The following is a 70,502-nucleotide window of genomic DNA, read 5'->3' as shown; positions in this document are numbered from 1 at the left end:
CTCACAAGTTTTCCTTGCTTTTAACGCCTGTCCTGACAAACTTTCACACTCACGGACAAATTCAGAGGAATGTCAGGAATGAGTCAGTTCCTGCAGCATCATGTTGTTGTTACACATATGACTGCAACCCCAAACCTGAGGAGTGTTTTTCCAGAGTCAATGGATGCTTGGATGGAGGCACAGAATGATTGATGAAGAAATGGGACCATGTTGACCCAGTCCTTAAAGGCTCAGTGCTTAATCTAAAGGTAAACAGTAAGGTGGCACCCCAGCAAGGAAAGTCCAGCTTTTCCCAGCCTCAAACAACATAACAATTTCCTGAAAATTCTGGATGGCTTGGCAGATTTATACACAACACTTCAGAAAATTGAAACTGACAGATTAAACTGATAATGATTAGTATGCTTGGGATATAGGCTTAGAATGGGTTTTTTTTCTTAGCTTTTTTTCACAGTGTAAAAAACAAGTACACAATTCCTTATCACTTTATGAAACCTGACCAGTGTATGTCCAATTAGCAAAGCCCCAAATCCAGACATGTCTCAGACCTCCTCCAGTGTGGGATGGATTCATGGATGGCTAACCTGATGGAAATGAAGATAAACTACCTGCTCACCCTTGCTTGGCTGTGAGGCTGAATTCTGTCCTCACTGTTTTCACAAATGACAGTCAATGTGCCACCCACAACACGTACACACAAGCGCACATCTTCATGGGGGCAGAGACTTGCCGAGCGATGGGAGCAGTTTTGAATGTTTTAATGTTATGAATTTGTCTATAGTCAATTAGCTTTACCTAACCCCTTACCTAACCCCTTACTCTATTTAGATTGCCTAACCATAACAATTGGATTTTTTTTTTTTGCCAAATCCATCCACAATTAAAACTGAAAGTTAACGGCGGATGAAAACAAACCAGCTTGCAGTGCAAGGGGGACTTGAACGTTGCATTGCTTTGTTGCTTGACATTTGTAGATGTATTGGTGCCATGATCAGATGATGTAAGGCAATATGTCCATGTCCATTGGCATGAATTTAACTATGTGTCATAGCTAGTGGATGTATTATAACCCAAATGTAGCATTTTTTTTGTTTGTTTGTTTTTTTGTTTTTTAAGAAAGGTATTTTAAAATTCTGTGCAGATCACAGGATACAAGCACATGCATTTTAAATAAAAGCAGATCACATAAAAATAGTTTTTTTTCTACCATCAATTTAAAGCAAAGAACTAGTAAACATACCACACTAGATTCATATTTCCATCAGGCATCAAATAATAAAAGATGTAAGTGGTGCAACGGATCATTTGCCAAGGTTCGGATGCATGTGTACTGCGGATTGAGTGTGTTTTATTCTGGAAGGCGATGATTGGTTCCTTATTTTAAAAAAAAGTATGTGTGAAGAAGAAGTGTGTGTGCATATGGCCCTCCCACGCAGCACACGTCACATAATGCTCAGGGAAGAGGGCGTATAGCATGACAATATATAGAAGATCAGTGTAGCTGACTGTAGCAGACCTCTGGTCTGTGTGAATTTAAATCTGTGAACGTGTGGATGACTGTCTGCAATAATACATCCCTTCTTCCGCTGTTTAATGTGCGCGTCCAGCCACTGTAACGCCGTGATCAATACGTTTGCCAGCTGCTCATCTAAGCTGTCCATCGTCGTTGTACTTTCTCCTTCTGCACCTGAAGAAGCTCTTGCGCTTCACCACGTTCATCACGCCCACTAAATTCCGACCAATCACAGAATTCTGCCCGGGCCATGTGTCTGTGAGAGCTGCAGAACAGGCGCTCCGAGAGAAAAATTACGTAATTTTGTGGGCGTAACGTCGGCAGCAAGGAGCGAGTTCTCTGTTCTTGTGGAGTATAGATCCAGCTTTAGGGTGTGTCGGCACTGTGGCAGGAGAAAGTCTTATGAGCATGGCAATACATCCGAGCATGATTACCCACATGAAGCAACATCACCCAAGTGTGTTACTGATGACAACACCACGGTAACCGAAGTAAGGGGAATGATGAAAGTTTTCCTCTGAACGTATGGGTTTTAGTCCAAAGCACAATTTTTATCTAGCCCCGATTTTTAATGCTTAATCTTATCCAGTAATTTTTAATGCCTAACCCTGACTACAAGCAAAAGTGGTAGTGACATTCACAGCATTCATAAAGCACTTAACTAAAATAAAACAGTTCCATGAGGAGCCCTGACTCCTGGGTGAAAGTTTTATTAGACCACATCCAGTGTCATTAATTGAGTAAAGTTACAAAACCCACTGCGTGCCTCCTTAACAAATCAGCTTAGAGATGGAGAGGTCCATCTAACAGGATTTACGCTTGCCTCTGTGTTTATACTTCTGATTGATAACGTTCATCTGCTGAACTTTGCTCCACACTCTCTGCACTGGTGTTTTACAATAAATGGTTGAATCACAAGTTTAAAGACAGTTAGTGGATATTTATTTACTGTGCCTCCTCAATGTTTTACAATATAATGTCCACATTTAACAAATGTGAAAAAATGACTGAGCATTTCCTAATGTCTTCTTTACCACTAAAGTCCAAACTCAAGTTTCATCTGCTTCTCTCATACAGATTCCAACATCAGGTTTCACCATGAAGCTGAAGGGAAATTATAAATTATTAGCTTTCCCATCTGGCCTTGCTCCAGTTTTATCATGCCAGCCAATGCACAGTCCAGCTCTATCTGTTCAACTCTTAATGTTTTATATCACAAAAACATTGCATTTGGAGATATGAAGATGGAAATTTTCACTGATAAAACTCTAGTTGCACTTTGTGCATCACAGAAGAACCACTGCACATAAATGCTAGCTGGGCAAAACCCCCCTTTATAGTAACCAGTAATACAAGGTTAAGGCCCTACCACCTTTAAGTCTAAACCTCAAGAATCTGAGTAATATTTCTAATAATTTTCTCTGGCACCAATTACTGGTCTTTGCTTTGCTCTCCAAGGAAATAACATTTGCCTGTGTGTTTGCACAGCCATGCTGTCTGCGGGAAGGAATAACAGCAACAGCTCAGCCTGGCATCTTCAACCTATACTCAACAGCACATCCAAGGGTCGTAAACTTCTATAACTCGGACCAAGAGAAGATGGGGACATAAGGTTATGAAAATTTCTTGCTTTTCATTTTGTCCAAACGTTTGGCTTGTGGGCAGCTAACAGAATTAGACCCTCAAACCTTTTTTGGTAGGGATCAGAAGGGTATGAAAACATGTAATTTTAATGTTTTTTAAATGCAGAGAATTTGCAGTCGCAACAGTTAAGTTTCTAGATTATTTGTACATTGCAGCATTGAGGATCATTTGTCATGACAAAAGGTTTTTTTTCTAACACAGTCTTCATTCATGTTCCATGTGCTGTAGTGCTGCATGCTCATAACAAAAACCGAATGGTGTATACTGTTAGAGACAAATGTAGCGAGCCCCATCTGCACCATACATGTAGCGGCACATCATGTGTGACTTAATATGAATCAGAAACCGTGCTTTTTAAATAAAGAGTCTGTGGCCAAAAAAGAGATCAGCTCTGGAATGTGTTTCCGTTGGTCAGCTCTGGTTTGTCTGAGGCATAAATGATCGTGATTGGAACGCAAGTGTTCATAATTTATTAAGCAAACTCAATATTAAAAGTCACTGGCAACACTGAAGGATTCAGCCAGAGCTAAAAGGCCAGGCCAGAAGACTGAAGATCTTGGCTGACCCCCACTCCAGACCAAAGAGCTGTTTATCTTAAATGTTAGGAAACAAAACCATTTGTGTTTGCTTGAATTATCCCTGATTGGAGCCAGATATATCAAATTAGATGCTAGAAAAATGTTTCTCATTCAAGCTGAAATAGCATATTAGATAAAGTTTGGTTGTTTTTCCTTCCATATCTGAGTTTATTGATAACAATCTCTAAAAGCTATTTATAAACCTGTCAAAGCAAACAAAGAACTAATTAGTTTTAAGCTGACAGAGAAGATTATTATTATTGTTATAATTATTATTTAATGTTCCAAAGCCACTGATGGTTATATGCTGTTGGTTTGGTTATGGAGATAGGGAGACAAAGAATAAAGAATAAAAAAATACTTTATACATCCCAAGCTGGGAAATCTCGGTATTACAGTGGCAAATATTGATATGCCTATCACTAAAATCATTGAATTGAGCTGATAATGTTAATTAAATAGCACCGAATAGTATGTTAAAATTTAAAAGTAATGAGGATGCAGAGAAGATTCTGTATCAAGACAGATCAGAGGGAACATGTTTTATTTTTAAATGTAGCATAATGATGGTTTTACACGTCTCACATTCTTGTCTAATAATCACAGGGCTTAATGACTCAAACAGTAAAATATGTCTCCATCACTTGAGTGCAATCATTCATACAGAAGTGTTTAAACATTTCACTAATGATCTTCCAGGAAGTAACAATAGTGTCTTCTGTAATTGTTTCATTTTGACATTATCTATTCAATATAAAGAACAATTATTACAGTTGGTGTGAAGAGGACAGTTCTACAATTTGAATCATGATTCCACATTACAATCAATGTGTAAAAGGGACTTATCCCCAACATATTCAAATTCTTGCTACTGTATATATACCAAATACCAGAGCTGATGTTAGCTGACACACAAAGTTTGTTTGATTTGCCTGTGGTTTGCATGAATTCCATACAGAGAACCACAATAAAAATAGATAATCGCTGATTTTTACAGTGCAATGTAAAAATGTTCTACTGTGGTACTGTAAAACCAACCTAATGTTAATTCTGATTCAGCAAAGCATGCTTGTTTATTAACTTGCGGTTTTTCCCATCCCTGATGGTTATTTTGCATCTTTGTTGTGTTTTATAGTTCAGTTACACTCTTTTGTCCTTTGCTGGAATCCATTGTTCTTTATAATCTATTTTGTGGTAATGTAGATTTCTGTGACTATCTTCTGACCAATTTGAAGAGTGAGAAAAAGAAAAAGGGCACATAGTTTGACTGGAAAAACAGTGTCTGCTCTCAGAGCAGCTCATGTCTGCAAGATGTGTGCTGAAAGGTTCTTATTCTGAAAAAAGAAAACCCCACCCACAACGTTTCCTTTACAAGTCTGTTGTAAATAAACCTTTTCAAATAGCTATAGTGAGCTGCGATTGCTATGTCAAACAAACGCAAACTGATATAATGTCTGAGAGAAGAAGTTTATCCTTCGAGGAACTGTTGCACTCTGAGTACAATATGTCCTGCAAAGTGAAGTCTGCACACAACCCCTGTCAACTCAATCAGACTGCATCCCAACATTGCACCATTTAATGCTTAGAAACCCAACTTCTCTCACACTCTCTACTGCAATTATCAGCAAACTGATGCTGCCTGGCAGTAGTTACATCTTATCATGGTGAAGCAGAGTTTTAGGAAGAAACAGATGAATGACTAAGACCATTTACTGTAAAAAGTTCCAGATTATCAGTGTTGCAAAACTTCAGAGCTATACAATTCTGATGGTACCTATCTTGGACGACCACAGCTGAGGGGCATAAGTCTGACAGAGGAAGTGGTTTTTTAAGTCTACACGCCGAGGTTAATGCCTTTAAATCTCTACATGTGTCAGTAATTGTGGTTTTACAGGGTGACAGCCCAGTTGGCTCTGAACAAGCACTCAACAATGTTGCCATGTTTTTGCTTCTTATTTGATATGACACTGAGATTCCCAACATGCCAGGAGGAGGAACGGCTGCTATATCAGTGTTTCCCTAGGGTCTGTGTGAGCTATGTGTAGTAACACCAGGTCTTTCAGTTTGTCTCCACAAGACAGCTGTCATCTGTCCACCACATACATCTGTCTCTCCACCTATCTATCCAACATATGTTACCTGGGATAACCTTTTGACTCTCATGCCAGTAGTATAGAGATTTACATCCTGCTTTTGTTGTGATGATGAAGTGAACCACTCGCCCATGGTAAATGGCAACACATGCCGACTTTCTCTCATGTCTCCCTCCATCACTGTGAGGACTTTATGGGAGATGATTTAATGAAACAGGTGTTTCTGTTACAGTCAGCTCAGACCTGGTGGAATTGTCTTTAAATGCACATATCATACCTGCTGAGGTGTTTGGTCATGAAAATGGCCACAGAATATAGAATAAAGAAGTTTGAAGTTTAAACTGTCCTACACTACGGACGTGCCTCTTGAAAAACATGGGGTCAGCAACAAACCAAAGCATTTTTCAGTCAGCAGAAAGACTGTCAAACACATGGCACTCCTAATCAGAAAACTAAAGATATATACAGTGTGTGTGTGTGTGTGTGTGTGTGTGTTTTGGCTAAAAAGCACATATTCCTGCTGGCAGAGCTTGGAAGGGACCTGTCCCTCTGAATTTTCTGGTCAGACAGTGGAAGCTGTAGTTATGGTTACCCTGCAGAAAGGACTAAAGTCCAATTAAACTAAGCTGCTGCTGACCTTGATACCTCTCGAAAGCAGATGGGACTAATATGTATACATTTGGTATGTGGTTGTGTGCGTGTGCATTCAAAAAAATCACAGCCTGGACATTGCCACACTTCTCAAACAATGCTAAAAGCTTACATGCATAGAAATCTAATAAAGTCCATAAATTGTTCTGGTTGAATGCTGTGGTGCAATATATGGTGAGCAGCACTATGTAAAATTTGTTAACCAGCACATTAAAGATGCACAACTTACCATTACCACAGCAGCAATACCATGTTCCAAATTGTCCACTATGGACAAGTTGCCAGTCAAGAGTTTAGCAGTGTATTACACTTTTAGGTACAAAGAAGAATAGTTGATTTACACGATTTACAAGAATGTACAGTGGCTGTGTGGGCACAACATGTAAATGAAACTGACCTATGTGCAAAGGTGCTTTGTGAGGTAACAGTTACCACTAAATTGTAAATGTACAATCCTTGAATTTAGGGGGCATTTGCACCAAAAAAACTCCTCATAAGGCACTGAGATATGTATATATATCGTCTTCACAGAGGGGGACACCAGCAATGTAGATACAGACATCTAACCTGTAAATCTCTACCAGGACAACTCTAAAATTCATGCTACTCTTTCGTGAATTGATTGCCAATGAAAACCCTCAAGTACAAGCATCCCATTAAAAGAAAATTCAGTCTTGGAAGCACAGCGGAGTGCTTCACAAGGATGATTTAACTCAAAGCAAATGAGCCAGGCCGAGCCCTACGTTATTTCTCTCACAGGCTCAATCTGAACAACAATTCATCAACAGTTTGATCTGTGCAGCTAAGCTCAGTTTTTTAACAGGGAATGACATTTGAGCTTGATGTAAAGGCACACAAACATCCTGATGACTCTATAATGTAGGATCAGTTACTTTCAAATTACTTTCAAAGGAACAGATGACTGAAGACACCAAACCTCTTAAATGATATTTAATCACTTGAAGTAGTGGCAGAGCAATCCGGCTCTTAAGCTCCCCCTTGCTGTTTATCTCATCTTAATAATTGAAAAGAAGGTTGATGGATGCTTTTAATAGCTGCAGAGAACAAGACCACTTACATGGCCCATCAATCTTAACCTGCTAAGGGTGAAAAAGACAAGAAACTTCTCTACATCCAACATATTTGGCTGCACTTTTTAAAGAGCTTTACCCAAATACATAAAGTTAACTTGGGTCTTTGTGGTGGGAAAGCTCGCCAAAACATGAAAATATGAAGAATGAAAGTTAGGGTTGGAAAAAGAAGATGGAGAAGGAGTGAGGTAAATTTAAGAAGGTGAGAGTTTGCTGGACTTCTCCAGAACAGGGAGTGTAGCGGATTTTTAAAAGAAACATTTCAAAGGCGTGCTATTTGAGTTCAGGGGTGCAGTTTCAGGGAAAAGGGAAAGCTGGGGACAGGCAGGAAGGAGAAGAAGCCAAAGAAAAAGTTCCTACTGGGATGTTTCGTTTCAGTCTTATCTACTGTCACATCTAAAATAATGTGTTTTGCACTGAACATACAAAACAAGAGAGGACGCTGAGTCCTGGCACCTGCTGCCTTTTCACTTTGTTTATAATGTAGAGAACGCAGTGTGTGTTTTTCAGTGTGATCATGAAAGTTCAGATTCCCACAAGTATATCAAGTTTGTTGGTTTCAAGTGTAACTTTGAGAGAGCCAAGAATTATGCTGATCATTATCACCATTAGTGGGGTGCTGATTGGTACTCTTCCAAACAGCCCCTTTTAAATTAGACAAAAAACCCACTAACATCTGCAACAGAAAAGGGTAAAGTTGGGATTCACTCTTGGGTCAGATGAATACGACCGTCACAGGAGTTAGTTAGCAACCACAATGCACATTGACTACAAGCCCAGATTCTTTGAGTATAGGTGAAGATTATCTGGCTTTGCATTTGTTATATATTAGGGAAGTCAGACTCGATGTGAAAGGCGTCAGACAGATGTTTTGTGGGTTTTTACCTGCACTTAAAATGTTGCACATATTTTTGTGTTAAAACTTTTGAAACCCAAACTTAAACCATTAAACTAAACCTTCATCCTTTTATTGTTTTCTTGAGTGACTTTGACTCTGTACCATTTACTATACATTACATACTTAATTGCTTTTTAGAACCATTGTTCCTGTTTAGTTTTACTGAGGGAAAATTGAAGATAATGTGTCACATTCACTCATAAAAATGACATTAGAAAGGAACATATTCATACAATCCTTTATTCAGGAAAAGTAGAACCTCATTATCCTCCATTTCCACTTCAAAATAAACACTCTGAAATGCTTCCCTTACTTTCAGTATAAATAAAGTACATCCTGGTCTGGCTGATCATCAAATTCCACATTACTTTGCTCATAGCTTCCTTCCTCTGCTTTGCTCAGTTAAGAAATATAACTGTGACGATATAAATGAGACTATTTAGGCGGAGATGTATTAAGAGAGACAAAAAAAGTGATGCTAATCTCATTTCCTGGTGGTGCTTCCTCAGGTCAACATCTTTAATGATAGCTTTGGTTTTAGAAAATGTGTTTAAACCAGACGGATTTTTCGAACATTGTGAACTAATGTTACACTTTTACACGCATGAGGTAGGGAGGCTGTAGAGGAGGGAGGTTATGGGGGTTAGCAGGAGGAGAGAAGAAAGCAGGGATGAACACCTGCTTGCAATTTTACAGAAAAGAGGAAAAAAAAACTTTAATCTGGGCTTGGATGGCTGGCTGGCATAGGAGCACAGCATTGTTTTGGAGATCAATCCAATATTAAGTCTACACAAACGCCAACATCTCTGGAGAACAGGCAAGAGAAGTGTTGACATTTTTGACACATGGCCAGAGAACCTTGTGGGTAGGACTACCCTTAAGCAGAGAAGTGTAATAATTTTTACAGCTCTTGCACTATTGGAAAATCAGCTTGTCCATATGTACATTTCAGGCAAAAGTCTGTATCCTAAAAGCTGTCTGTGCCACTGTTCAGTTGTTGAAGTGTTTGATTGGATTTCAAATAGGAGGTTTTTTCTTTTGGTGGCCTTCCACAATAAAAGCATTGTTTATTTCCTCCATGGGAGCACTGAAATACAGCTTTTCTGCATGAATCACATTGACACTTTCTGTAATTATGCAAATATCTTTGTTTTATGTTCTGCAACTGGCAAGATCTTAAAAAGATAAATCTCTACACAAACAGTTTGTGACAAGATTTCTAGATTACACATCACCACAGTGCTTACACTGGGTGTTTAACCACTAAACCTATAAAGACAGTCATTACATCCCCACAGCCAATTACCAACATTCCCTCTTGATACAATCTGAAAACCAGTTTTGATTTCACTGCTTCTTCCTCTGCATGTGGCTGAGTCTGTACCCATACATCTGTGTATGTACAGTTCCTGTTTGTGTGCATGCATCTGTTTATTCAAGCATTCAGAGCAGAGCCTGCTGTAGATTTGTAGATTGGAAGCGACCAAAACCACAGTGATGCAGACTTATGGGTCTGTACCGTCTCTGTCTTGGACTGAATTCTAACTTTTAGGCCTTGTCAAGAGATAGGATATCAAAGGACAGCCATCTGTTTCGGGGCCTCTCACTGTCTCAGAGTATAAGGACATTCTCATTGAGAATTCTCACAGCTGACTTGTGGGAAGCTATCATGTCTTGATGTGAGTAAAATTCTGTACCAGTTTGAAAGACAAAAAGAAAATTCATTAGTATGTTAGAAGAACCAGTATAGTCAACTGAAACTTTGATGTCCTACTTCCAGAGAGTACAACAAACCCACAGAGATAAGCATCAATAGAAAACAATTATGTGTTTAAACATACTCACAAAAGCATTGAACACAGTTTACCCAAGTTTTATGAACCAGAATTTGCAACCCACCACTGTTACACAAACATTTAAATTCTCAAATGCACACACAAACACAGCTGTCGGACACACAGATCTCGATTTTCAATCTCCACCTGGAAGCATATCCTCCACCATCCATGTCGTGAACTATGTGGAAAGCCTTCATGGTGACTGCACTTAGTGTACATTTCTCTGGAGCTGGACCACAACCTGCAGCAGGGCTGCTGCCTGCCACAGCACTACAAAATAACCTAACCTTTAAGTGATAAGCTGAATCATCCAGAACAATGCATCCGATTGTGAACGTAAGTGGGTGACTGAGGAGCCGTGCAGATAGGCACACATCCAACTTTGAAAAAATGTGAAAACAAACAACTTTTTAGGTTTATTTTTGCATTCCTTTTTTAGTATAAGTGCCTAGCCAATAAAACATTGGAAGCACAGCAAACTGCAGCTGTTTATCCACATAGCGACATGTTTGGATAGTTAAAGAATATTGCATTCGGTAGAAGTACTGTTTCACCACTAGCTAAAGAAATGTTTGTCTAAAATCACACACTTGTAGGACATCTTAAGAAAAAACAAGCCCTATTACCACTAAGCACCATATACAATTAGAACTGCAGTGCAATGTCAGTGATGCCAAGGTCTCAGAATCATCTATTTGCACATAATTCAGCACCCTGGACAGCGAACGTAATTACACAACACATAGTAAAAATCATCCTAAATTAGCACTCAGTATTAGCACATTTGTTTGCCAAATGCAATTCTAAAACTGTGCAGCACACATGAAACTAATCATAGATGGGACCAAGAAACTTCCCTTCTGAGCCACTGGAATTACCCACAGTTCATTTAGTGCCCTTTAGATGAACGTAGGGCTGGGCGATAAATTGATTTTATCGATTAATTTGAATTTTCTCTTAAGGACGATTTGTTTTTCATAAAAATTGATTTTAACTTCCACCATTGATACACCCTGCTGTGCACCTGTAGTTCAATGTAGGCTCAGCCCTCGTTCACCTGTATCCGACACAGACGCACTTAAACCTTTAAGTGCGTCTATGTCGGAGATAGGAGGAGATTTTGGAGGGTAGGAGATTTTGAAAACTCAGTGAGGGTCAGCCAGATTTTGAAAGTAAACACACGCCCCTTTCTCTCGGAGCTCACCCCGAAGCCACGTCTCCCAACCAGTCTGTGACTAGCCATCATGCACCTACCTCTGTGGTGCGTGCAGAGCAGGAAGAGAGCAACCAACAAGCCAATACTCCGCAGGTGCGCCTCGCAGGATTGGATGATGTTTTTAGCGTTTTATAGCTTCCACAGATGATTAATATTCTTCGTTTTAAAGCGAAACTGCCGAACTAATCGGTTGCTATCGAATTGTAAAGAGAAGTTACACTAATTTAACAAAAAGTGCATCAGATTGAAATTTCCTACCCTACCTTTAACCAACATGGTAGCTGGCAGAGAAGAGCTCCCCTCTTAAAAAAGGCCGTTTGGAAGTGGTTCAGTTTTGCGGCATTAGACCCAGAAGCAAGCGTGTTTCTATCATCTATCCTTGGTGCTCCAAAGATCTTTTATAAAACAGATGTCTCACTCTCTCCTAATTGCCAGTGTAACTGCGTGTTTGAGTGTGTATGAAAGTCGTGAAAATAGCAAATGTGAAAAAAATCAAGAGATTTTATTTTTAAGTCATATCTACCAGCCCTAGATGAATGTAAAATTAATTAAATCTTGCCTACACAGCAACAATAGGCAATGCTGTAAAACAGCTTATGGGTGCAGTTAGTTTAGCACAACACATTAAAACAATACAGATATTTCACTCAGAACAGCTTTAGTAAACTTTATCTGTGTTAGTGTAACCTCTTTAATTGTACAAACCACTGCTTTGTGTGGTATATTTTCTGAAATCTGATGTTTTGTACATTGTTCAGTCCTTGCTACAGTCTTGTTGCTGCTGCGAGTCACTGTGTACGGGTCTCCACAGGCAGGGATCTATGAAGGCGTTATCGGTTAGAGCACTTAAACACGTACCCAGGAACAGTGGGTTCCCTCATAATTCTCTGTAAATCTCAAGATAAAACTCTAGCTAGCTTCTTTTTTGTGTGACGACAGACACCAGTATATGAGCAGAGATGAAAGGATAGTCTTTCAGCACTGAACGGAAACAAACAGACTTACCCCCTCCTCCTTGTGCTCGACTCAACACTTCTCCCTCGTCTCCTCAGTGCTCTCTTTCCATCAGTCATAGGGGAGTCCTCCAGATCATCAGTCAACCATGCGTTGGGTTGATGCAAGGATGTTGTTACTTTGAGGGGCCTTTGTTTCAGTCATCTAAGGTTCTGGATAGCAGAGATTTCATAAATTAAATTCAATCAAACACATATTTTGATTTGATTGATTGATACGCAAATTTAAAGAACAATGCAAAAAAGGTGCAGGGACATTTGTTCTTAAATGTGTGCCAGAGCTGAAACTTAAAAAAAAAAAAGATCTTAGACCTTTAACCATTAACAAATGTTGCATCTCGGAAAAAAATTACATCTAGTGCTGAGCATTGCAAAAGATATAGCATGGTTATAATTATTGGTGTTAATAAAGACACACCAGAGCAACACAGTAGTTCCAAAATATTTCTGGGACTTTCCTGGAATATGATTGGAGCTTTTTTCCAGAAATTTTGGCTGCTGACTAGTTGACACAGATTACAGCCAACAGGACATTCTCCCATACTTACTCACTAATCTTACTCATCAAGATGGAAAAAACGTCAATTTGATTAAAAAAATTGTTTTGACTAAAGATGAAAATATTCTGGGTTAGTGTTGTAACTGCTCCATAATTGCCCATTCTCTTCAGTATTTGTCACTGTTAACAGCTCTTCTGTCAAAAGGAGGGTGTTCACGCTCACGTGTCTTGTCTTGCCACAAACATCTACCAAAAAAAAAATAATTTGAGCGAGATTCACAATATTTTCCTTAGCAACCCCCCTTTTGTGCAGGTGCTCCCTTCAACCAGAGCAATAATCCACAGTTAGTGCAAGGTCATGATCCCGCAATGGCTTCCCCACCCACAACGTCCACCATGTTTGATTGATTGCACATGGCAGGGGAGTGTGTTTTGTTGATGTTGTTCACATGTTTTCTGTTGCTGGGTAATGAGGGAACTACACCATTATGTTCAGTTCATTACTAAGACAAATGCACTGAAACTGATTTCTAATTGGAATGGCATTTTATTTGCCTGTTAATTTCCTCAAGCTCACAGCTGCAATAGTAAAAGATTCAGTCAGAGAAAGTAAACAGCAAAGATACTTTGGGGGGTGAACCCAGAAAACATATCAGCTTTATTACTATATTTAATGTAAGTGCAACAACATGAATATTATATTAATTAATACAAAAACAGACACCAATACAGCTGTCACTTCAGCACATTACAGCTCAGATTCCAGGTAACAGTTTGAAAATACTTTGCTGGTGATTTCCTTGCAATGAAACTCTCTCGCATTTTTTTGCACTTTCATTTTCTGCATGACCTCCTCTCCTGCCACTTATTTCTCCTGTCAACCTCTTATTGTTTCCTGTGACCTCAAAGACATTCCTACAACTTCCACACTGACTTCATTCTGACTCAGGAGGTCTGAAGCTCTCCTGTCATGAGGAACGTATGTATGTATGACAGAAAGAAGGCAAAAGATGAAAGCATGACACATCATCCCAGAGAGCTTCTCTGCTCTGCAAAGCACTCTGCTCATCAATGAAGGGCTTTGTCTTCAAACAGTCCCAGCTCAGCCACACAGGAAAACAAAGCACCACTCAGGGACTTTTGATCCTGTCAGACTTTGTCCAAGTCATCTAACAATAGCTTAAAATGAGTTTACTTTAACAATAAATATAGCTAGTTCTGTCAACACATTTAACTCCAAATGTAAAATTATAAATAACTGAGTGAATTTGTATTTCTAAAGAAATTATTGTCAGCATGTAGATAGTCTCAGCAACAGAGCAATCGTTTATATTTTTAGTTTTACTGCAGCCAAGTATTCTTTTCTGCAGGCAAAACAGTATTAAACATGCTTTAGTCAAAATCCAGCATGAATGGAGATGTTTGATTTCATTCCTAAGCAATCATCCTATTGGTAAGGAAATGACTGCTTTTAATCACAGCTGAGAAAAACAATTCAGACAGGATTACTTTCACTTAGACAAACCTCCTTCCAGACAAGAGAATGCAGACGGTCTACTTCTTCGCTAAGTCCATTTAATATCCTTCTGATTCCAACCATCCCCTTGCTTCTCTGCTTATCTATACTCATATTTTCCACTGTCCAGCTTCAATTTCAACAACCAACCTCAGTAGCAAAGCAAACCCACATCACTGGATAACAAACAGGAGTTTTTTCCTAGTACAGTTGCACCCAAACACATGAGTTTGAGTGAGCATTGCCTTATCTCCTTTGGTTTGATTGTCATTTCTCTACAAGGCAAGAATCAGCCCATCAGCCAGCATGGAGGAGCTCTCCTGGTGATGTGGTCTGCTTCCTAAATGTGGAACTGATTCAGGAAGCAGAGGGTCATGGTGGTTATGTCTGCCAACAGTAACCTAAATCAACCTCAGCATTTTCAAACCCAAACTACAGCTGAACACTAAAAATATTTTTATTAAAGGAAAAAATGAGTTTATCTGCTTTTTTCTTGCTTCTCTACAATGCAAAGTCAGGATGGAATCATAATTAAACTTTAAAGTGTTAATTTTACTCTAACAGTCAATTATGAGTCCAGCCTGCCTTCAAGTATCTGTAGACCCACTGACAATACCCAGGAAATTTTAAAAAGATGACCAATGTATAGAAGAATTTTAAATTCCATAAAAACAATAACAACAGGGTGGTAACCAGCCTGCAGGAATTGCTGAAAAGTAATAAGCAGTAGCAAAACAAACACTAATAACAAGATAAGGTTCAGCTCCTGCAACCAGCTGCTGCTCTGCAGATCAATGCCCAATGCCAGTTTGAAAACCAAAAATTCACCTCATATAGTGTTTATGGTTTAAATTGTCTGTTGCTTCCTGACCTGCAGTGCTACAGACCCAGGATGACCTGCAATAGACACCAAAACCTTCACTGTTCCAATTTCAGATCCTAAAGAAATCAATGAAAAACTCTGTTCATGCTGAGATGTCCTGAATCAGTGACCCTCAAGCTCAGCAAGGGGGCCATACTACTGATTCCGTGCATGCCTTCCCTCCAGGACACCTTTTCACATCACACAACTCTCTCTCCCTCTGTTGCAAACTAATTTAATGTTGTGTTTTTCCTTGCTCTCTGAGAGCTTGTCTAAATGGCTGATGTTGATGAATGCATGTAAAGGATACGCTGCAGGTAGGATACGGTTACAAGCTAAGCTGAGAGGGAGGAAGGGAGAAAGGGATAAGAGGGAGGAATAGAGGGAGGGATAGTTTATAGATGGGCCTGGGGGAGTGGTGGGGGTGTGCAGAGGGTCAGGATGTTTGTCTTCCAATGAGCCGTGACTCTGAGAGAAAGAGGAGCAGAGAGTGGGATGAGAGAGGAGAGGAGGGTGAGAAAAGATGAAGGGAACAAGATTAACAGAGAGCGCCACAGCATCTTCACTGGCAAGGCGGGGCGATGTACAGAAGTATGAGCCCAACAAGTTTTTATGTGCCCTGCAATGTTATTACTGTTTACGCAACAGTCTGTTTGACCATCCAGCACAGACAGCGCAAAAACCAGAGACAGACAAACTGTGATGTCCCTTACAAAACAATTGTGGGGGTATGTTAGACATGTGGTGGAGTGTGTGCAGACACTGTACAGCACGCAGACACACACATACACACACAGGCCCGTGCCGAGGTGATTATAAGTCCTGGGAGTGGAGATTCCTTTTGTACCCTGAGGGTAATCTCATTCCAGACCAATTAAACTTGTACATAGACAAACACGCACACACAGGCAGACTTGAAAAGGCACAGATCATATAATTTTACATGCTCACATGGAAACGACACAGCTAATGCATTATAGTAAAGCATTTCCATATGAAAGACATTTTGAGGTTTAGAAATGTGTAAAGAAACACATACAAATTGAATTGAAGCAAATTCCAGACTGCTAACATCTATGATACTGTACACAATTCTGTTGCGTTTTAAATACAACAAGGCATAAAGACAAGGAGTGCCAGCCTTCAGTCATTCTGACTCAACACACTTATTATAGTTCCTGCAACCGTGCATTAGGAAAGACTGTACTGCCCACGGTGGTGCCACTGCAAACTTCACATTACCTTCCCAGAGTGTTTACCTTGGCAAGGCCTACAATCTGTGGGTCATCTCAACAGTTATGCCAACTTCTGTTCAGATTAGCCCAACCAGCAGACCTAACATGTCTGTGCACCTGCTAAACATAAAGTTCTGAATTTCACTACTTTCAGGAAAAAAATCTGTACCGTTGAAACACGTGTACCGTTCGGTACACGTGTTTCGGTTCGGGGTGTGTGTTCTGTTCGGTTCTGGACATGCGCATCAATTAATACAGGGAGGCATTTTTACCACAGCATGGAGATGAGTGTTGCCAACTTGGCTCTCGCAACTCTCGCTACATTTGGCGGCTTTCCAAACTTGTTTTAATCAAAAGCAACTAGTGACTCTCTCTGGTGAAATCATTCTTCTTATCTATGGTTTTTCCAGAGTGTTAAAAGTAGAAAAATCCTCAACAATGTGAACCGAACTGAACCGAAAACCGTGACCTCAGAACCGTGATACGAACCGAACCGTGGATTTAGTGAACCGTTCCACCCCTAGTGTGACTGTATGAATTGTCACATAATAATGCCATTGTCTAATTTAATACATTTTAGAAATAAAATGTATGTCTCATAAAAGGTGTTCAAGCCCAAACTACAATCTAAACCTAAATCTGAATTTTTACTCCATAACCAGGTGTTGTTATTCGTAACTACAAATGAAGCATAATTATGAGTGAAAACAAAATGAAAGTTATGTTGGCTATGGGTCATTAAGCATTTGAACATAAGAGAGGTTCCATAAGGGACATGGCCCCTGGATATGGGTGAAAATCTGGAACTAAGCTGTAGCCACAATCCACACATCCACCTCCTAATGTGGACCTTGCTGCATGGCTGGATTACATCAGCTCAATGCCCAGACAAGTTAGCAAAGCTATCCTGTGTACATGTGATACATTTCATTTTTGGACTAAGCAATTATTGACCCACAGTGTCATGTGGAAAAAAGTGTTGCTCCTTATATCCACTAACTCCAATTGGTTCAGTGCATTTGTTTACTCAGTTGCTGTTGAAAACACAACTATGATGTGCTGCTGCGTTACGACTTCAGACACATTCACGACAGTGAGTTTTCTTCCAACCGTCTGTGCACTCTCTGTGTGTGTTCTTCTGTACGCAGACGCTTGTCTGCATACTGCAAGACGTTCACCATCAAATTTACAGGCTAATATTCATGTTCAGAGTCATTATGACTCAGCTGTTAATGAAAGGATGAAGATAAATGGACATAAATGCAGATGTGGGTTGAAGAAAGGTAAACTTCGACCCCTAAGCTCTACATCTTATTTACACTCTTCTGCTTTATGCTGGGTTCAGCAAGGCTGTTTTTCCATTCTCATGGAACACCTCTCTACACACTCATAAATCTTCACTACTTAACTACCAGCACTAAAACATCACTGATTGAATAGCTGGAAGACAACTATTTTATACTACAAACCCATCTTTTATGACGAGTTCCCTCATTTTCATCCAGTTAGGTTACACTTTGTAGGATTGAGCTGCAGTTGCTAAAACATAACTGAGCTAATTCAGTTGCTCTGTGACCTATCTAATGTTGTCACTCCCTTTAGCATATAAAGATGTTGTGGGCGTTTGATTTATTTACAGACAAATGCTGTTTCATCTCCCCTCCTCCCTCTGACTCTTCTTGCATTCCTCCTCTCTTCCACAGCTATCCCTCTCTGGTTATGTCTTTGATTAAACATTAATTCATTTAAAAAGAGTCAGAAATAATGGATTGTTGTAAACAGTGTGGACATTAACAAAGTGAAACTACTTTTATGACAAACCCTGCACATGGTTTAGCGTTTAAACATTTCAACACTCTAATGTGCAGCCATTTTACAACTAGAATAACAACCTGCATTTCTAGATTATTCTACCTTTTATCAGACTGTGATTTGCCTTCTCGGGTGTCAGATAGTGGCTCTTTATAATATAAATAATTCCACAAGCATTGCTGTTAAGCTGTTTTGAATCCATGGTGAAGGAAAAATATCATGGAGACCATAAATTCTTCTTGGCACAGACCACAGATGGAGACAATGTTTTTATCTCACAGACCCAAATTTAGGACGAGAGCAGCTAGGAATTAAGCCACTAGTTTCATCTTGTAAAAAATGATTATGGACTCATAACTTTGATTTAACACCTTATAACACACACACACAGATCAACATCATTTTAGGCCAAACATGCTGGAAACTTTGTTGATAGCAAAGCGCTATTCTCTAACAAGTCTGTCTTAAGAAGATGTTAAAGTCTTAAGTTAAATTTATATAAAAGAGAGGCTTCAGAAGAAAATGCTAAAATCCCTCTCAGACTGAAGAAGCTGCTACCATGATTACTCCACTTGTAAAGTGCTTTGTAAAGTTTAATCATTAGTCACAGCACACATATTTTTCCTTGTAGCACCTGTTTATAATTAAAATATTCCAGTAATTTCCACATAAATATGACAATGACTCATCTCTTATGAAGATTGGTGATATTCACCATATCGTGTGTGTGTGTGTGTGTGTGTGTGTGTGTAAGAGTAAGCCTCAGCATGCCTGATTATAAGCTGTGTATTATTGTATTTATAGTAATGTAAGGTAAGTGGTATTTCCTGGTGTGAACCACCGGAGCCAACTCATTTCAGTCATGATCAAGGATGGTAATATCTCCTGCCAAACAAATCATCCAACTACAACAAACCTGCCCATTTCACTCGCGTCCAACCATGGTCCCTCCGAGCCCCCAAATCTGTGCTGCATTAGGCTTTTCCCAACAGCCAGTCCCTCACTGCATGACTGTTTGTGTCCACAGAGGACTACCCTTCGACCTGGATGAAAGTTCTTTTGAGGACACAAAAGCCCACTGATTGAAAGAACGGTGGATGCCATGAGTCATAACACTTAACTGAGGGTTCAGTCAAAGTAATGATCATCCTGGCGCTCAGGTTGATTGATACATTAGAATCATCATGTCATTTGGGGATTGTGCAGAAACCCTTTTTCAGTTCCAACTCATAACAGAAATTCACAGCAAACTGGCGGGTTGTCACTGCTCAACCCCACTGATGATTGTTGAAATAAGCAATGATAATGATTCAATAACAAAATGGAAGCCTTCCTTTGTACCATAACCTGCAGTGGGATCCTGATAGCATATTCTGTTCAGTCTTTCATGTGATTGTAGTGGGTCAAGTTATGTCTCTGAACAATTTTCTTTCATTTGAATTTCTCCTGTGTTTGTAAGCTCAGTGCCTGGACATCAGGAATTCATTAGTTTGTATTGTCAACCCATTGAAAGTAAACACAGTAGGTTATTGTAAAAGATCAATAAATAATAAAATTCAAAAATACTAAAGTGCCACAAATCAAGGATGTTTACTATGCGGTGAAATAAAACACACAGCTGCCATTTTCAGACTTCTGTAGACAGTGTTATTTGAGTCACTGTTACTGCAATGCAAGTATAATCAGTACTGAATTTCTAAAATGAATAAAAATAACTGAACACTCAGTATTATTAAGCATTCATTTTGTCTTCTGTTAATGCAACAATCAGTCAATGTGAATGAGCAATTTCCTCAGTCTGCATTAACCCACACATTGCTAAGCTAGCAATGTGTGGGTTAATGCTGTGGGTATATTTCCCTCCTTGAAGTCAAAAACAAACACATTCTGATGAGTTGAGTGAGTTGATGAGTGTATGTGTCAGAACTTCTGAGTTCTTATCAAAGAACAGTGATGTGCAATGTCTTTGAAGTTACTTACCTTTGTAGTATCTCTATCCCAACGTGTCACAGCCAAAAGGTTCCCCAGTGCTCTTAAACACTTCCTAAAGGTTCCTGCACTAAAAAAATGACTTGTAAGATTTGCTTACTCGTAAACAATTTTCATTTATATTTAAGCATATTTTACTGCTGAAAAATCTAGTACATCTCATTTTATAGTATTAAGTCAAACAAACTTAATAAACATTTGTGAAGAGAGTAAAGGTTACTTGATTTATTATTACATTACAATACAAGTAGATCTTACCATTTTTGTTATAAAGAAAATGAGTAGATTGTAGTGCCTTTTTTCTGTATGACATTCAATTACTTAGTTCTACAAAGTTATTTTACTTCATATAATTGATAACTGAAAAAAACAAAAATTCAATTAAACTACTTGGTTTATTATATACAGTTATACAAGGGTACCTTTAATAAAGCCTTACCATTGTTAGGAGACAACAGAGACAGTGCTGAAAGGTATGCAAGGTTAGGCACAGGAATCAGTCCAATGAGCAGCATGCCATCTTCAGGAGCACATACTGCATCCTGGCAATATGTTACGATAACACATGGAAGTGGATCCTCTCCTTCTACACCATGGAGGAGAACCTGGTTCTGGTTCCTCAGTGAAGCGGTCCGTCTGCAAACATTATGCAAGATAAATTAAAATACATGCAATAAAACAGAAAAATAGAGCTTGAATTGTTTGTATGTGACTTCTTTATCAGTACAGGAACACGTTATGTGCAGTTAAACAAAAAGACAGCACGCCAAAAATGACACTATTCTTATTTATAGTATAATCTATATACACTATAAAAGCAGACTACCTGTAATTAAGGTACTACTTCATAAAAGAAAGACAGATGACCTAAATCCAAAATAAGATAAGACTTAATTGATCCCCAGAGGGAAATGTGTTCAGCAGCAGAACAAAAAAACACAGTGCGCTACTAGAGTAGCATAAAAACTAGAAGTAACGAAAATAATGAAGTATAAAATAAATAAGATCACAAATTCTGTGTAAGTATTCAAGTTTGCAAAATGATCTTATTGGAATAAAGGAAAGGCTTTTTTGACAGACTTGACTTTGATTAGAAGTAGCTTTTAAATGGTCTACTGTTAAACATCAATTAATATGTGCAGCAACAATAAATAAGACTAAAAGGTGCACACAAAGATTTGAGCTCTGTGCTTTTATTCCTTTTCACACAGCCTGTTCCTTTCTGTGGTGCCTTAAAAGTGTCCGCTTCTCTATGTGAAAGGCAGAGAGGTGAAGCAGTGGGGGACTTTGTTCTGCATCTGTTGCGTTTGTGAGCCGACAGCAGAGTAACAGCGGCGGATGGACGCTGTATGGCAGAGAGAGCTGTCATGGCGGAAGGCTCTAGGAAAGGAAGGCTGGGCACACCTTGGCGCGAGATGCAGGTGTGATACTGATTGTGTGTGCAGGCTAGCTTACATACATTATTAGCTGCACAATATATGCTGAGCATAATCGTTTTTTTCACAGTGGATGTATATAGGGACCTAGCTAACATGTTTAATTTTTATGAAGAGAAGTTAACCTCGCCGATTAGCTGACTTTTATCAAAAGTGAACGAGGGCATTACAATGAAAAATGAATGTTGTGCCAAGCAGCCACAACTGTAAAACAGAAATACTTACACCACGCGCAGTTTAATCCTGCAATGTACGTAACTCCTTTGCAACAACAACCGAACAGGTCTCCTCCTCTCATCCTACGCTGAAATCGCGGGCCGTTTTGCTAAACATATGCGCATGCGCGGTACTACTTCCGGATTCTAGGTGTATGTGCTGCTCTTCCTATTTTTTTAGACAATATATGGAAATATTTAAAAGCATGTTAAATTATAGTATACAGTATATGTTAGTAAAAAATAATATAATGAATAAAATAATGAATGTAACCTGTTTGTTGTGTTTGATTTCAGTGTGACACAATAACAATGGCTGTCTCTTAGCTGTAATGAGAGCTGTTAATGTTGCCAGTGGTTTTCTGGTTGGCGTACATCTTATCTGCCCTAATCATCCTGTTTTAATTCTACCAGTAACGGTCAATTTAACACGCAGTAGTTTTTACGTAGCAATTAAATTTTCAATGATCACAGTCTTTCACTAACATGGCTGCAGTTAAATGTAACTTACTTTTAAAGATTCTAATAGATGACATTTGTGTAGACTGATTTAACACCGGGTAAAAAAAGAACATAAGAGTGCACTTGACTGCACTTTGCATCGTACCCGTGTGTCATAGGCTCACCAGCATAATTAGCCTACTGTTGCTTTTATATGGAGGCCATTATCACTAGCTATAAACAGCCACTGTAGTCTGTCGCCCCTCTCTGTTGGTCAGATGCAGGATCAGTCATGTTTTACAGGCTTCATGTGCTTAACATACGTTCAACATGTGTGCCGTTCAGTTCCACCAAGTTCACCCTGGGTAAACACTGCAGGCATACTTCACTTCAACACAGAGAAGGACGCAGTAAACCATTTTCTGTCTCCTTAACGTGTGTACACACAAATAACCATGTGAAACTAAATTTATTTGTGCATTTTCTTATAAACTGTGGTTATCAGCCGGATTGAGTGACATTAAGGGACACAGAACATGCTCATATAAAGTACAAGTTGTTGCAGTTGTTTTTCTTGTTTTATCCTTGCAGATGATGTGGATTTAGTCTGTGTGCTGCACACATGGACTGTCCCCACTAAAAAACACTCCCACTCTGGTCATTAGCAGGAATAAGCTTTGGCTTTAATTATAAAAACACCAGCCCTTGAATCTAGCTGTTTTATGGGCCCGGGGTATTTTTATATGACTGGTTTTCAAACATGAAATGGATTTCTTGTGTGCGAATAATCAACACTAGTTGAACACCAGCCTCTGGCTTCTTTTGTTGGTGACTATTATAATGTGTGACTAACCTCAACCAGAACAGATCTATGACAGTTATTCAGTCATAACATTGCTGTCTGCTTGTTTCAAATATTTATTATGTGACTGTATATATAAGGGGCTTCCAGAGAAAACTTTAGCCACTCATATGTTGTGGGTCCAGTGATTACAGTGTAAGCAGAACAAGAGCCTAGAAAGAGTCCAGCAAAATAACAACAAAACAACAAAATGGTCCTCTGCTGTTTGTTTCACGGGAAGGGAAAGGTTGAAGATTCCCTGACAAACACTACTTATGAAGCTCACACTATTGCTATAGTTTTTTGTTACATTGACAGCTATTAAGCTGAGGTTTGCTTCCTAATACCAGTAAAAGCCTGAGGAGCAGCCATATTGACTGTTTAGTTCTACCTACAATGCAAACACTGTTAAACATGTATTATATGTGTTGAGCAAGAGGACCATTCACATGGCTGTAGCTGCTCTGGAGTCCAAAGTTTTTATCTTATTGTTTAGTTTTTTTTTCAGTTTGGAGGGATAACTGCTCACTATGGAACAATTTAGTTGTTTTGAACATCTGAGAAGTTATTTGTTGACTGTTAAAACCACACTGTCTCAACAGTTCCTGAAATCAACAATCCAACATTAGCCACTGGTAACATAGGCCGAGCAGATGTGTCCAACACTGAGCAGTGCTGGAAGAAGGAAATAGTCCTGTTTTTCTTTTCCCCCGGATGGAAAAATGTCTAAATTAATTTTCTTTATAAAAAGACAAATTCTCTTTGCAGTGCGGTTCGCTGGGGTTGTTCTGCCTGGGTGAGAAACGAAGGGCTAAATTATACTTTCACACATGTTTTAATTCAGGCGTTTTCCATTAGAACCCATTAGATTGAGAGGAAATTGTTCACTAGAAAAATAAAGCTCAGGCCATCTGCCTTCTTTCAACTTTCTATAGTTTCTCGAGGGCTGTTCCTGGACCATGTGTTCAGTAAAAAGTCAACAAAAATGATTTACAGTATTTGCATGATAAACTTAGATTTATCAGCTTTGAAAACTTCCCATAATGATTGCAGCGCTCTGTATCGCTCGCACAGACTCTCTTTGAGGGCAGTGCCTGACACGGGTCCCTGCAGAGCTGCATGATCACAGCACAAAAGTCGAGGGCAGACGGGCCGCCTGCTATAAAGAATGAGCAGAAAGGATTTTATCGGGGAAAAAGAAAAAAGGCTCCCCATGCAGATTAATAAAATGACCCCAAGGTTCTTCTATACACACTGCAATCTGCACACCCTCCTTTTCCCTCCCCAGAAATACCACACACACACGCGCACACACACACAGAAAATACCTGGGGTCTACCCCACCTGTTGCCTGGCAACAACTGATGGGAAAAAAGCTGGTGGTGCTCCGATTATTAAAATTTCCTGGGTAGCAGTGTTTGATCCCCAGTACACTGTCATTGTCTCTCCACGGCTTCATAAGAAACCCAACACTGGGGTAGTCAGAAAGGGAAGAGAATACATAAACTTTCTCACTCTTGTCAAGAGGTTGCTGGCTTTGCTCACTGACTTTTCCTCTATTTTTTTTTTCAGGATAAAAAAGCCCCCCCTCCTCTCTAAAGTGAACTTAGAACTTTCTTTACTTTTCCACCCTCCTGTCATCCAAGTCACTTTGGCAATTCACTGGGCTGTCACGTTTTTCAAAAGGAAACTGAAAAGAGGCGGAAATACATCAGTTGAGGTCGTACCAAGCACTGTGGCCTTAACAGCCCTCTGCTCAGTTTATTTAAAGTCCTGCTGTCAAGGTGGAGAGGGAAGAGGAGACACCATCTCGGAAGGAATGTGTAGTTAATGCCACGCTCATGGCCAAATTAGTCAGGCCTGCTGTGGGGAATCCTCCTGGGGTCAGTCCCACAGTAAAGCACAGATACACCTCAGTACATCAACGCAGGGGAGGCATCTACACCTATGCACTGACCTTTTCACAAAACACACTTTTGCAAATGCTATACTTATGAGTTTGAGAAAATCATGGTGAGCGACAAGGTTAACAATATTAGTGAATCAGAGTCATCAAAATCAAAATGTTCATAATCTTGAAAAGTCTATGCCCTTTTGGAGATAATAAATAGATAAGCCCCACTGACTCGACAGCCTTACACTAATTCAGTTTAACTCCTCTATGACTAGATGTACTGGTTCTTCTGCCTTGTGTGAAGGAAAAGCTAGGGATTTATAGAACAGGGTTGACGAATGATGAAGAGTCTCATAAGTCTCAATGCTGACACCTCATATAGAGTTAGCTGTAACCTCCATCACACCTGGTTTTTGGGGTACCCATGATGCTACCAGAAAATGCAGAAACAGGGGGTCTGTGTAGTCTAAACACAAACTAAGAGGTCTGTGGCAAATCAATGGATTTTCGGGATTAAATGATGACTCATCATGAGGATTGTCATGTTCCAACAGAAAGCAACATATCTACAACCTTCTCAGAATACCTAGAATTTAGTGACACCCAAATGGCTATGACTATGCATTAAATATTTATAATAGCATTTTTATATATGGTACATTTTATATTGGTTTATATTTGTACTGATGACTAAAGTTATACATAATCCCATTCTTTCCAGTACTCAAAGTTACCACAATTTTAACTCTTCTAAAACCTACCTGTTCTGTATCTTAAATAGATTTTGTCACCTTTGTTGATAGTATACACCTGCAGATAGGAAATGAAGGGAAACTTAGTTCATTTGTCTCTTTTCACATCACACACATATGCTGTACCCTTCTCTTTTGACCTTCTCAATACAAAACTCTGACCTGCTTTCCCTCTGTGTGTTCAGCTGACAGCTCTTGCTCACAGTGATTATCTGCCCTTGACTACCTTCTCAATCCCTCTTTCTATGAAATGATCCCCTCAATCATCCCAGCACACACACACAAATGCAAGCACACACACATTCAAAATAAGGTTCCACCAACTTCCACCACAACACACACACCTGTCTTACCCTTGTTTGTATTAATGTGATCCTCCCATGTTTGTGTATATAATAGAATCAATACTTATTTATCAGAACTACAAGATCCTGTATTTATATGTGCGTGTGTGTGCTCATGCATGTCTATTTTCATAACATTGTACACCCTCTGCTGCCCTGTGTCATTGTCTCTCTGTGCTTGCTTCATGCTGTGAGAATGTGTGGGATAGCCGCTGGGATATTTGGAGCTTTAATAGATGCAATGTCAGAAAAAAAACCTGCTTATAACACCACAGACTGAGCCACAATGTTTTCACAGACCTAGAGTGGGGCACACGCTATCAATTGCTGTCCACGCTGAGCCCTGCCTAACTCATAAGCTGATGACAGGACAGTGGATCAACATTGTCACTGTCATCTGGGAATTTTATGAGTCATGGGTCGGGGAATGAACAGTTTGGAGATCACAGGCATGAGCTTTGTGGTGTCCTGGTATGTTCACTGCTCTGATGCAGCAAGGATTAAGAGCTTGGTTTTCTTGATCAGGTGGAGGTAAATACATTTGTGAAATGTCATATGGATATAACAAAACATGACAGGTCTAAATGAAGATTAAACCAGAGAATGACATGTGTAATTAGCTTATAACATCCCAGGCTTAAAACTGGAGCCCATACATTACAGACATGTACAATCGCAGGTCCTTAGATGGCCACTTGAGGCTGACTCCAAATGTCAGTCTCTATAGACCTCCACGTTAAGATACCTGACTTTATAGCAGAAATTTAATAATATATTTTACAGCATGGTACAAACTGTGGGTGATTGGAAATGTATAAAACTCAGCACAAAGCGCATCATATAACTCTAAGTCCATGATGTGACATCTAGCTGTCCATCAAAGCATCGCCTTGCTTGCTCTCAGCTTTTCTCATGCATTAGCTAGGAGCTAAGCAGACTGGGGCACTGCCAACATGGCGACAGCTGAAGTCACAACACTGTCTATCAAAGTCCTGGCAAAGGACTGTTACAGTGTTTAGAAAACATTCTCTAGCTTCCTTTCTTATCTCAAAGATGTTGATGTGTGAGTGTGACTGGTTGTCTCTCTCTGTGTATTAGTATGGCAGTGGTCTGTGCAAGGTGCACACTGCCTCTCACCCATATGGCCCTCATTTCTCTGCACAGGATAAAGCAAGTACAACAAACAGATGGATGGTAAATTGAAGGTACTGCAGGCAGGACATGATCAATGTCATACACATGCACAGTCGTCCCACACTCCATTATGTGTTGTCTTAACTCTGATGGACCTGACCAGGAATATCTTGGTTACTAAGGAAGCAAACTTGATTTTGAGAAAGGGTAACTGAACTCCAAACTCATTCTTTAGGAACCTCATCCGTGATTCTGTCTTGAAATAAAACTTTAAGCAATGCCTGTTCCAAGCAGTATGTTCTCTTAAAGCTTGTGTCTATATCTGAAAAAAAACACCAGTAATACTGACTGAAAAACCTGTTAAATGCACTTTGTGTCAACTGGGATGATGGCTCACATACTCCTTGAGAACACAGCCTAAATTAGATTAAGGCTAAAACAGGAGTATATGTGGTAACTTGTAGTGTGCATCCATCCTTGGACGAAGGATTTATGCACCTGCCCAACTTCATTTACAGGTGTCGACTGATTCTCTCACTGGACGGTCACAGGGACTGACCAAGTGACCTTAACCTTCTGCACCCCAATGCCACATACACACCCAAACACACACATGCTCCTACCTCAAGGGGATGGTGGGGCTAGTCCAGACAGGGATACAAAGACAAGCATTATTCTTCTACATCCCTTACTCCAACCTGCAGGGGCGAAGGAAAGGGGAAAAAACAGATTTCAGAATATTTCAACATTTTATTGCAAGTTTTTTTAAATTTCCATTTCTTTTTCTCAGAACCACATCTTGTTATATGTGATGTTAAATGTTTGACACAGTGAATAGAGATATTACAGTACATATTGTTACAGAATACAAACCTATTATTTTTTTCTAATTTTCAATACCATGTGTAACAATAATACATCGCTTGACATCCTTGGCAAAGTTTGGATTCAGGACTTTGCCTCGACGGTGGTGAAAGGGTTTAAAACAACGCATCAATCTTTGTTATGTCTCACTGTCCTGGTCTTGAGTTAGTACAGGGCAAACAGGGAAGTATTCCCATAAAGAAAGAGTCCATGCTGTGTTTGCATTGCTTTCCTCAGCACAGTGACTGATGGAAGACCAGAAGCCACAAGGAGGAAAAGCACTGGACTCGTGTATACTGTTCCCCCTAAACATCAACACACTGCTTAGACAAATGAGGCTTCAGCCCCCCTTTCCACTGTGCTGATCTGGTCTCCAGAGACAGCAGTTCACAAAACTGGAGGTAAAAAAAGTCTTTGTGTTAAAAACTTTTGTGACAGAAGCCAGTTTTATCTGCATCAGATTTATAATGGCTGACAACGTATTTGTATTTCCTTATTTAGGAATAACGTTAGAGGAAATTAGGCTCTGAGCCATCTTTTATGAGATGCTTAAGATACCTATTTTTACACTTAATGATCTGAAAAATGATGACCCAAACACACATCACGTTTGGACTCATTAAATAAAGGTCAAGAACTGCAGTTCACTCTCTGATATGGCCTGTCCAGAATACTATGTGCCTCAAGCTTTTGTGGAACTAACTCCCTCTAGAGGTAATGGAATGAGATGCTGCTGTTTCTCCTCCACACTAAACCATCCCTGCATTTACACTACATTAAAACAAGATTAAATAGGTATTAGTTGGACCTTCTGGCATCATTCTCTTCATCTACAGTGTGATTTTCTAACACAGTAGTATTTGGGATTTTTTTCACAGAAATGTAATGACTGAAACCATATAACTTATGTTTGCTTGGACTCACTTTTGAAAGTCTTGTCTGGAGGATTAGATTTATGGCACACATCATGTAAAAGCACGGAATAACAACTTGATCAACTCTTTCAGCAGCATGTAATTTGGTATAGAATCCAAGATGTGTTTAATCAAAATTATATTCGAGGTCTTTATTGACTCTTATGCAACTCCACTGTCGAAGTGAACAGTTCTTCTGTCAGAAGTGAGAAGGACAGCAAAATCTAAACAGGAATCACAGACAAGCTTCACGCAGTGAACATTTCTTAAGCCTCAGTATCTCTCTCTCTCTTTCTCTCTCTCTCTCTCTCTCTCTCTCTCCCTCTGACGCGGCGGGCATGCCCTCTAAATAAACTTTGGAGCCCATAGGGGGAGAGAGAGTGAGAGAGAGACAGCAGAGGGCTGAAGTCATCAGCGGGCCGGCGGGAGGGGAGTGAATGGGTCCTGCACGCAAAGCAGAAAAGCGCTGAAACTGTGGAGATTTACTTTGGTGCAGCTGCGCAGCTCAGATACATCGAGCAGGAGGAGGTGTGTGTGTGTGTCTCAGTGTGTGTTTGACAACAAGACCTGCAAAACGTTGAACTTAGAAACTGACTTGTGATGACTGGTGTATATCCTGTGGTAGCTTTTTTTCTGTACTTCAGCTGATGCTGAGATGAAGTCGAGACCATCAGCGCGCCTGGCATTTTAGTATCCACACACCGGGACGCACGGTGCATCTCCACAGAGAGTAACGGGGAGAGGGCGGAGAGGTCAATTTTGGAGTTCTACAAATGGATTTAATAGCTCAACTTTATTAAGAGGCGTGTTAATCCACGTGTAATCATTCTGTTCATCTTTTTGACCTACACTGATGTTGCTTTTTGCTCACGTTCTGCGCGTAACGGATGAGTCAAGCTTTTTGGTGTGTTTATTTTTTGCTTTTTGTGGGGAATGTTCTCTATCACAGCAAGGATAACGGATCCCTGACTCACTCTGGCTTTCTTGGTACATATGTGGACCCTATCCAGGATGTTACAGTCTAAACGGCCCAGGCATCATTGGGCCACCGTACACTACCATCACCACATATCACCACATAGCTGGGTGTCCTGCTGTGTCTAGGGATTATCTGCACTCCAGTCTCTGCCTCCGTCTGGGAGGAAAAAAAACGGAATCTTATCCAATAAGTGTTTTGGTGAACATTGACATTGGCTTTTACGAGTCTCATCTCTGGGCTACTATGCAATTACAACTGATCTTCTTTGTTTTGATCATCTTGCACGGCATGGATTACACTGGGTGTCAGCAGCACAGCAGCTCCAGGCACCGGCAACACAGTGAGTAAAGTGAAGTGCGGCGTGCTGAATGCACGATGCTGGGTGCACAAAATCACTCACTCAAAAGATGTTATTTTACCATCTTTTAAATAAAGTTTATTTCATTCAAAAACAGCGCCATACACAACCTGAAATACTTATTAAGTTTAAGGTCCCAAAATTTAATTACAAAACTTAAGGCGCACACTGACCATGATGTTAGTTAATCTATGGGCAAACGAAAATTGAGAAATGTGTGTGATGTGTTTTGCTCTCCATTATATCATTTAATAGAAGAGTAAAACTACACTTTTAGTCTATTCTGTAGTCACGTTTGTGTTTTTCTAAATTGAAAAACAAACATTTGCCTTTTAAAACTGTATTATACCAACTATTACTAACTATAAACTATTTTTCTGCACATTTCGTTGATTTAATTACTGTTACAACATGGATTTTATTCTGAACTTGGTTAAGTTTAGCCCATTTCAGTGCATCACCCAACCTAATAAGCCCCACATAAACCTTCAACAATTTCACCATTAATAGACTTCGTTCCCTTTGAACCGTAATTGGATAAACTATTTGTTGTGCCACCTGAAGCCAGAAGCCGCAGCGCTCTGTCTCCGGGTTCTCGTCGCTCTCTAGCGGTCAGCGCAGCAGACTTCAGGCACGGAGTTTGCCTTCCGACTATCAGGGCTGATCAGTGAATATTCATGCTTTGGTTGCCATATTTGGTGATGTAACGCGCCTGTTGAATATATTCCCTTATACTGCAACATTTAATTTATGGGGAAATAAATTTAGGTACTGGGCAGAAATTGATTTACAGTTAAAAATCATATACTATACTTGTTCGTCTGAATGTTTAAAACCATAGGTTAAAATTGACATTACATGCTTCATCAACCTCCAGAGAAGTCTCTCTCCTTCCATATATCTCTCTAGGGTCCAACATTATGTCTCATCTCCTGGCCTCTGACCAGCCATTTTCCATGACACTATGAAATAAGTATCAATAAAGTATATTTTTCTGGTCTTCCTAAGCACACTTTATCACTGAGGGGCTCCAGATGTGCTCTGTGACTAACTCTGTTAGAGAGGAGCAGTGATAACTGGAATATTCCATGTATCACTTGCCAGCGTGGCCGAAAACTGTCTGTGATCTACAATAATAGGCTTTGAGAGTGATGTTTTTATCCCTGCCACCTGGGACTGCGACTTCTTACTCTGTCCCCCCTTTTCCCTATACTGGATCACAGAGCTCAGATCTACACAATGAAGCCAGATTCAGATTTAACCTCCTGCATGAAATCAGTTGATTATTCTCTCTTAAGTATGTTTACAAAGTACAGACAATGTGTGCTTTATGTCTGACACTGCACCGGGATGCAGAGATTTTCTTTCTAAACAATTTTAAAGTGTCTCTCAACAGTGTGTAAAAGAGGTGAAAACAGAAAGGTCTACAGAGTAGAAGTTTTTTTAATGAAACTGAAATCTGTTTTATAGACTGCATAAAATGTTAAAGTGTAATTCGTTCCACAGATGGGGTGGCAGCAGTAGAGACTTGCTGTGTTCCCTTTTTTTTTAGTGTGATCCTCTGCATCTAAGGCTGACTCAGGAATCATTAATTGACGGGTTCTTCTAAGAATCTAAACTTCCTCCAAGGATGCAGATATTTAACACTTTCTGAGATATCAGGGAGGATGGAGGGATTAGATGGTGAAAGGGTGAATGAGTACAGACTTTTAGAGGGAAAGAAGGGGGTAAGAGTGAGTCGAGAGTCAATGACCATTCAGTTAAAAGGCCAAAATTACCATGCAGAGACAGAATGCTGAGAGCTGAGCTTCCTGTCTGTGATGATGCATCTAAAAATGAAGGCCTGGGTGCTAACATGGGGCCTAACATGTACATTATATAGTTTTTGTAGATATTCCAGCTTCATAAAAGATTAAGGTGGATAGAGGCTGAGCATATAGGAATTTAACGTTTAGGATAAAAATATGTTTTCCATTGTGCGTCTGTTTCCTTATGTTCTATTTTCAACATGAACCATCCCTTTTTGTGTGTGTGTGAATATGTTTATTTCGTATGTGACTTTGTTGGTATGTTACGCAAGCTACCGCTGTCCGACTGAGGTTTCGTTGGTGCAAGTGCACGGGCAAGGCCAAATTCCTGCTTCTGAAGCCTTCTGTGAATCAGGGCAGCTTGGCAGGAACACATGTGCACAAATGGACAGCAGTTGTAAAGATAGTCAAGATATTTCAAACAAAGTATCTATGATCTATGGTAAACTGGCAGCTAAACCCTGAACTTAAAAAAAAGATGGTTAGTGTAAGCCAGTGGCATGAGATGTGCCAACGGAGAAGAGGAAAAGTTGGATGCATATGGTGGGTGCCTTTAATTTACTTAACACATGTACCTGCAATATATGCAGCATGGCTGACTGAGGTTCAAATACTCATTCCATCTCAAGTGGCTGTTAGTCGATGAGATGAATAACAGCTTTGCACTTAAAGTGTGTGAACCCAATTTCCTTGTAAAGCCAGTGACCCTGTAACTCTATCATATGGATCAGAAGCTTAAATGACCTCTCTGATTTACCCAGCAGCACATAACCTGTCACGTGTGTCTGGTGGTTTTAAGAAGTATGACCCCAGTCCTCTATGTTACTCCTTTTTTGTGTCTTTAGTGCAACCAGATACCAAAGAGAATTTAATATATTCTCCAGGAAAAGCCATAATTCTTTAGAAGCATGCAATGTATCCGTGACAAGGCTGTCAACATACAAGTAAAATGATGGAAAACCTCCAACCTGGGCTTTCATCCTGTCTGGTGGATTATCTCAGAAATTAGTGCAGAGTCAGGGATGAAAAACCCACTGTTAAATATATCAACATAAACTAAACACTGCAAGATTTATGTACATAAACAGAGCTGTAAACATGGAATAAATTGCTGTCGTTGGCAGTGGGCTATCAGTCACAATGCTTTGACAGTAAGTGGTTTGTCTTAATGTAACACTTATGCATGTGATTAATTCACCATACAGCCAGCTCTACCTTTGGTCTTGCGCCGTTTTAGACTGTTTAATCAGTTGAAAAGTGATCTGGGGAGACACTAAGCATGTTGGAGTTCAGCGATGTGCTCTTTGTTTGAATATTTGAAACCATTTTCATTACTTTTCTTTTTTAGCAGTGGTTGCACCCAAAGACAGTGAAGTTAGGCTTGAGTTTGGCCAATCTTAGGAAAGGTTTATTTTAGCATGCACAGAGTTTCTATTGTACCTCATGTGAATCACATCCACCTTGCTCCTGTCAACAGAGATCTCTGGTGTGAGCTCAGGCTGCCAGCAGGGTGGCTGTCTGACCTGCTCTGACTACAATGGCTGCCTGTCCTGCAGGCCACGCTTGTTCATGCATTTGGAGAGGATTGGGATGAAGCAGATCGGGGTATGCATGACTTCCTGTCCGCCAGGCTTTTACGGAACACGCTCCCCAGAAAGAAACACCTGTACAAGTGAGTACCAAACTGGATTTGTGTAGAAGAAGAGTGATAAATGAATGATAATCAAAATATTTTTTGCAGTGAATAGGAAACCAGAGTTCTATATAACTGAACAATTTCACAACAGAAAACAAAGCCCCTTTATATTATGTACTTACATGTGACAAGCATAAGCACACTAGTCTAGCATTTCCAAATGTATGTCCTCTCTCCCTCACTCTTCCTTCACAAGCAGCAACAGTTCACACAAGCTTTTTACACAAGCTCCAAGATACAAGCAGCTGAACTGAGTTAGAGTGAGGAACTCTGAGTAGAGCTGCTGCTCTTTTGCATTAAGAGGAGGCAGTTGAGGTGGTACAGGCATCAAGTTAGGATGCCCCCTTGACACCTCCCTGCGGAGGCGTTTCGGGCACGTCCAACTGGGAGGAGGCCCTAGGGCAGACCCTGGACTCGCTTTAGGGATCATATCTCTCAGCTGGCCTGGAAACACCCAGGTATTTTTTCCAGAAGAGCTGGATAAGGTGGCCAGGGAGATGAAGATCTGGGCTTCCCTTTAGGCTTCTGCCCCAGCAACCCAACCCTGGTGTTAGAAGATGGATGAATGAAACATCTAAGGAAATATGTCACTACTTATACCAGTATTTAAATATTAGAAAACTTCATACAAGTCATCCTGTTAAGTATATTTCCATTTGGTGACATTCACCAGGCCAAATCCAGTGTTTCTCTACCACTAAAATCATTTATCATGAGAGATACTGCACCCTGCTATTCATCTGCCTGCAGTGGCCTATTTTGTATTTCCAGGCAGACAGGCACACATCAACACACACTTCCACACACTCACACACACACATAGACATGCTGTATATTTAACGCACAGGACACACACGATAACTTGTACGGTTTAAATAAACGCTGGCGGTGGGTCTGTGTTTCTCTGTCAGAGTGCAGGTCGGAGTGTGACTCCTGCTTCAACAGGCACTTCTGCACACGCTGCCGAGCAGGATTCTACCTTCACCTGGGGAAGTGCCAGGAGAACTGCCCCGAGGGCCACGTCCGCAGTGATGCACAGAGGGAGTGTGTCCCCAGTAAGTTCACATTAATCTGGGACTGGGAGAAAGGTGTGGTGTTCACCCATGACCTGGCATAACTGGTACATAAAACTCTGTGCTTTTGTGTTTGCAGAGTGTCCTGCAGAGTGTGAGTCATGTGTGAACAGTGAGACATGTACACGATGTCGGTCAGGCCTATACAAGCTCCTTGGAAGGTGCCACCGTGTCTGTCCAGAGGACTATGAGCCCAATGACAAAGTCATGGAGTGCACACCACAAGGTCTGTCAAGTGCCAATAACCCGAGTGCTTGTCCAGCTGATAGAGGCTAAAACTGGCAAGACACATTACTCATCCTTACTTTTCCTTTGATATATTTCCCTTACTAGTGCACTGCGAGGTGGGTGAGTGGAGTGAGTGGAGCCCCTGCTCTAAGTCCGGTAAAATTTGTGGCTTCAAGCGAGGCCAGGAGACCCGCACAAGGCAAGTGCTGCAGTACCCATCACCCTTTGGCAAACCCTGTCCGGACATCTCCGAGATCAAAGAGTGCCTGGTCAAGAGGAGGAAATGTCCAGGTAAAGAAACACTACCAGTGCCCAGTGTTACTGTGTGTAGTTCTGATATGAGCAAAGCACATAGACCCAAAGAATGATCAAAATGGTTACACACTCTACAATACATTAGCAGTAGTAATTGCTGCAGACCCATCATGCTCACTGCCAACATGGAATTTGTGACACATGGCACCATTTCAGCTCTCTATGAATTCCAGACCATGCTGCTTCAGCTTGTACAACCAGAGCTATAGCCGCTCTTCCGTTCAGGACTATGACTGTTTACTCAGAGGACAGTCATTGTGGCTAGAGTGAGGACAGTGGGGGGAACACACATAATATGTGATGTTGCAATGGGTAGATTGTGTTTTTTCCCAAGAGACTTCTTTTTGGATTTTAAACAGTGAAAGCGCTTTCTCTGCTCCTAGTAAACAGGGAATAGCGTGATCCTTTCTAATGAATAGAGTGAAAACTGCTTTCAGACTGGCTGGACTTTTTATAAAACCTGATGCTGTGGTGCATTTACGATCGCTTTGTGCTATGTGTGTACTGAGTGTGTGTGGTTACTGATGTGGTTGGCGGCTACGGCTGGTTGTTTTTTCGCCCGGGCTCTGTAGTGTTAAATGACAGATCGCAGACAGGGTAGGAGGCTGAGATCCAGCCCCCTGGGGCCTCACACTTACAGAACAAACACTGTGTGTGTGTATGCGTGCGCATGTGTGTGTGTGTGATGCAGCAAAAAAGCAGTTGACTCTGGAGCAGAAACAGCCAGCTCAACATCAACATCCTCCCCCTGGGAGGCACACAGTGACCAGGGGATCAGTATTGGTTTATCCTCACAGCTGCCAATACACACACTTCTACACACACAATAACTTTCTTTCATACACACACATGCAAAACCTCACATGTACACACCATTCCAGATACAGTTATACTCCTTCCACTTTAAACAAGTCAGACAAATGCACACTGGTGCTCACCACACACCCACACATATGTGGATAGACACACATGCTACCTTTGTGTCATTAAAATAACTGCACAGTCTCTGTTAGTGATGGTAACTTGTGAAGAGAGTCAACTGAGTTGATGCGCTTTGTAAAGCAGACTGTGAAATGTGCCCTCTTTCACCCTGCCTATCTCCCTCTCCGTCTAACTCACTTGCTATCTGTATCTACTACTACTGATCCATTCCCCCATCCTCATACCGAGCACACACACACACACTCTCTAGCACTCTAAAGAAAACAGAGACCCCCATATAAGCTCCGTGTTGGCGCTTTCAGTCAGTCCACTCGGGGCCGAGACTTTAGTGTGGAGTCAACAGCTCTGTTGATCCAGTCAGAATCTGGTGGAAGGGGTGCAGAAAAAAGGCAAGCAAGCGAGGGAGTGAGTGAACCAAAGAAGGAAGCGTAGACACCGTACAGATACTTATTGACTCTACCCTTATGTGTGATTACACAGTTGTCCCAGCTCTAAGAGGATCCCTGGTGAATGGGAGCTAATTATCTGCCTCGGCGCATCCTCTCCTCACTGTTTACGTTCTGCACACGCTAGAGGGTCAGTGGTCTGACCTCAGAGAGCCCCCGGTAATCCTCCAACAGCCCTCCGACACTGATACATCCTTCTCCGTGTCCTCTTCCTTTCCTCCTCTTTGGCACTTTTCTTTTTTTTGCCCTCCCCTCTCCCTATGTCCTGCCTCCTGTCTTCCTAATACATTTCAGCAAGTCTTTTCAAGTTCTCTCCTCCAATGCTTTGTGTGTTTCTCCTCTTACTCCTTTCCATTCATAATCACAGTCCTGACTAAAAAGAGGAATATAAGACGTTTTAAATATAGAAAGACATTCTACTCTAAAGAGTAGAATATTTTACAAATCATTTGTTTACAAACATTAACATTAAATGCAATTCACTAAATAAAGTCCTCTCTTCTTTTTTACTATATGGGTAAGCCTGCAGCTCCCACAGTCTCAAGCTCAGCTCCATTTCAAAAGTTGGATTCACCCCAAAGCTGTGTTTTAAATTAAAGATATAACGTAAGCAGAGTTGTAAAACTGTAGAGAACATGCAGACATATTAGGGCTTAGAGTCAGAGAAACTTGGTTCTGTTCTTGCACTATCCACAGCTAGATTGTGAATGTTTACACACACATCCTCATTCACTGCCTTTCCTCTCAAGTTAATGCGGGCTAATTTGTCCTTCCATCGACCTGCTGTTCACCTCCCTATCTCTGTAGCCAGATAGATCGCGCGCCTTCCGCAAACCTTATCCTCCTTTAACTCACGAACACATGCAGACACTCAGAGAAACATACAGTTAAGCAAGCTAGCACCAACCAGTCGGGGGATGCGGGTGGGGGTGTTACACACACCCACAGCCCCCCTCATGAGATCCTGGCAGCCATGCGGCAGGCATTCCACTTGTGGGACAGCCCATAGCCTTTAATCCCGGCCTGGCTCCCGCCAAAAGCTCCCCGGACGACAGAACGCCTGCCACAGAGGATGTGCCACCATAAAACACACAGTGCCCTGACAGCATACACACACAGACACACACCTCCCCCTTACCCTCAGTGCCCCTCTGCTCCCTACTCTCACCTTCTTCAGTTCATTTAATACTCTCTGCAGATTGTTATTCATCATCTACTACATCTCTTTCTTTCTTCATGTCTGTTTTACTAGTATGTTCCCTCACTCATTGTGCCAGCACACACACACACACAGACTGAGTGATGTCCCATTCACCAAAAGCCCCTCTCTGTGCTCTCACCACAGTTCAGTCCTTTGTGAATACACTGTAACAGATTTCTAGAAGTTACATTACAACTATAAACAATTCGACACTACATAGGCTGTGTTCAGAAGAAGAACAAGGATAAGGATAGGTAAGGATAAGAAGGTAACAGGTTCTGGCACACAGTACTTATTAACTAGCTTACAGCTTATAGGACTTTGTGATGAAGAATATTTCAAGTCATCTTTGTTGAGAATGTGTCTATGTGTATAGACTTGTAGAGCAGTTAGAGACAGGGCTTTTATTGGATCAAGATTTTCTGTGATTTGACACAAATGTCTTTTTCTTTGATCTGGATTGGTCTTAAATATTTTATTGCATTCTCAGACTTGGTATGAATGGTAAAGTCGGGAGAGGACTTTGCTTACAGTCAGTGGCTGTGATGGACAGATTCACAGTTTGCAGGACTGAAAGGTTAAAGGGTGACATCAGGGGGTGACAACCCCCTGATGTAGCATAGCATAGCTCATGTTAGCTCACAATAGCCAAGAAAATTGTAAGGAAGTTAGTTGAGTTGAGTTGAGTCTGAAAACTGATTTAAAAAAGACATAAAGTTATAAAGTGAATGTTCCAAACACTACGTCCATCCATACATGTCTGAACCTGCTTGTTCTGTACAGCAGTTGATAATTAACTTACTTTTGGTTCATGTGTGAGGAAGTATAGCTTTCCTCTAGCTTCAAGTCTTTGTGCTAAGCTATGCTAACAGACTCATCAATATGTAGCTTGATTAAACAGAGATGAGAATGGCACAATCTTCTTCTGTGGCAAAGTTCCACTTTCAAACATTACTGGAACATTTTAATGTGTAGATCCCACAGCTAGTCACCTATTCACCACAAGTCTCAATATTCAAAAAACTTGACTTTTAGGAATGTTCTAAATGTCTGTTGAACATGTTCCAAAGCCTCAAAAGGTGTCTTATTTGGGGATCATTATACACATGTCAACACACAGTTTACAAAAAAGCTCACCGAAAACTGTTTCAACTACCCAAACGCAGGTTGGTTTGATAAACACTCTCCTAATCATCTCAACACTGGCACGGATTAGGTTTCTCTTCTGGCTCAACAAAAGCACTGGGGCTACAGTATGACTAATCCACTGAACTTGTAAATAGTTATGGTGTCAGGACAGAGAAAACAATGAGAGCGAAGGGGACTTCCTGTGTTTATAGAGGACGGGGGGCATACCCCGAATGAGTCAGTGCACCAGATTACTCCATCCATCCATGAAACTTTCTTTACTATCATGGATTTGATTCTTTTTTTTTACTGACTTAATTATCTATTCTGGTAAAGCTCATGATATCCATCTGGTCTGCCTTTTCTCTTTCTTATCATTTTAATATCATTATTTCTAGAAGATAAAACACAGCAGGCAGGGAAAGCTTTGTATGATGAGCTCAAAGTGTGCTGGTCAGACATGGTCCAACTAGAGACCTGCCATGATTAATCAACAGAGATGATGAGTGTGGAGGTTGGTGGCAAACACGAAGCGGACAGGAGAGAGACTGTCTTTCTCTCTCTCTGCCTGTGTCTGTGCCTACTGCCGACTTCAGCAGTTTCACAATCCCCAACCGGCCAGCCAACAGCCGAGCAGGCCGTGCTGCTCCGTTCCACTCACACATGAGCGGCAGCAGTTCAACAACAGGAAAGGGCCTCCTCTGCTCTCACTTGAAGGTCCTGTCTCCAACCTCCCTGAGGGTGGATCTTGTTATTATCATTAATAACTGTGGCTCGAAAAGAGAGATAAACCTTCAGCATTCCAAAACTCTTGGTTTTGTTTATAAGATGGTGTTGCAAGCACAGATAAATTCGGGTGGGAGTTATTTAAAGGCTTTCTATTTTTGACAAAAGCCTGCTCATCACAAGGAGAGCGCTCCAACAGCTGATAGACCGACTGTGTGGCTGCAGTCCGTGGTCCAACAGTGACATCTAGTGGTGAATAGTGTCTATTGCAATGTAAAAGAAACTGTATAGTGTGTCGTGTAAGCTGTTGACCTTTAACCGCTATCAAAAGATTACAAGACTGTGTAAGTCAGCATATAAATTATCCTTGTTAATTTCCAGGACGGACTAAGGACCGAAGGAGGAATCGCAATCGAAAAGACAAGGAGAACCAGGAGGGGCGGCGGGAGAGGAAGAGGGAAAGGGAACGCGAGAGGGAGAGAGACACGGGTGAACATGAAGACTCTGATAACAGGAACAAGACAGAGCACAGGCACCGCAGAGGCCATGAGACAGATCCCGTCTCCCCTGAATTGAGCCTCATGCAGTAGTGCTCTGGAAAGAAAAAAGTGTAATGGCTCCCCATCTTTCCTCCTGTTGTCTTCCTATCCTTCCTCACCCTCTCTGTTCGCCTTCCCCCACAACCCCTCTCTGCAGGGGTGATGCTGCTACCTGTACGATTTGAATATACTGTTTATGCACAAGCAGGACGGGGCACATTCAGCCGCATGGCTTGGGGCCACTATTGACTTTGAAAAATCTTGTTTTTCTGCCCTGTAGTCTCCACTCCTTCACGTTCACCGCTGAGAGTCTCTCTTCTGAGACTGCTGCTGGGACTAAAGAAATGTCTGTGACTGTGTGGAGGACTGTCAGACAGACAAAGACATTATGTGCTTGTTGATATGGTTATTTAATGGGGCTCTGGTACAACATTGCGCATCTTGGTTTTTGAATGTAGATTTTGCAGCATTATGTAGAACAAGTGTTTATTATTGTTGTTCCTGTTCTTTAGATCTCTTTATTTGATGCAAAATTTGCATAAAAAAAAACACATTTTATTGCTGTTGCCATTTTGTGACCAATTCATAATTACTACAATTGACATGTTGATGTACGGGAGAAGCTGGGAGACGGGTCAAAAGTTTAAAACATTTTATACATCTTGGACAAAATATAATTTTATCCAGATAAGTAATAGAGTAAATCTACCACTGGTTTTTCTTTTGTGTAAATGGATTTTGTGCTTTCAATAAAGTCATTGACAAGGAACATAAAAAAAACACCTGTATGTCAAATAAAACTATAATGGGTTTGTACCTGTCTGTTGTGATTTCTTTATCAGCCCTCCATCTTCTTCAAACCATCTGTGAAGATTTAAAACCGACTTCTCAGACCCAACAGAAAGTGAAACTCAGCACAGTTTGTAGTTGAATCAAAGATTCCCCTGGTTGGTGTAGTAAGAACACACCTGCTTGTTTCAAATAGTTACTTAAAGTGAGAAAATTGTATAAGTTGTTTTGCAAATTCTACTTACAATTTGCTGCACATACTGTGAATGGTTAGGACATGCGATTTAAAAACTTTTCTTAATATTAAGGCAACTAACTATAAACCTGTTGCATCAGTGTTATACATTTTCTACCTAATTATTTCATCAATTTAAAACAAAAACAAGTAGCATATAAGTAATAAATCACATTTGGTGGGTCAATTTAGAATAATCACCTTCATCTAGATTAATTTAGTTGGTTTCATGAAAATCTTTAGTAATTTTACTGATCTAAGGGAACATTTTTACAGCCAAGCTAGTCTACAAAAAATAACACAATAAATAATCAGTTAAAGCTAAACCGTTTATTGGTGGAGTGACTATTTTGCTCATCAGTAACATCTAGTGTATCTGTTACAGGCATAATGACAGCTTTTCCTCCCTGTTCATTCAGCAGAGAAATCCCCAACTGTACATGAAATGAATGTATATAAATTTTTTTTCCAACGTCATTTGCAAAATATAGATAAGTCACAGTACAGTATGTACACAAATCACAGGTGCAAGATCAAGCTGCTTTTGAATAAATGTAAGGGACAAAGGGATCAAGGTCAAAACTGGGATTTCTGAATCAAGATGGCTCTTCTGCTAAAACAAAAATGAAAGAGGAAACACTGGCAGATCTCAAGAGTCACTCAGATGCCTTCTTAAGACGGATCAAATTTTTAATCACAACGGCTGTTTGTCTATGACTAACTTAGTGCTTCCTGTTCACTTCATATTAGCCACAAAATCTTCACCCTTCTTGATAGAAGACTTCAGCTCATCCATAGCATCAGCCACCAGCTTCTCCTCAAAGGCAGACAGCTTGCCCAGGCCAAGGTTCTTCTCAATGCCGCTCTTCCCCAGGAGAAGAGGTGTGGAGAAGTACTTGCACTCTGTCTCCTCAGACCTGACGTAGGCGCACTCTACCACACCCTCCTTTCCATTCATGGCGTCCAAGACAGAGAAGGTGAAGCGGGCACCAGCATAGGCCATGGATAGGGTTGCAGATCCAGCCCCAGCTTTGGCTTTAACCACCTCTGTACCGGCCTCCTGGATCCTCCCAGTCAGGGCAGACAGCTGGTCAGCAGGGAACTCCACTTTAGGTGTGCACTGGGAAATCAGAGGAATTATGGTCTTTCCAGCATGACCTCCAATGACTGGTACATTGACACGAGCTGGATCAAGGCCTTTGAGCTCTGCCACGAAGGTGTTCGCTCTGACAATGTCCAAGGTTGTGACACCAAACACCCTGTTAGGGTTGTACACTCCATGCTTCTTCATGACCTCTGATGTAATAGGGATGGTGGAGTTTACAGGGTTAGCGATAACACAGATCATAGCCTCAGGGCAGTTGCGGGCACAGGCATCGACCAATGTAGCTACAATGGTGGCGTTGGTGTTGAAAAGGTCGTCACGGGTCATGCCAGGTTTTCTGGGCACACCTGCGGGGATGACCACGACTTCGCAGCCCTGCAGAGCAGCATCGAGCTGGTCCGGGCCCATGTGGCCGGTCACCTGGGCCCTCGTCTCGATGTGGCTAAGGTCTGCACCGACACCGGGTGTGTGGGCAATATCATACAAGGAGAGGTGACTCACCAGGGGACTGTTCTTGAGCAGCAGCGATAGCGGCTGGCCTATGCCGCCTGAAGCCCCGAGCACCGCCACCTTGGAGTTGTTCTGCGTGGAGGTGGACAAGCTCCGGACGAGGCTAGCGGTGGGTCTCACTGCACGGGAGAACATTTTTGTTTCTGTGTCGTCTTAATTCGAAGTAAATAAAAATACCGTCAAAGCCCCTCTCCTCTGTGACACCAACGTCCTTTAGCAACGTGCAATCAGGAAGACTCCTAAACAGTCATGCGTCGAAGATAAAAGCTCGTACGAGATTACGTCAAATTGCGTCATCACGTAGTGGTACGTCGTCGTCTTTATCTCTGCTTCTTTTTCGGAGGAAAACAAAGCCAGTTAACATTGGAAGTCGCTAAATTAGCACTGGAGATTAATATTGTCACACGAATTGTAACAGTTAATTGGACCAGCCTAGACAGATATAGCGGTACGGTACGTATGCAGTCGTCGCATTGTATGTGTCGTGAGAAAATGCTTCTCAGTGCGTTTCTCACGTCGTCTTGCTAAAATAAGCTAGCGCCGTCAAATGAACTCCGTCTATTTGCTGGATTCAGAGTGCTGCCCTCTACATAGCCAGCGTTAGCTAACTACAACAGGTTTTACTGTCAATATAGCTTTTCCGACCTCAAAAGCCTTGTATAATGTTATAATTTGACTTGTGTTTCTATATCCTTATGGTAACAACAAATGCATTCCTTTTGAGTAGCTGCTGCGTGTGTTAACATTTGCTAAACAAGTTTTCGTGTAGGCTATGATCAGGTAGTATTGACGTTACATCGTTAGCTACTGATTTTACTGTTAGTAACGTAAGCTATTATTATCAATAGTCCAAACACAAAAGGCTGCTGGGCTGTAGGCACACATTAGTAACAGTTAGCTGACACAACCAGCTGATTGTAAGTTAACAGAGCAGCCCTTTGTTCCTCATAGAGTTACCTCTTACATTTCGGTCATAACTGGGTGAATTACCGCTGATTTGTTTTAACGTCAGACTTGCAACTTGAGTGTCACGTAAAGTTTGGTATTGAGAATGTTTACATGAGAAATACTTTGATGTTATGCTTGACAATTACATATTATCCACATAAATTTACACTTCTCTCTCTCTCTCTCTTGGCAGTTGCAAGTCTGAAGATCCAACAGCTCTCCTAATGATACATCAGCATTAAGACTACTTCAAGTAAGTATCGGCTTACAGATAATACATACTACATTCTCCAAATAAATATTTGGTTTGTTTCTAGTTACCACAAATCTTCTATTACATCTTTTATTACAAAACATGTGTTATATGCTATATGCTGCACATTTTAATACAGTCTTTTTTACAATTGTCCCTTTTCTTCAGTACTTCTTAAGGATGGCAAGTTGTGGAGAGGTAGACCACTCTGTGAGCTCGCTTCCATCCAGTAAGAAAGGCAGCAGTAGTGGAGGTGGAAGTGGGAACAGTGCAGAATCATCATGCTCTGGCTCCAGCAACTCATCCCCAGCCCTATCTGTACCAGAGTGTGCCATCTGTCTTCAGAGCTGCGTCCACCCTGTTCAGCTGCCATGTCATCACGTCTTCTGTTTCCTGTGTGTGAAGGGAGCATCCTGGCAGAGCAAACGATGTGCTCTCTGCAGACAGGAAGTACCTGATGACTTTCTGGAAAGACCTACACTTCTCTCTCCAGAGGAGCTGAAAGCATCAGCAGGAGGTCGAAGTGGGGCAGCAAGTGATCATGCTTGGTATTATGAGGGCCGTAATGGTTGGTGGCAGTATGATGAGCGAACCAGCCGTGAGCTGGAGGACGCTTTTTCCAAAGGCAAGAAGACGGCTGAAATGTTGATTGCTGGCTTTTTGTATGTGGCTGACTTGGAGAACATGGTGCAGTACAGGCGCAATGAGCACGGTCGTAGACGCAAGATGAAGCGGGACGTTTTGGATATTCCGAAGAAGGGAGTGGCAGGACTGCGGTTGGACACCGAGGGTGTTACTGGGGCCATGGGGGCACCAAGTCGAGAAAACTCTGCTGATGGGGCTGATACCACAGTAACGGGTAACCCGCAACCAGTTACAAGTCTTACCTCTGCTGTCACAGCCCCCTCAGCTAATGCCAGACCTCCCACTTCCCTTGGTGGTCAGCCTAGCACCAGTACTACCCATTCTGTGGCAGATGCATTATCTCAGCTGCAGATCAGCCCCAGGCCCACACCTTCACAGGAGCGTTCTGAGGCTGGGGAAGGAGAGGAAGAAGACGAGGATGAGGAGGCCTCACGCTCCAGGTCCTCTGACCCACAAACTTCTGTGGATGAGTCTGGCTCTGGAGACTGGAGTGATGATGAGGAAGAGGAGGATGAAGAAGAGGAGGGGGGAGATGGGGAGCGTGTGGAGCCTTGGCAGGGCAGGCCACGGAGACAAAGACTAAATCCAGAGGACAGAGCCCCGCCTCGCGCAGAGTCTGCCTCTCCCCCTTCCCCTTCTAGTAGCAGTGGAAGGTCCAGACTGCCTGATGGCCAGTGTACAGTGACTGAAGTGTGAAGTGATCATTGATACCATTATCACAAAATGGCAGTTCCATTCCATTAATTTATTCCTCACTTTATGCTGTTGTTTACTTGGTCACAGATCGGATGTGGGCGGACTGATGGTACAGGTTCACAATGATCTGGATTCATTTGTTTGCCAGTATCATCCTAGCTATCAGTCAGCAGAAGTTTAATGTTGTGGAACTGAGTGATTCAGCACTGAGACAGGAGGTACAGCTTGGGAACCAGTCAAATGAATACACTATGTTGTTGTGAACAATTAATTCTAGGAGGGAAGTGGAACAGACTTATTGTTGGGTCCAGCTGTCATCAGTCTGCTCACTTCTGTTTGAGGGGTGTCAAGTCTGTTCTTTTTCAAATCTAGAAAGTTAAATGGTAAAAGTGACTTGCTATTCTTGTGTTTACATTTATTACCTAATACCCAGAGTGTTTCTGAAAGCCCCAAACTGAGTTGTGACACACAGTGAATGAAGACATAATAGGAGTAAACTCCTGGAAATGGAATTGAGTCATTATACGTGGCTACATTCTAATCAGCTTCACGTTAACTCTCTCAGCTAACATAGCACGCAGAAATAGGCTCACTGAAGCTCAGGTCATCTGACTTAAATCCTTAATAACATGTTCCCAGCCTCCACCGCTGTCTAAATGATTTCCTTCAGATTAAACTAATCATTACATGTTGCTTCAGAATTCTCACACTGTACTGCTTACTTTGGGAATTATTTCAGACTTGATTGTTGTTCGAACAAAGCCTTCAAGTTGTTTATCCAGATGAAGGAAGGAAACAGAAGTTCTCTGATGCTAAGCTTTATGGGTATTTAAATTTGCTGCATAATATTCAACAGTATAGTCATTTTTATTCAGAAGCCTGCAGAATATTTGGGTGGGCATCGTCTTTGATTTGATTTAAATTAACTTGCAGTTTTCTAAAAGTCTAAATTGTCTTGGAGTCCTGTTTTAAAGGAATGTGCATAATAGAAGTACATATCAGGTTTATTTGAACTTTTCCAGGCTTTAAAGAATTGGCATTTAATGTGAAATATCAGTGTTTTCCTTTTAAAAGCTGTCAAGGCCTTTATAATACTCTTATTGTCCCTGACTGAAGTGCTCTCAATTGATGTGTATCTCAAGCATTGTGATTTGTGCGTGTTTAAAGAGAGAGTTATTTAAACACTTCTGGTTGCCAGGATGTTGAGAATCGATGTTTTTTGGGTTAAGTTTGAGTAAATGTTTTTATTTAGTGTTATGTTTGTGCATTTGTAAATCCTCTTGTGCGTTATGTCTGATGGAAGAAGAAAATAAGAACATCGCCATCGCTACCGGCCATTCTGCAGTAATTTCAAATTATGTTATTTTTATATTTCTGACATGCTTACATCATCGGCTCAGTTTTAGACTTTTCATTCTAAAGAATAAAGTTTGTGTAACTGTTTTTGCTTGGCAATGTTTTTGTTATATGGTTTGTAATTTAAGAATAAACTATGTCATTTCATCATCCTAACAGGATGTGTTTGTGCTTGTCTCAGTATTTCGGTGGGCCCTTTATTTTGCTGTGTGGTAGTAAGGGTTCTTGCCGGGTTGGTTTGCTTTAAAAAAAAAAATACATCCATTGTGAGTGTTACATAAACAGGACTATGAATGGCCCCCATTTTAAGTAAGATTTCCTTTTCCTCCAATAAGTCCTCATGACTTTCCTTCATTCACCTTGGAGGTGTTTGGTATTCTTACCACAGCAGGCATTAACACTCCAGCTGGCTGTCTAGTCAGGAAACATGACCTCTGCAAGGGAAACAGGGGATACAAGCCTGGCATCCTCCACGGACCTTGTGATTCCAGTCTGTGCACATTAGTGCTTGTGCAATGACTCATTTGTTGTATATGTAATGAAAAATGAATGACTAATTGGGGCCAGATTTTGTATGATAAATAATATGCATCAAGATTTCTGATACAAAGGCTGAAAGTCAACAATCTTAACAGCAAAGAAACTCCCAGTACTGCAGAAACAGGTTGACCAAGGCCACAGTAACATGCTGAGCGCAGAGGAATGAGCTGAAGTAACCTACAAAGGCAGGTCAAAGAAGGGATGTCTCCATCCTGCAGACATATGCTGCTCCCACTTATACCTCATCAGTGTCTGTCTGCTTCAGTTAGACTCAGCCTGGGATGTATAATCATTACCATAATCATACTGTCAGCAGACCAGGAGGACAGACTCTTAATTTGTTTGTTAGCATACTGGGATTTTAAAGAGAATAAAAACTATAAGGACATGGGGTCATGCAGCATCCTCATTGACAAAAACCTCATTTACAGTATCAGTCTATGCAGTATCAATAAAAAACACACACACACACTGCACCAGGGATATTGATGTTTTTGGTGATAACACTTTAGACACAGCGTTATACTACATGAAAGTACAAAACGTTTTTGATCCACTCAGGTCAGTGATGTTAGCCTCTTCTCAAAGAATTTGTAACTGTTCTCTTTCTGTGGCTTCTTACAAAGAACACACAGCCTATTTGTATAAGAGACACAACCGGTCATTTGTGTTTGGACTTGCTGGCCAAAGCCTGCAGGTTAGCCGGGCCGCCCCATACCGTCCCAAATACATCCTTCTCAGTCCTCAGAGCCTCCGACAGAGGTAGCTCTCTTCCTGATAGCACCACCTTCTTCACAGCCTGGATGACTGGAGCAGGTCCTTTAGTGTAACGACTGAGCCAGTTGTCAGCCAGTTGTAGGGGACTGTCTGTACCTTCTGCTTCCTGTCTGGCCTGCAGCACTCCATCTGCCAGTCCGATATCAAGGCCAAGTTTAGAGTCCACTTTTACAGCACCACCAAGCAGCTTCAGAGCATTCTGGCTTCCGACAATGCGAACGAGTCGTGCTGCTCCGCCCCAGCCTGGGACCAGACCCATGTGTTTATGAACAAACTGAATAACGCTGCCCGGTGCCATTAGTCTATGAGAGAGGGATGACAGACAGATGCTGGATTATTACGTTTTGTACACAATGTTATGCTGCTTGTTACACATTACCTGAAATCACAAGCAGTGGTGAGCTCTGCACCTCCTCCCAACGCTCTCCCCTCCACCAGAGCCACAGAGATGAGAGGCAGCCTGCACTGAGAAAACCATTCTGTCAGCACACTGTGGTGAACATTATGTAATACAAACTTCGTCTAGGCTCACACTGCTCCTTTCATAGCCGACAAAAACACTTAGAGAAAACAAGAGCCTTTACCTGAGCAATCTTGTAAGAGTATTCTGCATGAACATACACATTTTCATTCCATCCTAAAAGGAAAAAAAATATCATTTAGTTGGTACAGAGGAGGGTGAACAGTAAAAATCATTTCTCTGCCTTGGTACCTGTGGGTTGGATATTGCTCGGACAGCATTGAGATCGGATCCAGAGCAGAAAGTTTCAGCAACACCCTGAATGATGAGGCCTTTCCCATCTGTCCAGTTCTCCAGCTCAGACACCCTCTCCTCTAGATCCACCATCATACTGCCTAACAGGAATGAAAACCTCAAACCAAAGAACAGATCTGCAATATATCCAAACACAGCTTTTACTGTACAGTCACCTTACCTGAGAAAGCATTCATGCGTGATGGGTTGTTGAGGGTCAGCACAGCGATACCAGAGTCCTGTTTCAACAGATCGATGGAGCCTCCTGGAAAGGCCTGCAGCTTCTCTCTGACCTCCTCCTGGTTGAAGCCATGGACGCTGGAGTAAACACAACCCCTGGTCTGTCTCTTCAGCAGCCTTACAGGGACACCAAGTATACAGTGTTTGAATGCTATGGATGTGAAAAACTAAGTATGCTCAGCGTCATATTCACAAAAATAAAATATGTTCCTTATTGAACTTCCTTTGATTGTTTACATGGTCATGTGGTTTTTAAAGCATTCAGTGTTGCTCAAGACAGAATGAATAAATGCTGGGATGAATCCTTTAAATGCAATGTTAATACACCTCTCTGAAAACCAATCAAAACATGTGACTGAATATCTCTCATTTTTATTTACTATTACCATCAAGGTTCTAAATGATGCTGGCCAGACTCCATTACCTGGTCCATGTCCCACAGCAGCTGCTGCTCCTCAGGAGCGGTTGCCTCAGTGCACAGAGGACCATCCTGCTGCTGCAAGATGGAGACAAAGTTCAGTGTTTGAACTGTGAGGTCAATCACGACAGACAGCTGTTTTTACAGAAGACATTTTGGCATCTTAAAGCAGGTCCCTGGTTTTTGGTATGATGGACGTCTGAGTTCAACAAACTTACTTTCTCCTGTAACTATCAAGACTAACCCATTTTAGGCTAATAAACACTGCATCATCACATTAACTGAAGGGTTAAACAAACATAATGTCACTAGCAGCTAGACGCTTCCTCATAATACATTACTGCCTACCATCACAACACGAACGCTGACGGGTTACAGAAAGCATTCAAACCTCCGCAATCATAACTGACGCAGGCTTTGTGCGAACTTTTTGTCTGAGTAACCCCTGAATATTTGGAAACTGGATGTCATAAATGCACCAAGTTTCGGCGTCTCTCTGGCTTCATCAGGGCACAACAAGCTCATGAAGTGTTTTTAAATTATTATGTAAAATATTCACAATGCCACTAACAATTACAAACCATTTAACAACAAACAGCAAAAGCACCAACCTTGCTTTAATGACAGCCTGTGTGGTGTTACACTGAAATACGTCCCCTTAGAAACAAGAGCAAAGCGGAAATGTTAAAATGTCATTGGTAACGTATTATAAATGTAGTTCCTCAACTCTGCCACAAGGGGGCGGAAAAATACTAAAATACTACCACGCAGCAACACTTTGTAATTCTAAACACGAACCACATACATGTTGCACAATAATAATTTATGGTTCAGCATGAACTTTTAATATCGTTCATCAGAGCGGAGCAGAGAGCTCTGCTCTTTCTCTGTCACAACTCTGTAAACATGCCGAGGAACTGCCTCTGCAGACATGTCCTTATTCAGAAGTATTGATAGAAGGTTGCAAGTATAACACCGTGTATTGTGTTGGTGCTTACTGAAGGATTGTCCTTTTTCATGGTAAAACACCATCATAATAACAGCCTGTGTTTGCCTCAAGCTGACTGAGACTTAAAGTTAGTATCACTGTGGACATGTCCAAGTCTAACACTGTGTCAACATACTGTCAAAACAACAGTCATCAGACTTGGTTTTATATGTGGCCAAGCTAAAAAAAACCAGGACTGTGTAAATCTTTAGTGAAAGAGAACAAAGGAAGGTATTTGAGGTTTGGAAAATTAACAAGAATGAGATGGAGATTACCTTCTCCAGAGAGGAGTTTACATATAAAGTAAGGCTACTAACACAGAAGCTAGGCCCTCTTTTGTTATTGGGTGCTGGGCGTGCTCCTGTTTTCCATCTGTGGTCGATGTAGACTTCGTCTGAGGAAATGTGCGCTCCAACCTCTTTCCAGAAACATGTAATATCATACTGAGAGGTGCCACCTTTCTGAGGGTCAGTAAAAAGTGTGAAATGCTCTGGGATCACAGTACAGTGCAAACACAGACAGATGGACATAAATTGCTGCTGACCTTTGTCTGCATTAAATTGGTCTGGGTTAAAAAAAACACACACACAAAAACACATTTGCATATAAAGAAAAAAGAGTCAGACAAAAGGTGATGTTGACAGAGCTGACACCAAAAGAAACAAGAGTGAGAGGAGGATATAAATACCAAGAGATGGTGCAGGAAAAGGAGAGGGAGGTTGAGACACTTCCTGCCCTGTGGTCTGAGCTCTGGCTACAGGGAGCATAAATCCTTCACTTCTTTTCACATATCCTCTACCGCTGTTCACAGCCCCGAGCATCTCTGGAAAAAAACAGGAACTAAGCATGTTATAGTTGGATTACTGAAAGAAAACATCACTGATCCACCAACTTCCCCTCATGCTGCAATATTCTGATACAAATAGTCTTGGATTAAGTCAGATTTCTTTTACAGATTAAATTATTCTGTTCCTTCATTAAAGGTCATCAGCATGGCTACACTGAGCTGCATTCAACACTGACTGTGGTCTATTTAAAAGTGGGGAAGGAATTCAAAAAAGGTTGGTGGGACTCTTCCTAGGCAGGCATCCCAGACATGCTGACTCTCTTGTACAGTACATTCAGCTCGGTCAGCGAGCCTGCAACCTGTCTGTAAATATCATTCAGTGAAGTGCAGCACCTGGAGGACACAGGGGCATGCATATTATAATCAATGCACAGGATTTTCTAAGTGATTTCCACATATTCACTGGCAATGCAGCGTGTAATATGTGTGTTCTCTGTCATAAAGTTCACCTGTGAAACCATTCCCACATGATGCCTGTCCAGGACCATTCATCATCTGTTCTGTCCTCTCAGCCGGTTTTATTATCTGGAAATCGATGATGCAGCCGCAGACTGATAATGGAAGGCCGTCTGAAATTACAACCAGGCTAATGGGGAAAAAGAGACCAACAGAGATACACTCATCACTCATTTATCTATATGCATGCACACATGTTTCTGCATGAATGTGAATGTGAGTGCATGCATGCCTCCTTGCCTGTGTGTTTCCTTATCCTATAGAGCCATGCTGACTACAGCGCATTCCCCCTGACTTCCTGTGGAGCCCCAGACAGCTGCATATCGATCAGTGTACTCATGCATCAGTTTAAAGGCCACACACACACACACACACACAGATCAAACAAGTGCCAGTAAGGCTCTATTTCAGAGCAAGAAGAATGGCAGTTTGGCAGGTGCCAGAGGCTCTCAGGAGGCCAGCAGGGTTTCCTGTGAGGAGTACTGAGCAGTTAGTCAGGCTAGCGAAACAATGAACACTTGTCAGTGGAAGCAGTTATAAGAAGCACAGTGTGACCCAATGTTTTCATAAGAAGAAAATATTTTTGTAAAGATATACCCAGTGTTCCATGCACCACAGTGGGCAAGACATTCTTCGCAGGCCAGTCAAGCTTTACAAGCTTCACTATTGCCATGGCGATAAAGCCATGCAGGTTGCTGCTTGGTAAAATGTAACACAGCTAATTAGAATTCCTATAGAGTGTACAGTGTACTAAGGGCTGTGCAGCTATCTGATTAGATCTTGAAAACTGTGCCTGCATGTAGTCCTTTAAGACATGTGGTCTTGAATAAAAAGCAATCCCTGTTCTGTTTAGCTTTTTTCAGAGCAGATCGTGTCTTAGCCTTTTTCACTGTTATCACTGAAAGTTTAAAGTTTGCCAATAACTATCAGGACAATGACTTGTAGGCTGTATGAAGTAGCTGCTGTCCCCACTCACTGATTATTTCAACTAGACTTACTCTGAGCTTGCATGACAAAATACAAATTGTTCCATACATTCCTTCCAGTGTTGTGCTTTTAAGCAGGACCAGGATCTGGACAGTTAGGCCCAGTTACATAATAGTTTCAGCATCTGGAAGCCTCCAGATGTGTGCTCTGGCCAGCAGTGGGAATCTACACTATTGTCCAACCTTGACACAGGGGAAAAAAGGGTGAGACAGCCAGCACAGAACCAGGCAAGGCATCTGGAGGGAATGACAATATTTATATATATATCAGCGACGGGGTAGGATTTCTGGCACCACCACATTGTTGCACCTGTTATTTCAGTCAGCCTAGAGTACCAGGTTTCAGGGTGAGGGGTTACATGTCCGTCCCTGTCAGTGCCACGGGTGTGCATGATTATATGTTTGCATGGCGGCGTGTCCCTTTTTATATGTTCTATGAAGGTGAATGGCCATTTAAGTGTGTGTGCAGTAAGATTCTGAAGTAATAAGGCAGCTTTTCATGTATAAATAAATTTGCATTAACATTTACAGGAGAACTCAAACACACAAAAACACATTATTATAGAAAGACATTTTCTGTGCTGCTGTCGAGTTGGTCTGCATCACAGTGTCACCACAGAGGTCGAAGCACGAGGAGCCAGACAGTCATTTGGTTCTGGTTGTAAGCAGGAAGGTCACGTACAGCTCGATTCATAAATACTAATCTGCAATATTTGATTGATGTTCAGAACATATTAAATTAGTGGTCATTGAGGACCGGAGAGGCATGCAGGCATTACATCCTGCAAGGGTTAAACAAATGCAAGAGCTTAACTGTAATATGGAAAGAGAAGGGAAATCATTAAGTCCTTGTTTATTACACAAAAAACAGCAAAGGCATCACTTTCATATGATTCACCACTTTGACCCCACCATCCCAGATACGTCTGATATGTGACCATTCAGAAATAGTAAAAGTGGAAAAAACAGCCTTTCTATATCATTTACAAGCAACGTTATTTATGCTATGCAAAAAAAGGCTCTCCAGGATGAGGTTTATATACATTTTGTTTTGAAAACATCAACAGTGGGTGGACAGGGAAAAAACATTCATAAACAATGCTTTCAAATTCTAAACCGAGGAGAAACGCATAAGAAACCAGCCTTTGGTACAAAGTTATAAAAAATGAACTGACTTTTAAAATGGTTCATATATAACTAAATGATTTTGCTTAACATTGAAAAATGTAGAGCCAAACATGGATATAAAGCAAAATATTTTAGTCACAGGCAAGGTACAGAGTGAAGGCAGAAAACTGGCATTACTGTATTCAGAGAGTAGTCTTTGCTCTGCTGTCTTTATGACTGAACTCAACATGATGCTGCATATTATGTATGGAAAATCATCATGTGTGCAAGAAACACACAAATATGTTGCACACAAAGTCAAAATAAGGTACATGATGAATACATTGCTCTGGGTTTCACTTGGCTGAGAGCTTGTAGACCATTCTAACATGAAGTAGCATCACTTTAAAGGCTGTAAATACAGTACAGTAAACAGAGGGAGCATTGAAGAGTCTGTTGTTGGTAGATCTGCAAGGCTACACTAGTCAAAGCTAGAATCCAGACCTGAGCATAGGATATATCCATTCAGATGGTTGGCATAAATGCATGACACACACACAGGCTGCGGTCATTGTTTGGAAAGTGATGGTCTTCCGACACTATGCATGATGCTTGGCAAGACAATCAGAGCACACTGCAGAGTAACTGAAGCAGATCCTCTGTTCACTGATCTGGGTCAGTTAGGCTTCACTGGATGCCACTTACATTCTGATAATGAGTTGAATGAACTCACAGCTAAAGCACTTCTGAGTCTGTAATAGTGGAGGAGCAGTCTGTATTTGGTATATACAACAGTAAAAAGATAAAAGAGGGTTTGGAGGCTATCACTGAGGGCTTCTGGTTGGTGAAATGGACATCAGATGACAGTCTCTATGTGAAAGGCATGTGAGTAGGTAAAGGCGGAAGTGTGTTTCTGGAGGGGGAAGGATGGAGGCACGACGGGGGTGGTAGAAGGAGAGGAGGAGGAGGTGGAGGAGGACGAAGTTGGAGAGCGGCTGGCCCATCTGGACGGGAGGCGACGATTAGGTGGACGGGCCGGCCTCGAAAAGTTCTTCTGGACCGAGGAAGAAGAAGCAGGTGACTCCTGATTTTCCTGAGGAGAAACAAATGAATTAACGTTTAGGATTATCACACAATTCTGTCTACAATCAGATTCACACTCAGATACTTTACATTGTCATTTTGTCACGTGTTCCATCTGTTGTCTTCTTGACCCTACGGAGAACAACAGGCATATTTCAAACAGGAACGCCGAAAAAAAAAAATCTGCACGGACATGTGAAAAGGTCACACGAGTAGATCCCACTGCTTTTGGTTAAGAGGAAAATTGAAGTGAATGCGTTACATATGCTGTGGGTCTACCGCGAACCAGCACTTCAGGACGGTGGAAGTAAAACACTTAAGTGGTGCCTCTAATTACATTCTTTTCATGAGGTCAAGTAAAATTGGCTTGATAATTTCTCCTACAATTTCTCTAACATTTGCATGACTTTAAAACAGTAATCACTTCAGCTTTCCTACTTCTGTGGTCTGCCAAGGGCATTAAGTCAGCTGGCTTCTTGCAGATACTTCTGTGATTACAACACAAAGGCCAGAACAACACTTCAGCTATGAGGCCCCATGGAAGGACTGAAAGATGAAAGAAAAGCTGGTGAGTGTGATAAACTTTATATACCACACTGCCAGTTCTTTCTATTAGAAGCCTTTAAGCAATGGAATGGCCCAGATGCCCAGATTATAATGGAGGCTTTGGCCTGCTTCTGTGTTTTAGCACATACCCGAAATAAACAACATTCCCATCAGAGCTGTCCTCAGTCAAGGGCAACCGCTTAGTGTTTCAAAATAAAAGAGAACAGTACAAAATGTACAAGTTCATCCAGGTGCACCGGCAGACGTGGCCCTTTAGAATAATTAGATCTTAAGTCAAAATAAAATACAGAGTTGGAGTTTTTCCACAGATGAACACAAACATCTGAAAAATGAAAATCAACAAGTAAAGCATCTGCATATTAGTTTGCATACTAGAGCCAGACTCCACCCACCTGCACTACAAGTTGCATCTCCTTAATGGCAATGGCGCTTCCGAGCTGTGCGTGTGTGGTGAGCGTTTGTGAGGTGAATGAAGTCTGCGTGTGTCTCAGAGTAGGTGGCAAAGGCAGGGGGGCCATGTCCGGCATGTCCAGTTCTGTGACAGTCTCCTCCTGCCTAACACTGGAGTGAAAGCTCGAAGGCATCTCAATCTGTTGGCTCTGGTTCTGTTGTGTACGAGCTGCACTCTCATAATTTTTCAAAATCCTTTCCACTGCCCCGTAGTTGGACCTGGATCCCTCAGGTCGGGGATATGCAGCAAGAGTGAGGGGCTTCCAGGGATGGTCATTCATCATTCTGGGCCCAGGCCTGGAGGAGTCAGACACATGTCTTGGCTGTGTCATCTGTGTCTGTTTGCTCTCAGTGCTCGACTGCTGGAGTGAAACAGCAGCTCTGCCTGGCTGAGGCTTTGCTCCATGGGGATCCTCTTTCTTGAAGCTGGAATCATCCACAGGCAAGGTGGGCTCAGGAAAAGAAGCCTCAGTAGCTGCTCTGTGTTGTGTTTTTCTGGAAGGACTGCTTGGTGTTCGAACTTTGTGCTTGACTGCAGAATGGTGTACAGGGTTCTGTGGGGCCACCATGGCTTCTCTGAGTTCAGCCTGTGGCCGAGCAGATGAGAAGACAGAAGAGGTTTCCTTGTCTTTACTGACCTCAAGGGGCTTAGGATTTTGTATTGTGGAATCCAAAATGGAGAGAGATAATGTCACTTCAGAATGTGTTCTCATAGCACTAGTGGTGACATCAGTACAGTGTGGCTGAAAAGTCTCTTTGGGAGATAAAACCTCGTCTGATGCAGTAATGGATGTTTGGTAACCCACAGAGCAGGCATCTGTTACAGTCAAATTGTCTTGTTCCTCTACCCCTCGGCCCATCTCAGCTTGAAACAAAGTTCTGTTGAACTCAGCTGTTTTTTGTTCCAGCATTATGTTTCTCCTGGAGCCCTGGAGGTTGGGGCTGGCAGGTGGTATTTCCAGAGGGGATAAAAGCAAATTAACAGGCAATTCTCTGACAACTGGAGGTGTCTCAAGCTCAGGTCTTTTTAAGCATCCAAATCCAGGGCTGCAATCTGAGGCCGGGTCTTTTCCAGCACTCCGTATGTTGACTTCAGAGAAGCTTTTCTGGACTGTGTCACACGTAGACAACTTACTGCTAGTAAACTTGCTTGCATCACAGGACCAGCGGTTGTGGCAGCAGCCCTTGTTACAGTTAGCATTAGCAGGCACAGAGCATGATGTTACCGCACCATCTATCAAAACTTTTCCTTCATTTTCCTGTAGCATAGCCTCAAACTTTCTGACGATGGATGGGCTGTTACACTTTCTGTCCACTAAAACACAGGGGCTGTGGCACTTCCTTACTGTCGACATGGGGGATTCTGGGATGTGTAGCTCTGTGTCTGGTTGCGTAGGACTGCACAGATTCCAAGAAGAGGTACGGGGAGGGATAGGAGGAGCTGCTGTATCCATTTCAGAGTGTACTCCAGGGCTTGTCTGTGTGTAGCTCTCCGGATCAGCAGTGTTTGTTGTCCAGAACTCGTTTGGCCCTCTAGCGTCCTGCCAGGTGTTATCTGGTAACGAGGGAACCCAATTTTCCCTCTCTGACACCCAAAGGTCATCAAAGATGTGGCTGAGATTGGAGGGAGCTTCATCTACCTCCAGGCGGGTTTTATCACTGATGAAGGGTGTCTCACTTTCCTCAGGTAGGCACAAGGATTCAGATTGATTCCTGAAAAAGAATTCGAGCATAATCACCTTTAACAATCTATTTTCAATATTTGTTATTCACAAACAGCACTGAAACAACCACAGCATTTATAGTACTGCTCATTTATGTACATGGCAAGCAACAAATGTGATCTCATCATGATTCTGTGTCGGTGCCAAGATGTTAGCATAGCACTGAGGGTTTACCTTTTATCTCCACCCTTCTTTCTGATCTCATCCTGATAACTGCAAAGCTCCTCACTTACTCGGGCTATCTCCTCTAGAGCCTGAAACACACAAAGTGTCAGAAAATAAGTCAGGCTGAATTCTGCATGTTACTGAAGGATAGTACAAATTAATCACAAACAAAAAGTTGGGGCATAAAAGGTTTGATTGGCACACAAGCAACCAGGGTACAACCAAAACACAGATCCAAGTTTATAATAGCAGCAAAAAAAACACATATATCTTTATATAAAATTCTGAAATGTCCTAAGCACTCACTGCAGTAAGAGCGGTGGCATTTTTCCTCATGCTGCCATCACCGATCTCTTCCCACAGAGGTCTTTCTTGAGGAGTAACACAGACACTTGTATCCTTCCCTTTACACGCTTCCTGTGTTGTGCCACATCCAGGAGCTCGATGAAGAATAGCATCCAGCTCTGTTGTATCCACAGTGTCTTGCTGCCAACTGCTTCTTGTTCTCAGTTCATCCAAGAGCTCAAGTTTGGTTTGGTCATTCTGGCTGAACTGACCACTAACATTAAACATGTGGAGGCTGTCTGGATGGAAACAGTTATCATCCTTGTTACCACAAGCACTGTTACCGCTGACGTTGCAGGCATGACTGCAGTCAGGTAAAGGTGGATGTCTGTTTGCAACTGAGTGGCTGCTGGAGTTTTCACTGAGGACGCTGGAGCCCGTGCTGGTAGACTGTAGGCTGAGCCCGGGCCTCACGTGCTTGGCTCTCACCTCAGAGTATAGCTAGAAATGGGAAGAAGAAAAATAAGTCAGACTGTATTCAGCTATAATGCAAAAGCCAAATGTTTAAATATGTTTTATGTCTATGTGTTTTCCAGTAACGGAGGGAAAGCAATGTTAAATAGAAATACACAGCACACACTGCATTCCCCTCCCACATGGCTGTAATGCTGGCATTAAATATATCACGGAAGAAAGTTACATCAAAAATACAATTACACAATATCATTCTGGATCCCTTGATTATGCGCAATCACAAACAACTGTTGCGTGAAGAAAGATAGCACTGGAACTAATGGACATTTTTGGACCAGAGTATTAAAAAACATTCAAAGAATTCTCCCAAAAAAAACAAAACAAAACACTGGATAACCTCTAGCCTTCTACCATGATAATCTCAAAATAGTAACTATTTCATGTTGACTGGGCTCCTTTCCCATCATGCAATATGTGGATGGGACTACTGCCTCTCTGCTTGCTTTATTCCTCTGTGGTTTTCCTCTCTTATTTTCTGGTCTCAAAGGGGCAAATGAGAGCCACATGTTCTTTTCATAGCAAATTGTTCCAGTGCTTTTGCTTTCTATCCAGCTACTACACAAATTAGCTTTTCAGAGCATGTCAGTTTTTAATCCACTTCTATTTATCTGTAGATTTGAACATTGTCATCGCCAGTGTTAAGCTGTCCTAGCCTTTGAACCTATGCAATTATAATCATTCATCCTTCTGAGAACCATAGCTGCATTGCATATGGCTTCCCATGCACTGAGCTGCTTGTGGTATGTAACAATCCTATCCAACACATCCTGTTCACCATCAAAACTGTCAAAATAATATCTGTGATCAGTGCAGCTGCAGAATCTGAGGAACGGAAGAGGAGGCTCTCCAACTTTTGTGCAGAAAGGCTATTGTCTGCATCTACGTGGCTAGGTTAAACTGTGTGCTGTGGACCAGAGGTTCAGACTGTGATGGTGGTGCTGGAGATGGCCTAATAAGAGTGTAAGCATCAGGAGAAACCAAGGTCAAACGATGCAACTGATTTTATAATTGACCCAAACAGGTTCTCCTGTTTGGTCTCTCTCTGTACCTGGATATTGCCTACCTCTTCTATTTTCCTCTGCATATCCTTCAGTTGGCCCTCCCACTCTTTTCTCTCCACGTCAAACTTTTCCAGCAGCTCAGCTTTCTCCCGTAACCAGTCCCTCTCATTGTGCTCCAGACGGCAGCGCAGGTCCATGGCTGTGGAATGTGTGTCCACCAAGATCCTCCGCTGCTCTTCCCTCTCCCTGCGGATCATCGAAGTCTCACAGTGTTGTTCACGGGGACCATGTGATGCCACCAAGCCAGGACCTGCAGCTGACTGGACCCCTCCGCTTAACAATCCATTAGCTTCTCTAGCCTCCAACTGAGAGAACCAGACAGAGAGTGCAGAGGGTACAGAGGAGAGAAAAGCAGAAAAAACAGGATACATTTCAGTTGGATGGGATGAGAGCCAGATGACAAGAGATGCAAGGCATGAGTGGGAGAAAAATGTTTAAAGTTGAATAAAAAGAATGAAGGAGTGGCAGGAAGGGAAGGTAGAGGAAGTGGGGAATATTGCACCACGGGGATGAGTGTGAGTGGGTTCAGTGGAGTAAAGCGGGAGAGACGACAAAAACTGAGAGAACAGAGAGAAAATATCCTGTAATTACTCACGCATTGGGTTTGTGAGTTCAGGGCCTTTCTATGGTATATCACTAACACAGGACACAGTGCAGGATATGGCAGGTTTACACAAAACAAAATGTTTCTGGAGATGTGGCCTTTGCCAGTCTACTCGTGATTTTATATTATTCAGAAAAGAAGATACTACAAATAATACCCAGTTTATTGGATTAAATGTAACATTTTGGTTTTAAATAAGATAATACTGAGTGCTACTTTTCAATGCTCCTTTCATGAAAATATCAATGGCATTTCCTCTGGGATTTTCCCTGCTTAAAGCCTGCCACATTGCAAGATTTTACACTGATTTATACTCTGCTCTCAATTCAGGCCCTGGAAATGCCTGAAGTTGAGATTTGGTGGTAATGGTGTTTGGGAAACCTATCTGAAAGTTAGTGTGTATCCTCTTTTGAAGACTGTAAGGAAAAGGGTGTGTGTTGTGGCACGCAGATCTGTAGATTCTGTGGTAAATGTGAATTTTTGCTGTTAGTATAAAGAGAGGAAAATGTTGGCTTTGGTACTGGAAAGAGCCACGGACAACGCCTGTGCATGTGCATATATCCATCTGTGTGTGTGTGTTAGAATGGCAGAGAGAGAGAGAATGCATACGAGCATGCCTGAATGTGTTATTTCAGTGTTCAGCCACAGACATCAACCAAAGCCTTCTTACAAGCCTCAGTCATGGTGCTATTTCTGCATGTGGCCTGGGGTCAAGAAATTATGGTGTAGAGAAACAAGTCAACCCATTCTGTCTGTCTTTAATCCACAATTAGAGATGGAAGATGATGGCTGCTGTCCACAGTCTATTTAAACATGTAAATATAAACAAACAGTGGACGTCCAAACACAAGATGCTTGGAGGGCTGAGCCACTGTTTTCATTGATCAATGATTGTCTTAAAGGAAATGGTGAAGGAACTAAACATGTAAACAAAGATCAGCAGCATCACATCCAGGTCTGGGAAAAACATTATATTCAGTCTTGAAGAGTAACCTCCAACTACACTTGGCCACCCTGACGGTCACTGTGTGGCACAGGGTATATAAAGGTAACTGTGTCACCAGGGTGAACCACTATAAATAGCAGTCACACAGCCTTGTACATTAATGTCACATTCCCAGGGGCGGTGGGGAGCTGAGGTAAAGAGTGGAGGGGGGGTCGGCAGCTAAGACACAGTGCGATGTCTCCTGGCTGCCAGCAGCATTCATAAATCAGTGGCATACAGAGAAATATGCATGGAAATATCCAGCCTAAGACCTCTGCCTGGGACCTTGAATGCTTCCTTGGTATTTGGTGGTAGTAGTAGTGTCCAGAAATGACGTGGAAACAACACACAGTATGTTACATTCAGCCATAAACTAGCGTGGAGAACAGTGTGTAATTAAAATCTCAAGAATAGAACAAGCATGCAACTGTTTCCGAGCTGCAACCATGTTTACACATAACTGACTCTCTTGAGATTAGAAGCCATAATCTCTTGAGGCCACTATGACCATGTCATACTTTAGATTTCCTGATGCCATTTCACTTACAGGTTGGCTAAAAATTACTTCAATATTCTAATTGAGTGGATGCAAGTCCCATGCTGTCAGATTTTTAATTTATTTTAATTTTTCTCTACAGTTCTGTGCAGCCAATAATAAATGAACCAATTAGAAGTAAAAAAGTAGATTGCACTTAAGAACCCTTTTCAAAGGTACATGCAAATCGCACAATTATTTTTTAACTGAGTGTATGAATAAGGAAATCAGGTCTTTTTCCACTGCAGGAAAAGAATGACCAAGACCAACATTTGGTTATGGACAAATTTACTCTAAACTCTCTCTGTGAAAAAAAGAGTTGGTTACAAGTCTGTAAATCAGTCATCTGATTGCTCAGCTGCAGATGGATACAGAAAATGTTTATTTTAAACCTTATGAGCAGCCTTAGATAAGTACTTGGTAAACATGTACCCAAAAGCATAAACTGTGGCGGGATGTGGCGTTGTGACAAAACAGCCTTTACAATGGAGCTCAGCGTGGCTTCATTCCAAGTCACATTTCACAACGATCAGTGTGGAAAACGGTATGCGACTCTCTGCATAGCTTAATGCATGCTCTATTCAAAATTACTGCACTTTTGGAATGGGCAGTTACTTTGTTGTAGGACTAACACATAAACACACAGATTAACATGAAAAATATATTAAAAAAATACAAATTTCACTCATCTCTGCTGTCCAAACCAAAGAGCCCCTCATATATATTCAATCAGAATCTTGGTAAAAACTTTCATTGTGTGCATCTGTAGAACTTCCAGAGGAAACTGAATTATCTGTCTGGCACTGCCTCACTGGGCTTTACACACACAGAAGAGAACAATGGATGCTTCTGTTTTTATATAGCTCTTTGTCAGCCACACTGTGAGAAGGCCTGAGGGACAAAGCGACAGTAACAGTGTGCCCTCAACTTATTTAAAGCACCTATGTTTTCTGCTAAAGCCACGTTACTGTTTGGAATTCCTGTGCTATCATATCATCAGTTATTTTACCCAGCAGCTTAGCAACATATTTGCACGAGCTTGCTAATGTCCAGCACCATATTATAGAATAAGTAAGGAGTAAGGAGAGCAGAGCTGTAAGTGAGGAGTGGATGTGCGATCGGCTTAAGTCTATGAGAGAATCAGACTGGTCTCAACTGGCAGATAAAGTCACTGTCATCACAACATCAAAGAATGTAAAGATATAAAAAGCACAAAGTCGTTCAGCACATAAACAAATCCAGATCTGATCAGATTTCACACTATCAGAACTTTAAGTCTACAAAGGCTGAACAAGTCACATCAGATTTAAACTTCTACTTCAGGGCAGCAAAATAAATCCATCTTCTGATACAACCACAAAAAATGCTAAATCCCTAAAGCCACACTGCTTTGAAGAATAGCTATGCATGGTTGTTCAAGTGATCTGCCTGGCACAGCATGGCACTGGTATGCAGACTCCCAAGTATTTTCTGCCTATTTCCACCACGTTTAACAGTAGCTGTCCATTCACAGAACAGGCTAACACTTTATCGAGCTAGAGTTAGCATATAAAAGAAAACGAGCGTCTGGTCGAGCCGGGGTAACCAAGTTTGTCTCTTCAGTGCAAATCTTTTGTCTGAACTGGGGCTTGAGTTGGCTGGATGCCAGGGTGACTTATCACCCTGCCATATGGGGGGCAAAACCAGTTCACACCACACGGAATGCCAGACATGCACAGACATGGAAAGATATACAAACGTGACACACACAAGATGTAGAATAGCCTAATATTAAATTATGTGAGCAATGTTAAGTGAGGTATCCTATTTTTGAATAACTGTCCTCATTTGTACATGTACCTGCACACACACACACAACACTAAAGTTCCAGAGATGCTTTCTGGATGCAGCCCACAACCTCAAAAATCCCACCCATGCAGCACCACCGTCATCATCATCATCCCCCACTTACCTGCGCAATCCTGCATTTAAGCTCAGCTTTCTCCAGCTCCCAGGCACATCTGTCTCTGGTATACTGCAGCTGGAGCTCGCTCCTCTTCTCCTCCTCTCTTTTCACCTCCGCCTGCACTTCTTCCAAAACCGTCTTCAGGTCCAGCAGAATCCTCCTGTTCTCCCCTCCCTGCATGGAAACACAGTTGGCAGCAATCTTGTTAATCACATTGAATCACTATCAGTGAAGCAGAAAAAGGAAAAGGAATTCTTAATTATAAACTGCCTATATAAATCAAATGAATGGTGTCTTTTTTAGTTTAACACAACAAATTCACAATGAACAAGTGCCACAGTCAAATAACTTCCCAGTAGGATGTTGACTGACGCAGACATATATTTAGATTTTACAGGGGTAGTAAACATTCTCAATTACTTGTATGTCAGCCACTTCTCTTAACAAACACTCCTTCTCTCGCTTCCATTCTTCTTTGTCCTGTATGTGTCTCTTTTTTAAATCATCAAACTTCTTTTTCAGCCGAGTGTGTTGTGTTTGCTGCTGCTGCTGCTGCTGCTGCTGAGGTTCAGCACCGGGCCACATTTGTCCCCTGAGAATCTCAAACTGGGTCCCTCCTCCACCCTCTTCTCCGGTGGGCGAAGCACCGAACTGGGGCTCGTAGATCTGACTAAAGACGGTGGGTGGAGAAGAGATCCTTCTTAGCGGGCTGCGACTTTTGCCCCTGCCTTTGTGCGCCCTCTCCATCCTGGAGCACGGCACAAACTCCCATCCCTGAGCCGGGACGTATCCTCCGCCAGAACCGCCCCCAGCGTTCAACCCCGAGCCGTTTATAAAGGCACTCCACATATCCCCAAGGCATCAAAATAAAAACACAAGAACCTTAACCGGATAAAGCATTGTAAAATAATCACCACGACATTTTGTAAATATCCATCAGCTTTAAACAGCTTTTCAATAGCATAAGTTATCCAAACCCAGCTAAATCCCCCGTCGGGCGCACAGCAGCACCAAGAGAAGCAGCCGCTGCTGTGCAAACATAGGCAGGACTGGACGCTTTGGTCCCCTCCATATCCACACAGAGGCGAGGTCAAGCAGTCATTATGGGGTCTCCGCGGTGCTTTCCTTTCTATCCTTCACAGATCTCCTCCGTGGTGTAACTTCACCTGCACCGCTTTCCCTCTACATGTTTATCCCGGAGCGCTCCGTGCCGTGCGTACGCTGCGCACAGAGCAGGCGACAGTCCAGAGCTGGCAGTGACTGACACCCAGTAACCACTCCGAGGCGAATGGGAGAAGTCCCCAAAAATAGGCTATCATGGAGTGCACTGATGTAAGAGCGGAGAGGGGAGTATTTTTACACCCTCTGTAACCATGAGTTTATTTTCCTAAAGCTAAATAGCTGAAAGGCGCCTGGAAGAGTCTTAACCAACACTGGCGGCTGCTCTAATTACGCCGCAGGTTGTGCCACCTTGCGCTGTAGTCATGGCAACAAATAAATCCACGCAGCTAGCAAACATCTGTATGTTAATCACACAGATACAGACCTGGGAGGACTCATGACAATAAGTCCTCATGCTTGGGTGGTCGTACCTGGCCTGTAAACACATGTAGCTGCTCCGCTTCTCCTCTTTTGTCATATTCAGAAGACACACTACCATCCTGCTGCCATTCCCCATGATCTGCTATCTCAGCATGCGAGGGGGATGACTATCACGAGGAGAGCGACGATGGGTGGGAAATTATTCATAGTTAAGATACCACAACAGCCGCTACAGATCTACAGTAGCCTATGTATATGCTGGAAGAGCAGCGTGCCTCGCAACATTGTACCAAGAGTGACATAAGTTAGCTTTCCACACAAAACCTCACGTTTTCGTGCGCTAAAATGCTGCGTCCTTACCTTATTATGATCCTAAAAGTTGTCCTCAATCAACAGCAGTAACGTAGCAGATATAATGTCTGCACAGGAATGCAGGGGCTTAGTTAAAAACAACTGGAGAGCAGCAGCCTACAGCAGAAATAATGCTTTCATTAAGTAGAATAAAATTCCCCTTTCTCTCTCTCTCTCTCTCTTCCTCTCCCTCCCTCCCTTCACAGCTGGCCCTAATATGTGACGTAAAACCTCCCACCGGTGGGATGAAGAAGTGGACCGGTGTTCCGCCCCCGTCCTGGTCCGTCAGGTCTGCTGGGTAAACAGATCCACCATGGGCATATTTTTTGGCTAAAGCTTTTACAGACCCACCCAGGAGGTTTTTTTTTCTTCTTCTTACACAATTCTGAATGTCACAAATCCAAATGTGGGTAAAATGCCAATACCCATATCATATTCACCATGAACGCCTGGGTGATTTGTTACAGATTATGTTGACATTTTTGCATGACTCATTCAGTACAGTTGCCCAATAGGAATTTAAGACATGACACTAATGTGTGCTTCAGTGTGTCAGTGTTATTGTGGGCCTGTTCTAGTCTGTCATAAGACGACATATATTTATGTTCATGAATCTGTTCATCGCTTGAGACAGCAGAAAACGTTCTACAGTTAATGAGGGAGAAAAACCCTGACAGTCATGGATAGGAAACTGGTGCACCAGCAATATATATATAGACTGATCTTTTTTAATTCTTTATATTCTAAAAAGCATTTTTTTACCTCTTACCAATTCCTTCACCATGTTTAAATCTAATTAAAGACCCTGCTGGGGACCAGGGGTGATAGCCAAGAGGTGGCCCCCATACCCAAGGTGGCCATGGACACTATATACATATGGCAACCACATCTAACAAAAATGGAAGAATCTCACCAACACTGCTCAGCAGCCCTGTCCCACTCTCGTGAAAAAGCAGAGCAGGATGCCAATCAAATACAGTTTGTTCATGCCCATGCAGTCCTAAGACAAAGTCTAATTAGGCACATAAGTAAAAGTGGGTGTATTATGGAGGTAATGACTGTGGAGACTGCAACATTTCCAAAATAAAATTCAAACACAGTATCAAATTACAAGCTCATTACTCATAGTCAGCTTGACTTACTCACCTAGCAGTACACTGTGGCTCCAAGATGGTGTGTGCTTTTCAGTAAATGTTGCAAGCATCTGAGCAGACGGCCGTCTTGAGTCATACTTGGGAAAATGATAATGTCCTGTACCTTGAGTGACCTTATGTGATGCATTGTTCAACATAACACAATTAAAATGAATGAATAAATGGAAAAAAGCGAAAAATGTACATAATATGATCCTGAATATGTGCTTTTACAGAACAAAGAACAGGGTGAAAAGAAATACCAATTTAAAAATGGTGGCATAAGAGAGTGAGGAAAAAAGAACAAGAATGAGGATCAGCAAAATGATGGGCTGAAACATCTTGATGGATTAAACAAAACAAGCGGGAGTGAAGAGCAGAATGACAAGTGGTTAGATCAACAAATGTGCATCATATTAGACATCACAACAATGGCCGTCGGTTGTATGTTTGCAGCTGCTTACAGACAGTGGCTCCTCTGCCTGTCTATCCTCCTGCTTGGGGACATCTAAGCGGTCAATGAAGCTCTGCAGCTCCTTCCTGAAGGCTTTCATTTGGGCATTGATACGATACAGCAGCTCGTGCTCTCTGATCCTGTGCACCAGAATGAGAAATTAACACTGAATTATGCAGTTTTTATGGAGTAGTGATCACACCATGCTTTATTATTACCTGCCACCTTCATCATCCTCATCCAGCCTTGCAAACAGCTCCCCATTCGTGACATACACCCGGGCCTCCGCGATGATAGTGCTGGTGTCAGAGATGAGCCTGTCGATGGTCCGGCCCAGCCTCTCCGCCTCAATGCGGATATCTATCATCTGTTGCCGGTCCTTCAGGCTTCTGGATAAAAAACGACTATCCACGGGTGAGTAAAGGGAGCGTGTCGGGGTGAGGCAGCGGATGTTCCTCACCTCGTCTGAGTCACTCTCGCCTCCAATAGGGCCCTCGCGCTTGCGATGGGGAGGAAGGAGGCGAGGTGATGAAGCTGAGGCCGAGGGCGTGTCGTCATCCCGCCCTCCATCACTGTCAGCATCACTGTCCCGAGGGCTGCCACGGATGCCCAGGTGAGAGGCCAGGTCATAGCGTTGCATGTTAGAGAGTAACACACGGTTCTCATACTGGAGCTGCATAACTTTGCCGCTCAGTTCATTGATCTGAAGACGAGCTGCTTTCAGCTCCTCCTGGAGGGCCTCCAGTTTAGCAGGGTCAGCTCCCCCTGGGGTTGAAAAAAGGCAACAAAGAAAAGTGGGACACCTCTGCAAATTAGGCTTTAATGCACAGATCCTGGAGGATTTATAAAGCACATTTTTTTCAACCAGTGCACATTTATTAGGCTTAAAGAGAAAAAGATGTCTCTTTCTCTGCAGTGCTGTCGTTTTGTGCCTTGTAAAAACTAAAAACAAACAAACCTCCATGCCTTGATCCAGCTTCATGAGATCCAGCCTTGTACTTCAGTTTATTGAGCTCATTTGTCACCTAAAGAAGAAACTGAATGTTATTCCCATGTCTGCTTGGCATTAACTTTTAGAGTTCAGATCGGATTTGTTATCAAAATAACAACAACTGGTAGGAAATGGGGCAGACAGAACATCCTGCAGTGCTGGACATGCTCAGACAGAAACACTAGGGGGCATTTAATACCTCATTACTCTGCAGGATGTGAGTCTAATTATTTTTGACTTGACTCAAATAATAAAGCAGCTGAACAACAGTAAAAACTGATGTTTAAAGTGTCTACCTTTTTGTTCTCTTCTTCTATATCTGCTAAATTCCTGCGCAGTAGCTCTGCCTCATCCTCCACCAGCTGAAGCTGCTGCCTCAGCTCAGACAGAGCCTCGCCCTGCTCTCTGCTCTGTTGACCTCCAACGCTGGAGCCATCCACGCCGGCTGCAGCCAGACTGAAAGAAGAGAGAGATAAGATGCACCAGTGAGTTTACACACTCAGTTTTCTATTTTGTTTTTTCTTCACAGCTGTGCTGGTTTAATCCGTGCACATTACCTGTCCTCCCTCATGTCATCCAGCTCCGCCTTCAGCCCCCTGTTCTCCACCTCCAGCTCCACAATCTTCCGCCCTAAAATATTTGCCTCTTCTTCTACCAGACGTAGACGGAGCTTCAGCTCAGACTCACGGGTGGTGGGAGGCCCTCCTGCCTCGCCTTTAGGCAGAGGACTGTCCACGTCCCCATAGAAGGATCGATACTTCTGCAGCTCCTGCTCAAGTCGATCCTTCTCTTTGTCAATCTTAGCCATCTTTTTCCTCATCAAGATGGCTTCCTCCTTGATGAAAGCCAGCTGGCATTTCAGATCTTCATTTTCCTCCTGTGGAGAAAGAAAGCATTTAAACATAAGCACTATGCCTATTATCTGAATGAAGGATGTAATTGCTGACTCACCTCGATTGGAGTCTGAGGAGTCTTCCTCTCTGCTTTCTGCACATCCTTGCTTCCTTTTCTTTTGAGTGAGAGCTACAGGAAAACAGTGGTTACATCATCATCGGCATCAGTAGCTCACTGCTTTCTTATAAAAGGCAGTGATATCATCCAGATTTATGGAACACTGAGGGCCCACTAATGGAAAAACAGGACTGCTGATGAAACCCTAATAACAGCATTTCTGGTTAAATATTCAAAACACACTGGTGTTGGTGCAAGTGTTATTTTCAAAGCCATACAAACAGCCCGCCAAAAAAGAATTGTGTCTGAGTATAGAAAATAAATTATTCCTCTGTTACTTTGACACTAGGCAGTGAAAGCTGCTTTTAAAGCTGACTAGACATTTGGTCACTAATATACAGGTAACTGTATCATCTTACAAGCAGAATGCTTTCTTATTTTTTATATAGGAAATACCAGTAATGTGTTTATTTTACAGCTCTTTTCAGAAGACAGAATACCTCTTTGGCTTTCTCCAGTTCATTTTGCAAGGCCTGTTTGGTGACCTCCACCTCTATCAGCTGCTGCCTCAGCTTCTCATTCTCCTCCTCTGTCTTTGTTCTCTTCTCCTCCACATTTTCCAGCTCGTGGTGCAAGCGCACAGACACATCCTTCGCCACCTAGAAGAGTGGCAACAACAGTGTGGAATATGGAGTAATATGGAAAGAGATGGGGTTTCAGTAAGTTATTGATTATTGATACTAAGAAGGAATAGGCATTCCTCTTTATA

At 41.9% G+C, this 70,502-nt stretch overlaps 6 protein-coding genes across 10 annotated transcripts in view; 2 read left to right on the top strand and 4 right to left on the bottom strand.

The window, feature by feature from the left end:
- The first annotated feature begins 29,677 nt into the window (after positions 1–29,677).
- rspo3 (R-spondin 3) lies at positions 29,678–41,540 on the top strand. Its single transcript, XM_028424946.1, has 6 exons — positions 29,678–30,602; positions 33,906–34,100; positions 35,036–35,179; positions 35,277–35,423; positions 35,531–35,716; positions 40,565–41,540. Exons 1-6 carry the CDS (start codon positions 30,506–30,508, stop codon positions 40,771–40,773), a joined length of 978 nt encoding a protein of 325 aa, XP_028280747.1. The 5' UTR covers positions 29,678–30,505; the 3' UTR covers positions 40,774–41,540.
- A 516-nt stretch (positions 41,541–42,056) lies between these two features.
- On the bottom strand, positions 42,057–43,623 carry mdh2 (malate dehydrogenase 2, NAD (mitochondrial)). The gene has a single exon (XM_028424945.1). It carries the CDS (start codon positions 43,494–43,496, stop codon positions 42,483–42,485), a length of 1,014 nt encoding a protein of 337 aa, XP_028280746.1. The 5' UTR covers positions 43,497–43,623; the 3' UTR covers positions 42,057–42,482.
- A 41-nt stretch (positions 43,624–43,664) lies between these two features.
- LOC114448178 (E3 ubiquitin-protein ligase rnf146-like) lies at positions 43,665–47,420 on the top strand. 2 transcript variants are annotated; one of them, XM_028424944.1, is made up of 3 exons: positions 43,665–43,809; positions 44,503–44,562; positions 44,731–47,420. In XM_028424944.1, the coding sequence occupies exon 3, from the start codon at positions 44,743–44,745 to the stop codon at positions 45,901–45,903; it is 1,161 nt and encodes a 386-aa protein (XP_028280745.1). In that variant the 5' UTR covers positions 43,665–43,809; positions 44,503–44,562; positions 44,731–44,742; the 3' UTR covers positions 45,904–47,420. The 2 variants fall into 2 exon arrangements, with proteins under 2 accessions (XP_028280745.1, XP_028280743.1); XM_028424942.1 differs by having other exon boundaries at positions 43,665–43,814.
- A 710-nt stretch (positions 47,421–48,130) lies between these two features.
- Positions 48,131–50,646, bottom strand: echdc1 (enoyl CoA hydratase domain containing 1). 3 transcript variants are annotated; one of them, XM_028425861.1, is made up of 8 exons: positions 50,600–50,640; positions 49,995–50,066; positions 49,512–49,687; positions 49,289–49,431; positions 49,161–49,213; positions 48,956–49,036; positions 48,435–48,878; positions 48,131–48,399 (listed from the first exon to the last, which is right to left on the bottom strand). In XM_028425861.1, exons 2-7 carry the CDS (start codon positions 50,057–50,059, stop codon positions 48,461–48,463), a joined length of 936 nt encoding a protein of 311 aa, XP_028281662.1. In that variant the 5' UTR covers positions 50,060–50,066; positions 50,600–50,640; the 3' UTR covers positions 48,131–48,399; positions 48,435–48,460. The 3 variants fall into 3 exon arrangements, with proteins under 3 accessions (XP_028281662.1, XP_028281663.1, XP_028281661.1); XM_028425862.1 differs by having other exon boundaries at positions 48,276–48,878; positions 49,289–49,427; positions 50,600–50,646; XM_028425860.1 differs by having other exon boundaries at positions 48,276–48,878.
- A 3,455-nt stretch (positions 50,647–54,101) lies between these two features.
- Positions 54,102–65,600, bottom strand: mtcl3a (MTCL family member 3a). 2 transcript variants are annotated; one of them, XM_028425247.1, is made up of 8 exons: positions 64,732–65,600; positions 64,318–64,485; positions 60,244–60,546; positions 58,668–59,147; positions 58,371–58,450; positions 56,415–58,185; positions 55,546–55,587; positions 55,324–55,465 (listed from the first exon to the last, which is right to left on the bottom strand). In XM_028425247.1, the coding sequence occupies exons 1-7, from the start codon at positions 65,158–65,160 to the stop codon at positions 55,558–55,560; spliced, it is 3,261 nt and encodes a 1,086-aa protein (XP_028281048.1). In that variant the 5' UTR covers positions 65,161–65,600; the 3' UTR covers positions 55,324–55,465; positions 55,546–55,557. The 2 variants fall into 2 exon arrangements, with proteins under 2 accessions (XP_028281047.1, XP_028281048.1); XM_028425246.1 differs by lacking the exon at positions 55,546–55,587 and having other exon boundaries at positions 54,102–55,465.
- A 1,773-nt stretch (positions 65,601–67,373) lies between these two features.
- The window catches only part of mtcl3 (MTCL family member 3), a 5,442-nt gene continuing 2,313 nt past the window's right edge, over positions 67,374–70,502 (bottom strand). The window contains exons 4-11 of the mRNA XM_028425248.1: positions 70,234–70,392; positions 69,734–69,805; positions 69,340–69,659; positions 69,079–69,238; positions 68,750–68,816; positions 68,010–68,556; positions 67,802–67,931; positions 67,374–67,678 (exon numbers count right to left, since the gene is read on the bottom strand). Coding sequence (XP_028281049.1) covers positions 67,568–67,678; positions 67,802–67,931; positions 68,010–68,556; positions 68,750–68,816; positions 69,079–69,238; positions 69,340–69,659; positions 69,734–69,805; positions 70,234–70,392 — 1,566 coding nt within the window. The 3' untranslated portion in view covers positions 67,374–67,567. The remainder of the gene's footprint in view (positions 67,679–67,801; positions 67,932–68,009; positions 68,557–68,749; positions 68,817–69,078; positions 69,239–69,339; positions 69,660–69,733; positions 69,806–70,233; positions 70,393–70,502) is intronic.

This window comes from Parambassis ranga, chromosome 16, assembly GCF_900634625.1.
Source record: "Parambassis ranga chromosome 16, fParRan2.1, whole genome shotgun sequence".
In the NCBI taxonomy this organism is placed as follows: domain Eukaryota; kingdom Metazoa; phylum Chordata; class Actinopteri; family Ambassidae; genus Parambassis; species Parambassis ranga.
This window is presented reverse-complemented; position numbering and strand designations above follow the sequence as displayed.

Bases quoted from the DNA above. Each gene is read 5' to 3' on its own strand.
- rspo3 (XM_028424946.1), top strand. From the start codon at position 30,506: ATGCAATTACAACTGATCTTCTTTGTTTTGATCATCTTGCACGGCATG. The intron at 30,603-33,905 runs GTGAGTAAAGTG...TCCTGTCAACAG, and splicing joins CTCCAGGCACCGGCAACACA to AGATCTCTGGTGTGAGCTCA. The intron at 34,101-35,035 runs GTGAGTACCAAA...TTTCTCTGTCAG, and splicing joins AGAAAGAAACACCTGTACAA to AGTGCAGGTCGGAGTGTGAC.
- LOC114448178 (XM_028424944.1), top strand. From the start codon at position 44,743: ATGGCAAGTTGTGGAGAGGTAGACCACTCTGTGAGCTCGCTTCCATCC.
- echdc1 (XM_028425861.1), bottom strand. From the start codon at position 50,059: ATGGTCCTCTGTGCACTGAGGCAACCGCTCCTGAGGAGCAGCAGCTGC. The intron at 49,688-49,994 runs GTAATGGAGTCT...TGTCCCTGTAAG, and splicing joins TGCTGTGGGACATGGACCAG to GCTGCTGAAGAGACAGACCA. The intron at 48,879-48,955 runs GTAATGTGTAAC...CCTCTCTCATAG, and splicing joins ACCACTGCTTGTGATTTCAG to ACTAATGGCACCGGGCAGCG.
- mdh2 (XM_028424945.1), bottom strand. From the start codon at position 43,496: ATGTTCTCCCGTGCAGTGAGACCCACCGCTAGCCTCGTCCGGAGCTTG.
- mtcl3a (XM_028425246.1), bottom strand. From the start codon at position 65,160: ATGTGGAGTGCCTTTATAAACGGCTCGGGGTTGAACGCTGGGGGCGGT. The intron at 58,451-58,667 runs GTGAGTGCTTAG...TGTGTGTTTCAG, and splicing joins ATGCCACCGCTCTTACTGCA to GCTCTAGAGGAGATAGCCCG. The intron at 55,466-56,414 runs GTGGGTGGAGTC...GTTTCTCCTCAG, and splicing joins AGATGCAACTTGTAGTGCAG to GAAAATCAGGAGTCACCTGC.